Source organism: Tachysurus fulvidraco, chromosome 23 (assembly GCF_022655615.1).
Source record: "Tachysurus fulvidraco isolate hzauxx_2018 chromosome 23, HZAU_PFXX_2.0, whole genome shotgun sequence".
NCBI lineage: Eukaryota > Metazoa > Chordata > Actinopteri > Siluriformes > Bagridae > Tachysurus > Tachysurus fulvidraco.
The window spans coordinates 5,716,805-5,788,893 of NC_062540.1; the positions used below are offsets into that span (position 1 = coordinate 5,716,805).

A 72,089-nucleotide genomic window follows, 5' to 3' on the forward strand; every position below is an offset into this window, starting at 1 on the left:
AGGAAGGGGGTGAAAGAAGATCTCTGCGATGTTAGTTATTCAGGTCTTCATGTAAATTCAAAGCCCCGTGGCCTGCTAATCCAGGGATAATGAGAAAACTCCTGGGTGCTAAAAAGGAGTGGGTTTGAAATGCACAGTCCCCTCTGGCCCTTGTGCATGGCAAACACACTGGATTTGGAAATCTACCCTGGTCATGGCTTCTTACTGGTGGCCCCGATGAGGTGTAATCCTAGTCTAAACATGACAGGGGCTTTAAAAGGTGGGAAAATTTAGGGAACTCTCAGTCCTGCTGATCCTAGCATATGTTCATCTACAGTGCTTTATCATTCTTTGTTGAACCTTCTTTTTATCAGACAGGGAATTTATTAATGATTACAGTTTATATTGTGGACTAGTACATGTCCTAATTTTGTTACACTGGTCATTCTGAATGTTTAGCAGATTACTGAATTTGTTAAATAACCTTAAAGACATTTCACCACTCACATGAGTACGGAGGTCCAGCTACCATGAATTCATCATGTTTATTCTTTTTCAGTATTCACTTTATCCTAGAAAGTGACACAGTGTATTTTTAATAAATTTAAACTTTTGAACTGTATGTAAATTTATAATCACATATATACATTACCTTACAAAATATATTAAAGACACAATTTAACATTTTTTATTAAATAAAAAGTGTATTCTGTTTACCTGTTTATTTGCTAGCATTTATTCAAGGCCAAATTTGAACTCAACCTTGTAAGCAGTAGTCACATATTTAATGACTATACCTCTATTTACATAACATAACATAACATAACATAACATAACATAACATAACATAACATAACATAAACACAATCCACAACCACCGAAAGGCATGCAGCAGAAATTCTGAACTTTAGGGAATTCTTATGGTTTGGTAGAACTAGACTGGTTTAAGCTTCTCCTAGCTTGAGTACTGAGTACAGTCTGTAAATGACAGCTCAAGTCATTGAGAATCTGGGTTGTCGATCGGGGTTCAAGCCCCAGCACTGGCAAAAATGCCATTGTTGGGGCCTTGAGCAAGGCCCTTAACCCTTACTGCTCCAGAGCATTGTATCATGGCTGACAATGTGCTCTTATCTCAACCTCCAAAGTTGGGATATGTGAAGAAACAATTTCACTGGGCTGTAATTTATATGTCGCCTCCGGCTTGTTCATTAGGGATAGGGATAGATATATAGGGATAGGGATAGATTTATTTCTCTCTTCTGTTTCCATACTTCTGTAAAGCTGCTTTGAGACAATGGGAAATCGTTAAAAGCTCTATACAAATAAATTGAATTGAATATGTGACAAAATTCTAAATCACCTATTTCATCTTAGCTGTGAGAACAAGAACAGCCTTAAAATCTCCATCATAGAAATGTATTCAAAATAGTTTTAGAAATATACTGTACACCGTATACGAAGTTGTGTGAAGGTGATTGGCGTCTTTTAAACATATAAATTTAGATGTTTAGTGGATGTCTTTTGCATTACTGTAATGCATCAGTAAAAATTTGTTTTTTACTTTTACATTTTACTTTAAAAAAATGAGGAAAGAAAAAAAAATATTTTACACAATAGAATGCAATTCAGTCCAGAAAGAAAAGAAGTTAGATTGGTTTATTGAAGTTTACTGCTCTAAATGTACAGTTTCATTATTGAATAAAGCACATTTAGTTCCACACCATGCAGTATTAGTGTGATTGAGAACAGCGCCCTCATGTGGACAATTCACATAGTTTACAACAATCTGTACAGTGAACAAACACACACGCGCGCACACACACACACACACACACACACACACACACACACACACACACACACACACACACACACACTTTTTGTTTGTTTATCTACAATGAAACAAACAATTGTTCCTTTTGCAAAATAAAAAATAAAACGGATAAAACGAATATTTACAGAAATTTTACGAAGTAAACATAAAAATAGTGCAACTCTGATCCATGGGAGCAGCTGAAATACATGGAGAAATTTTACAAGCTGTTTGCAAATGTGTTACTGCATGCTACATCATTACAAAGCATTTACATGTCAAGAGCAGTGGACAACCATTTAGCAGTCTTTGCATAACTATACTAATGCAGGGGAAGCTTCATAACCAATTTCCAATATGTATTACTGAGTAGAACTTTATTAGAAATGGACTGAAATGCTTTCTGGCTCTGTTTCTGTCTCAGAAATAAGGAAGGATTTACTATGGTCCTGAATGACAGGCATTCCATTTTCAGAGATGCCTGGGACTAAAGAAGGGTCGGGTTTTAAAAGGTCCTCAGTGTCCTCCTGTGGCTGATTGCGTGGCTGCTGCTCTGGTGCATTTTCAACATGTACGATGTCGTCAATAGGTGTAAGGATAAGTTTGTTGCCCCGAACACAATATGCCTGTAACTGGATAAGAAACCAATATGTGTTAAAAAAAAAAAAAAAAAATGAAAATGACCAAGTAAAAAAAATAAATGTTAAACACATTAAATACAGAGCTATGAAAAGAGACAATAGTACCTTTCGCACGAAGGATATAGATCCTGTTCTGCCTGTTTTTAATGAAATAAGAAAAAGAAAAAAATTAAAATGAAAATTCGATATAAATATTTCATTCACACAAATTCCAAAATCAAAACAGCCACAATATATATTTACATTACCTTTTATGTAAATGCAGGCAAAAAGTCCAATAATAACCAGAACTGCAATAACAACTACAGGTGTGACTATCAGAAGTGTCCTATTCAGCCCTAGAAGAAAAAAAAAAAAAAAAAAAAAGAGTGTCAAGATTCCACGAATACACATAAAAACGTTTATTATTTTAGTATTTTATTATATCTCCGATTATTTATTTAAAAATAAGATATTAAGAAGAAGAAAAAAAGTCATACTTTTCAACACACACACACACACACACACTTTATTTATTTATTTGTTATCTATTTTTCTTATTTGAATAACTCCAACGCAGAACATTGTTTAACAACTCTAAAGCTGCAAAAACGTCCTACAATAAATATTCAAATAAATATTCAAGAACAACACCCAAGGGTTTAACTTAAAGTTCAAAGGAAAGACACTGCAGCTGTGTGTTTGTGAGGTTTTAAGAAGAATGACACATAATAAAGGAAGCGAAACTCAATTAGTGACATCACCAGGTCTGTTTTCAGTTCCTTAACTCTACACACCACGGCTCTTACATTCTGCCTTTGCTCTGATAATATGGTGATATGTGATTTACTACTCGACTTAAACCAACCAGTGAGGACACAATATAAAGCTGTGTACATACCACAGATTCTGTCAGATGTGGGCGAGCCTGGGTTGATCTCTACGGATACTGAAGAACATCTATATGATGGGAAACAGCAGAAAGGCATCATGGGCATGAGCAAAATAACAATACAAGACAATTAAGTCTAGTATTTTGTCTGACTAAAAGACTGTTGTGAAATTATTATATAAGTTAATTGGCTGATGATGCTGCACTATATTGTAGGTTTGTTTTTTTGGTGAAAACCACTATAAACAGAATTATTAGATTCCTTTTCTCAAATATTACAAACGCCTGTGACTGGAGCTATAAGAGAGATAAAGTGATGCACTGTAGGTTTAGAAAACTGTAAACGTACTCTGTCCAAGGCTGGCAAGTTAGAGCTGATTCTTGGTTGGAAAATGTCCCGGCAGGACAAGCTTCACACACCAGGTCTTCCATCTGGGTGCCTGAAAGAACCAAAACAACAGCATAAGCATCAGCATACAATCTCCTGTGAGCTTAAGAGTTAGAGCCAGAGAATAGTCAAAGACAGCCTGGACAATTGACAGTTATATAGTCTACAATTATGTTGGAAACAGCTGACTTGTGCACTGATGTGTGCATGCAATATAAATAATCCCTGAGGCTAAGACGGGGGAAAAAGCATTGGATTCATGGGACACCAATATTTTCACAATTAAATACAAATTAATGCAATTTCTCTTAACAAAGTAAACTAAATTTGGTCAGTTTTTAGATTTATGTTGCTGAAAGTACATAATCAACACAATCAAGTGCATTTTAAAAAAACAATTTTTTCACTATGGTCGTGTGCACATGAGGCGTAATTAAACCTTTATCTCTAAGTGCAGCAGGTTGTGTGACGCCAAGTTAAGGACAGAACGATCATCCCCAAACAGGTCACAAAATAATTTTATTGCGTATTCAGCCTTTAATAATGAAAAATGATATCTTTGTTATTATTAGGAGAATGATTACAGCTCGGTTACATGACTCTTTATGTAACGTACTCACCACTTTTGCTAATTTTCTCGCCCGCTTGGCATATTGTGTTTCTTGCACACGCAACACACTCTTGGTTCACGCAGTGATGACCAGCGATACACTTACACGGAGAATATTCTATCTTGCTTTGCGATCCTTTCTCAAAATAAAGGTCTGTTCAAATGAGAAAGGGAACAAATCAGAAAAGATCATTTGTTTAATATAAGCATGTGAGTTAATATGATGTACAAACAAACTACAGATAGACAGGTGCATGGCAAGTGTTTTGAGAATGACCACGTCTGTTAGATTTTTTTTTTTTCCCTAAAACATTTGAAATTGATCTTTAATGAGCAAGTGTGAGGCAACAAGGGCGAGGAAAAACTCAGTGAAATGATAAAGTGGTAGAATGTATACTCACTGAGGTCGCAGGACGGTTGGCGTTTGCACGTAGACATGTTGTTGTAATGGTCCTGATATTCTCCCTCTTCACACTCCTCACACAATGGATCTTCACATTTCTCTATCTTCAACCTCGTACCTTGAACACAGTTAAATGTTCATTACTTAATCAAGTTTTTTTTGTATCCAAACATAAATAGTGACTTTTTTTATTTCATACAAAACTGCAAATAATAATAATAAAAAAAGATTGCATGATTGAATGAACAATTGAATTTTACCTGGCTCACACATCTTACAGCACTTTTCATCCTTCATGTAATGTGTCTCTGTATCGCAGGATTCAGCGACGACAGACAAAACCTATAAAAGTGTTTAACATGTGTCAATTGTCCAGATAGTGCACAAGTGCAGTACATGAGGCAAATACAGACGTAGTTAACTGCACAATAATGACTGAAAGCTAAAAACATACAGGTTCCATGTTAGTTTGTTTCTGTGAAACACAAAAGAACTGAGTCAGTTCCTCTAATGTCAAAAAAAAAAACAGAGACACACTGTATGCATGTGGACTTCTCTATTTAATTCACACCAGTGAAATGCACACAATGAGACAGACTGCAGCACAATGATGATATGTTTTCACAAGGATAACAGTTTTACTGTTGTTGTTTTTTTAAACATTATATTAAAGAATGATCGATTTATGTAAACAGAAAGCAGCATTTTACAATTTTAAACAAAAGATATTTTATACAAATTGTTTGTGTGTGTGTGTGTGTGTGTGTGTGTGTGTTGTAGGGCTATTGCCCTTCCAGTTCTTGTGCTAGTGGCTAATAGTGCCTTAATGGTTGAGAGTGGAGGGAGGAGAGAGGGGGGAGGAAAAGGTGGGAAGAATCTGTTTTTTTAATCTGTTAGTCTTTTGGTTTCAGGGATGTGATAGCCTAGTGGATAAGATGTTGGACTTCCACGCAGAAGGTTGTTAGTTCAAATCCCAGTGCCACCAAGCTGCTGCTGCTGGGCCCCTGAGCAAGGCCCTTAACCCTTAGTTGTGTTAAGATAAAAATGTAAGTCTCTCTGGATAAAGGCAAATGTTGTTGGGTCATTTATAATACAGCTGGCTCTCTTTTGGAGTCAACCAGCGTAAATGTCTGTTTGTCTGTGTGCGTTTTAGTGTCGTACCACTTTTACCACATGCTGAAGGTCCTTCCTGTTCATTTTTTGTACAACACAAATCTATCTATCTGTCTGTCTGTCTGTCTGTTCCACACTATTGCTATTAATGTAAGGTGCAGTATAAAATTCTCTTCATGCCCCTGTCATGCATGATGATGCTTAAAATGACCTCCATATGTATTGTGTACTAATTAATAATGACCTTAAACATGACAGTTACTTTGAATGACTTGGCTTGTCCCAGCTTACCACAATAGCTTTTGGTAGAGTCGGAAAGAAGAAGATCTATAATTTGCCTTTGCACATTCATATGTGCAAACCCTTAATCAAATCAGGGTCATTTCACTTCTCTTTGATTCTCGTGATCCCAGTTTTGAAATGAAGTATTCCACTCTCCCCGAAAAGTGACGTCATAGCCCGAGCGAGTGATCAGTTTAACTGTTACTTGTCACAGATTCTCTCAGAAGCTAAACCAGCAAAGTTTATGATCAATTAAAACATACAGAGGTCCAAGATTAGGTGTGATACATTACCGATTTTTACCCTAAATCCTAAATATATTTTTACTCCTAGTGATTTGCTAGTGAATGATTAGAAAAGAAATAAGCTATACTGTTTATCATCTATTGTGTAAATTTATGGGTCAGTTGCATTGAGTTTATGAACAAAAGAACATCAACGGAAAGTCCCCAAAAGTCTCATTTGATTGCACCAACAACCGCAGGGTTTAATGCTGGGTGCCTAGAAAGTGCCCTCTCTCTCTCTCTCTCTCTCTCTCTCTTTCTCTCTCCCTCTGTCTTTCTCTCGGTCTGTCTGTCTATCTGTCTCTCCCTCTCTGCCTGTCTGTCTGTCTGTCTCTCTCTCTCTGCCAGTATGCGTTGTTTTACAGTGTAAAGGCTATAAAGGCTATGATCTCTCTCTCTCTCTCTCTCTCTCTCTCTCTCTCTCTCTCTCTCTTTCTCTCTCCCTCTGTCTTTCTCTCGGTCTGTCTGTCTATCTGTCTCTCCCTCTCTGCCTGTCTGTCTGTCTGTCTCTCTCTCTCTGCCAGTATGCGTTGTTTTACAGTGTAAAGGCTATAAAGGCTATGATCTCTCTCTCTCTCTCTCTCTCTCTCTCTCTCTCTCTCTCTCTTTCTCTCTCCCTCTGTCTTTCTCTCGGTCTGTCTGTCTATCTGTCTCTCCCTCTCTGCCTGTCTGTCTGTCTGTCTGTCTCTCTCTGCCATTATGCGTTGTTTTACAGTGTAAAGGCTATAAAGGCTATGATCTCTCTCTCTCTCTCTCTCTCTCTCTCTCTCTCTCTCTCTCTCTCTCTCTCTCTCAACCTAACCTATTACCACTGGCCAAAACGGGTGTTATTATATAAACAGACAGACAGAGAGACAGACAGATCATAGCCTTTATAGCCTTTACACTGTAAAACAACGCCCCACGACGCAAAACTGAAAAGCGAAACTGAAAGTAGATCACAGCGAACTCTTATTAAGTGTAATTAAACAATATGCATCATTCTCTATACTCTAAATACAGACAGTTAATCCTTAATAAACAGCACGTGATGTCATAACGCGATATACAGTAACACACCGTTCACAAATACAGCTCGTAATCCGAATAAGGAAGAAAGTAGTAAAAGTTTACTTACCAGAAGAATGAAGACGCGTTTAAGATGCATTTCTGTTATTCGGCTTTGTTTCATTAACCTGGACCGAGAGCAGTCAAAGCTATTATGATGCTACAGCACTTCAAACCGAGCTGTTATGAGACGAAGCTCCTGTGTGTTCAGTTCAGTCTCTGCTTCAAACTGAAGGGGATTTCTGTGCCCCTCCCTGTGGAGACCACGTGACTATTTCCCACAAAGCTCCTAGTTCCCAGAAAAGCTCTGGTTATTTTATGGGTCGAGTTTATACTTTTCTTCAGCTGCGTTAACTCTGGGATCTCCTATTTCCTTATTCGCCTGAGAAAACATTCCAGTAGATATACAAGCTGCTCTGAATCTCCACTAAGTGTAGTGAAGACAATAGACCCATCTTGAACCTTACTGAAGACTATGGAGTTCCACATGCAATATTCATAGTCACTGTTCATAGGTAGCGTTGCTGACTCACAGCTCCAGTATGACCTTTTCGGATCTGATCTCTAGATCTCAGCATCCATGTGCGGTTCCTCTGAGTTCTCTGGTTTTCTCCCATCTCCCATCTCTTAGTTAGAACATCTACTCTAAAGTACATGAAAGGTGCTCAGAATTAGACCCATCCTGGTACACCCAGTATTCCCAGTGTCCCTCCGAATCCATGACTGTGTAATCGGGATTCCTCCGAATCTGACTTTACTGAAGATCGCTAGGAAGTGTTGCTACTGGCCCCTGAGCTCAAGTCTGCCTAAGTGAAGTTTCACACCCTCTTTCCAACAATAACATAAAATAGTCCATTAATTGGACTTTTTTAATGCTTTTTGATTGCGTTCTTCAGTATGGTTTCCTGCTTTGTGTGCAGTTTTCCGAAAATAGGCTCCAGATCCATTGCTGAATGAATGAATGAATAACTTCATATCATGATATTCTGTATAACAACAATATTATATAATATATTGGGCAAGTCATGGCCTAATGGTTAGAGAGTCTGACTCGTAATCCTAAGGTTGTGGGTTCGAGTCTCGGGCTGGCCACGAGTGAGGTGCCCTTGAGCAAGGCACCGAACCCCCAACTGCTCCCCGGGCGCCGCAGCATAAATAGCTGCCCACTGCTCCGGGTGTGTGTTCACTGCTGTGTGTGTGCGCACTTTGGATGGGTCAAATGCAGAGAACAAATTCTGAGTATGGGTCACCATACTTAGCCATATGTCACTTCACTATCACTATTGTGTATCTACACTGAGTTTCAAAATGACTTTTGCTTAGTTTTTTATTTAAATCAGCTTAAAAAAGCTCTAAATTATTATTTCGTGGCAAACTTTAATTGAAAGAGAATGACTTTGTGCAATTTTGGTGTTGTGCTGTTTTGTTATTGCAGTATAATACCACCCTCACCCACAGTATGAATGTAATGAGAAATGTTATCTGATTCTTTTGCTTCTATTATATTCTTTAGACTCAGCACTACTGACAGTTACCATTTGCCCCAGATTGGGTCCTAAAATAAAAAATGTAAAATAATAAAGAAAATAAAATTGAAATTTGCTGACTTACTCCAAATATAATAGATTAACCCAGGTCTGTCAGATGTTTGCTTCAGATTCAGTTAGTAGGTGAACTTATGTGCTCAGGTTCACTTGTAGGCACTCACTATAGCTTTTGTTACATTTTCAATCAGAATCTTCATTCTATCAGTTGTTTTGTACACATTGTACTTGTTTTACACTTTATAAGTGTACTTTAACTAATGAATAAGAAAATAAAAATCACATTTATGTCACTTTATCATATTTAATGACTACAATTATTATAGTAATGCACAATAAATTGTACAGAGTATTGTATAAAAAAATCTCTTCAAGATGTGAATCTCAGTTTTGTTCGTGTCTTAACAAATACTATAGCTGTAACAATCTTGTGTCAGGTTTCAGGAAACAGTAGGGAATTTCCCTGGTCTGATGAGGAAGTTAAAACAGGCTATATGCCTCAGTACTTTTAGGGACAAACCTTAGTGGTCAAGCATGTTTTCGAACAAATAATAAATATGGTATAAAGCTTTCTATTATCTAAATGTATCGATCAACGAATCAATCAATCAATCAATCAATCAATCAATAAATGAATGACAAACAATTGTCAATTAACTTAACAAAGCACGTGTTAATAACTCAGACAAACAATAACAAAAAAAATAAATAGATCTACTTCCCAAATGCAAAGCAGAATAACTTACTGTCAGAATCACGTCATCAGAAAGTCTCTGTTTGACTTCCAAATGGAAAGAGAACTGTTTTTTTTTTAGTTACTTTTAAATAGAAAAACTCCCAGTTCATTATTACGGCAAGGATTTCCAATGTAGACACAATAGTTCCGTAATCATAACCAGGAGGTCATGGGGGAATTAGAAGTGTTCGAAAGGGATGTCCAAGAATGGCTTATTGAGTTTCAACTAAAATAACAAACCAATAAAAAGTTAAAAACTAAAATATTCTTAAGCTTTTAGCCCAAAAATCTAATTATGGCCTAAAGCCCATTAATCTTATCTTTAAAGTTATATATGATTTTGACGTTAGATTGTTTACTTACATTATTATGACTTATTAACCTATAGCAAATTTTGTCAGATCAGCTGAGCTGAGGTTATCTAGCTTTTTAGCATTAGCAGTGATGCTTATATTTATGACCAAGATTCTGGAAAATCTTGCCAGCCGACTTTACTTTAGTTAGCTGGCTAGCCTACTTTTAGCATCAAAGATTATTAGCATATTTGGATCTGATTTAAAAATTCATAATACTTTCGGTGACTATGAATTTAGGATTCTTTGAGAATTCGGGTCAAGTTCAACAGCAGAATAATGACCATAGGTTTATTTGATGCACGACCACATTCATAACAACCTAGGCTCATGATTGAATATTAACAGGTTGAGATTTGACAACATACACTCATCCAGCATACAGTCTAGCATCCTGTTCTGAGTGGTCTTTAGCTGTAAATCTGTATTCAGTACAGCAAGGTTGCTTCATTCAAAGTCCTAATGTTATTATTAAAAGTTGTCGAGTAAAAGTTTTGGCCATTTTTCTTCTCAGCATGTTCTGTAGGTCTCATCCTTGACTCTTTGTCTCAGTATCTGGAATATCAATTACCCAGAAGAGAACGGTAAAATTCCCTTTTAAGTTTGGTTTCTCTCTAGGTTTCATTCTCATTAACTCAGGGAATTTTTCTTTGCAATTTGCTTTGGGACAGCTGAAAAGGGCACAATTGAAAAAAAAAAAAATACCATTCCTGTATGAAGATAATATACAGTTATCTCCCTGTATGAAGGTATTTTTGACAAATGACATGAGTTCCTTTTGTATTTCTGGTCTTGACACTGTTATAATTTAAAAAAATATAATTTGCAAAAATATTCATAACCTATCTAAATTTTGAAATGGACGCTTTTTGTATACATTCATTCACCACCAAATTCTTTCTTTCATTTTACCCTCATGACATATAACTGTACAAAGATGAAGGGGTTACACATGGCATACAGGTGTATTCCAATTTATCAGTGTATTCTGTGTTATTCTGTTACACCATCGTGTTTTCTGGTAAACAAAATAATCCTTGTTTGTGTATTTTGTACTGTAACTTGTCTGTATGCTCTTCATGATGGAAAATGATTGCCAGTCTATGTAATGACTTACTTCTGTGTGTTTGGCATCGCCTAAACAATAGTACTATAATTCAGCTGGCCAAACACAGAGATAAAAAAATAAATCTACTACTGGTTTACATGTGTGTTCTAATAGATAATAAAGATAAAAAAGATAAAAAGCTTCTTGACTTGAATACCGTATCTATGACAGTCAAAGTCACTGTGATGATATTCAGAGGCAAAAAAAAAAGACTTTTTAGTAAATTCTTGTTCAGTTGACCTTGATGGTTATGGATACACTAGTCAAGGGCACTGAGGAACAGAACAGAGAGAATGTAGTGAACAGAGAGAATGTAGTGCAACAGAGAGAATGTAGTGCAACAGCGCCATCTTATGGATACACGGAGCTACAAAACAACAACCACAAAACAACACAAAAAAGACATTTTAAGAGACTTTCTCTGTTATTGCAGTAATAGAAAATATAAAATGTCATTAATTCTATTATAAATTTATGTCATTAATGATATTATAGCTCTATCAGTTTCCATTTATTAAATGCTTATTTTTTTAAATTAAACTGTTTCTTTTAAAATCAAATCATTTAATATCATGAACAAGATCAAGACCAAATACATCAATCAGTGTGACATCCAAACAAACAAAAACAACGTATTTACAGATTGGTCCTTAAAGAGAACTGTTAATCTGTGTACATTTAAAGCATTTAACGGAAGAAATGTCTATAGAGTGACTTACATTTTTATCTCACTTCATACAACCGAAGCAATTGAGGTTTAAAGGCTTTGCACAAGGGCTCAGCAGCAGCACTGTGGTGGACCTGGGATTCGAACTCACAACCTTCTGAACAGTAATCCAACACCTTCTGTTGCTGGTATGGTACACATTATTATTCAGGTCTGTAATATTAGCAGGTAATGTACACTATGTAACTTACCTATAAATTATCTTTAAAGATTTGCTCTAAGTTCTAAGTGGGGAAACGCGCTCGAGTGAATCCACACTATTTTACATAGAGTACTATATAGTAGGCTAGTACGCATTGTTGTGATAGCTGTGGGGAAAAGCGCTCTGAGTGAATTCACACCTTTCTTTCTCTGCAGTCAAGGACGCTTTATCTTTTTGGGACATAAGAGGACATACAAGGACATATCTGACTTTTCTTTCTCGCGCTTCTAGTGATTTCCGAGAGCATGGATAGCCCAAAGCTGCTGGATATCCCTCAGGTAAAACGCACTAATTACATAATTAAGCGTGTGTCAGCTTTAGTCAGGTCAAGTCACGAGGCATAATAATGACTAAACATAATAATTACTTAGACCACATCAATAAAGTCCTAATCTAATCTTATGTTTACAGTACAATTTAGTAATAGTTAAACATAGAAATGCATCTCATGGATTGATTTGATCTAGCCTAATATTTTCTCTTTTATTATTGAATAGTTTGCATCATATTGTTTTATTGTTTTAAGTCATCATAAGTGTATGTTTAGTCAAATGCATGTATTTTATAATCATTGAACTAAATAAAAAATGAAATGAAAGTCATGCCATTCAAGTCAGACTAGTTTTGAGGTTATTTTTTTTAATGCGTTTAAGGTGTTTGTGCTGTCACAGCTCTTGTGCACAATGTAAGAGGAACTTAAAAAAATACAGCAAATCATTGTCAGCTTAAAACTCTCACAGTTCCTGTTAGAGATTGATAAACACAGAACTGTGAATATATCAGTCTATATGTTGGTATTGACATATAAAGACAAAGAAAGACAGCTTTAAAAGAAAGCGATTGTTATTATTTCTTTTCTAGTTTCTCATGTGCATTTAGATTTAAAAGGAAATGAAAGGTGTTGCAGTCATACGTTGTTGTCAGACCTGAGAAGCTCCAGGTTACATTCGTTGCATAATCTTGTCAATGTATTTTTGTGAATCCTACTTGAATTGCACCAGGTGATAAAAACTTTATACGACAACATTTATTTTAGTTGTAGATGCACTTTTTTTTAAATCCAGCAACATCATACTAATACTAACATACTAAACTATTGAGCTCAAAACTGCTCAGTTGAAAAAAAAAAAAAAATTGACTAATTCAATGTTTTTTTTATGCATTTAGTCGACAAGCCCCTTGTCATTTGGCTTATGTTGAGATGATTGTGTTGCTGATGCCATATATAGCTTTTGGCTCTGATTTCTGTGAAGAATCCTTGTGACAGCACTGATGTGTAAATATATAAAAGAAATGTTCTCGTGTTCTCCTTCCGTTCCATCGTTCGTCACGTGCTCTGTGGCTAATCACTGGCACTATCCAGGTTTTTTCACTTATCATCTTTACTTTAAAACAAAATGAAACCAAGCTATTCCATCTCTCTGACTCTATATTGGAGCGCCGGTGTGTTAATGAGTTACAGTGTGGATCAGAATAGTTTGTGCAGCCCTCATTGTTGCTTTATTGCTTTTTGTAGCTTAGTAATGAGATGCAGCTGAAAATTATGCACATGGTGAAGAGTGGAGAGCTGAGCATCGACGACGCGCTGGACCAGGCAAGAAGAGACAAACTACAGCTGCTTCAGAAGAACTTCGATTTAGAGGTGCAGTGGTTATATAAGAGTTATACATATATACCTATTGAAATGTGTTGAAACTGAAAACTCTGAGGGAATAGCACTAGAGTAGCTTGTGTGTGTGTTTGTGTTTGTGTTTTTTTTTTTCAACTTTGATACAGCAATCCAGTTGGTATGTTGAGTAACGTCATCAGCTCTACTTCTCAGCTCCAGGGTTTAATCCTGAGTTTAATTGCATGTTTGTGTGCAGTTTCTGTGTATATTCCCCTTGCTTGGGCTTCCTCTGGGTTCACTGGTTTTCTCCAATCTCCCATAAACATGCCAGTAGGTGGATTGGTTAAGATAAATTGCCCTGTGAATCTGTGTATTCATGCTTTTCTGAGATGGACTGGTGTTTCATCCAGAGTGTATTTCTATTTCTGACCCCTAGTCCTATTGTTCCATCTGGTTCCTGGTTTTGCATTCACTGCCAACCTGATCAAGATAAAGCAGTTACTGAAGACCGCACCCCAGTCTCATGTCAAAGATGGTTTGCTTTTATCGTTATGATAATTCATTTTTACTGAATTAGCGATATTTCACAAATATCGATCCATCCCAAAAATTGTCGTCCTCTTAAAGCATATTATTTACCATCTACACAGAAGCTTCAAGGAGTTATAAATTCTTTATTAAGTACTCATTTTTAGGTAGGAAATGGGGTGAAAAAGGCCTTGACAATGAAGAAAAAAGCCTTAAACCTGCCTTGTGGTCCTGTAGATATAAAACGTCTTCTAAACACTAATCATCATAATTATAGTCTCTTCAAGCACAGAGCTTTTATTTAAGAGCAAGAATTAATTTTGAATTAGATTGTTTTTCTTAGACATTTGTTTATGAGTAATAGAGTGGAATTTGATGAATGCATTTGTATGACTGTAAGGAACCAAAAAAACTGGCTAACCCACATGTTAAGGGACTTGCCCAGCTATAACCGGAGCCAATCACAGGCAGTCATTGCAGAATACATCACCTTTATTTTATCTACAAAAAAAGAGGAAGTTGTTTTCATCACAGCCATAGTAATAATTGTTTTGCCTGTCGTTTTTATCGTTCTGTTGCAGGAAAAACAAGCCTCGCAGTACAACTTCAGTGTGCACAAATTGAATGCTTACAGATGGCAAAAAAGGATACTCCAGGTATGAAATGAATTGGAGATAAAAAAAAAAAAAAAACAAATAGAAATCATGAAAAACAAGTAAAGTTACAATTAAACATTTTTTGGGGGACTGCCAATCAGAAGGTTGAGAGTTTGAGCTCCAGGTTCCAATAAGGTGCCACTGTTTGGCCCCTGAGCGAGGCCCTTAACCCTAAGTTATATAAAATGAGATAAAATATAACTAACTCTGGATAGGGGTGTCTGCCAAATATCGTAGTTGTCATGTGAAGAGGCCTCGGGGGCATTCGGCATTCCAAATAAACACGTTTGACAACAAAAAAACTCACATGACAACAGTGCCTGTAACTTCATTAAAGCTCTTTTCACAAAATTTGCACGAATCCTTAAAATCCACATTCCAAAACGAAGAATAGGAAAACATCTGGAATTGGATGTTCATTACATTTACGATATTTGGCAGACACCCTATTTGGTGATGTTATATTTTATCTCAGCAAGGGCCTTGCTCAGGGGCCCAGCAGTGGCATCTTATTGGTTATGTGCAGGACACTGGTCTTCTTCATGGAGCTTTCCGGTCAAAGGATATTGTAATGCTTTGGCATATAAAAACATCCGTGTGCTTCTAAATTTGTACGGAAGGTTTTGAGAAGATCCAAATATATGCGTAATGGTCAGGTGCATACAAATCTATTCTATTCATCTATTATGATATGAAGGTTTGTAATTTCATCTGACCTTACTGCATGTCACTGTGAAATACCATCAAGTATCTGTGTTACATCAGAGGAATGTGTGTCTCCCCAGATTGATTTCAGCACAAAGAAGGTTTGTAATATTGAGAAAGGCATCGTGAAGAGGCAGTTTCCTTTTCAGAACATTAAAAACTGCCATGATGCTGCAGGGACCAGGTTTACAGTGTTGTTCAAGGACCACCATGACTACGAGCTGGAGGCTATGTCTAAACAGGACAAGCAAAAAGTGAGTTTGAGCATTAATGCAGCGTAGACGGTGGCTAAATAATACTAACACTAAACCACAAAAACAGTTCTCTGTTCCTTTTCTGGAAAGTGTCTGTTATTAATTATCCAGCTAATTAAAGTATTAGAGATCCTCAGGATTGGGAGTTGGACCCAGTGTACGACAATTTCTAATTTAGGTCCTTTCACTACATATTTATGTAAATATTTATAGCTAAAATAACAGTTTGAGTCATTATTTTCTACATGCCATAGAAAATAACAGTAACAGGCCCAAAATAATTACGAAATAATTACAATCTATAGTCAAATCCAATGATGAACTTTAAGGTGTAGATGATGTTGGGGAACTGGCCGAGCCACAATTAAAAAGACTTCTACCTACTTCAGGTTTTACAGATGCTTAGTGGTTTAGTACATTTAAATAAAATAACAAAGAAACACCTTCTGGTTATTTAGACCACTGAACAGATACAGATAGAGGAACTGCATAAGCATCCGGCATGCTGTACTGTAAGTTCCTTACAGTTCTAACCTTCAAATATGTCTGCTCTCTCTCTAGATCCTGGAACTGATAAATCAGATTATTTACAGGAATATCCAACCTGTAGATGTGTATGCGAAGATTAAAAAGAAACCAGTGTCCCCGAAAAGTCTTCGCGAGGGCCAGCTGCTTCTGCAGAGAGGAGGGCTGGCATCATTCAAATGGAAGAAGTATGGTCATGTGTAGCTTCTGTTTATTCTCTTCTGCTTTTGCATCATTATTTAACACCAAGTTCATGGCTTTTGTTTTGGTAGACACTAGACAAAAATGAAACCGTATATTGAATAGAATTATAGTTGAAATGAATTTAGTAAACCACACAAGAGCAGGCAAAGGATAGGTACACTGACTTACATACCATTTTATACCAGCTTGCTGATTTAGATGAGGAACAGGTGTATTTACACTAATATTAGTTCAGTAGTCAGGCCACCGATTAGGAAGTCAGATATTTTGAGGGCCGTCTCTTTCTCTCTCGCTCTCGCTCAATAATATATACTACGATGCACTGCAAAAAAACGTTAACGTTCAACGTTCCTTTACTGGAAATGGTGCCATATTTCCTGAAGCCTCTCAGAGGAAAAAAATGGCACACAAACTCTCAGCCATCTCAGTTGTCTTTGTTATAGCTCTTAAACGATTACTTATGCAAGCGTTTTTTAATTTTATTTGATGGTTTATATACAATTCGTTTGATTCGAAGTGTTTAGAGATGAAAAACAAAACAAAACAAAACAACGACACTAGATAGCATACGATCGTGCTTTAAGTACCTCGACAGAAACAAACTCTCAGATTCATTAAGCTCTCAAATTTATGCTATATGTTACTGCTTTTATAGTCACCGATAAGGAAAGTAAATTGTCACCGAAAATCGAGTCATAATCAGTGTCCTAATGTGTAGTGAGCCAGGATCCATAGCAGCGCCTGTACTGGTTGTGTACACAACATAGGCATCTGTGTTTGAGACACAGCCTTGGACTCCATTTAATGAATTATATGACTGAAAGTGTTTTGAAGAGAAGTTTAGTTTATAGCAATGTCCGCGAATACATATACAATACAATCCCATCATTTTTTAGCCTTGCTTCAAAATGATGGACTATTTTGGGTAGCTTCATGAAACACAATTCCAGCTCAGTCCATTTCCGTTGCAGGTTATAGCACTACAAAATGTAGTGAGCAGTTATGTAAGACCGTTATGCAAAAGATACTAAAACTATCAAATATTGTAAAAAGCCTACAAAAGAAAAAAAAAAATTAGGCAAGGTAAATACTTTTGTGGTAAGTAAAAACTGGTTTGAGAATTCAGAAGGGAAATTGTAAAGGGAATTGAAAAAAAATGAGGTATCTGGACAAGGAAGTAAATGACTTCTAAAGAAGAAACAGGTGGAGGTAACAATGTTTAATAGTTTCCCTAATGTCAGTGACGGTTTTAAGGGAGCGTTTAAAAAGCATGACTGTGAGATGGTGATGTTGAACACTGCTGATGAATTGTTGCATACTTTGATGCTGTGAATGTTCTGGTCTTTTATGGGATCCTGAACGAATATTTTGTTGGCCAGGTATGAAGCACATCTCTATACAGGACACCTGACCCTGCTCTCGACAACGCATTGTGAATATGAAGATGAGGATGATGTACCTTCTGCGTCCTCCACCCTGCCAATCATCATTCACTTCTCCGACGGCAATGCCAGCGTAGAGAGCCACTGCACTTTTGACTCTATGTTTATGCTAATCACTAACAACAATGAGTTCCAGTGAGTTTTTTTTTAGGTCTTAGGAAAAAATCCTTCACAAAAATGATTCTATAAACTGACCTCCGGTAATGTTAAAGGAGAACCTGATCTCTGTTATCTTTTCAAGTTTCCAGATTCCAGCAAACGAACAGACGGATACAAAGGTCATTAGGAACGAACGGGACGACTGGGTTAAAGCTATTAACAGGTTATGCATGGACTGGAAACGCAACTCTCAGCACGTGTATGAAGAACTCAGAGAATCTGTCAAGACTGAAGGAGAAATTAAAGAGTGTCTATCTGGCCATGAGATAAAACCAGAGGCTGACAGAGTGCAGAACAATCATGGGGTTACTGAATGTCCACCGCTGCCAAAACCCAATATATTGGCTGAAAATGTATCTGCTCCATTGCTGGAGCCAGTGCTCGAACTGTTGTGCTCTCCCGCTCTGGGGTTAGAACATCTACACAAGTTAAAGGAACCAGTGAAATCTCCAGAGCCAGAGGCACAGCTTGCAACTGTGACAGCACCGGTGTCTTCTTTAGCCCCGATTCCTGCTCCTCCTCCTCCATTGCCACCTCCATTGCACAAGAAAGGCAATCTAAAACCACAGAAAGAGAGAACCAAAGCCTTTCACTGGGATGTCATAATGCAAGACAAGGTACTATATATAAAGTATTGTACTAAAGACATAAAACATGTGCTGTTTCAAAAACCTTTGGTTTGAAACTAAAACGCTTTCAAACGTAATTAAATGAAATGTTTTTAAATAGAAAGGTAAAGAAGAAGAAAGGTCAATAGTATAATGTAAATCATATATTTGGTGTGTGAAAGCCACCTATCCTACTCTCATAGTTCTGTTTCCTTTCATTCCTGACCAACAGGACGATTGATTTAGGAGCTAGTAGAGTTTCCAATGTCCTTGTTCCCTCAGCAAGTTCTAGCAGATAGTTGGAAAACAGGGTAGTAACAATAACCCCATGTTAGGTAGCTTATAAAAGGTCCCCACTACTTTACACTCAACCTTATTCACATTCTGGTCTTGTCCAGGGGTTAAGGAAATGGCTTCAAGGTGCCGAGTGTGTGTTTATTTCTTGCTATTGTTAAATCAAGCATAATTTTACTGTGTGGAAGTAGAAATTGAGTTGAAGAGCATTGATGAGAATAACCACGTGTGTGACATTCCAATAGTAGCATCCATGAGGGGTCACGGTCTCAAGGTGATGGTTTTTCTGTTGGCATGGAAACAGTCAAGGAAGGCTACCTTTAAGGTGCAGTTGAAGGACCATGGCTACATCTAACTGCTCTATACATAAGGGTATATATGAAAATTGTTTGTTTGGTTGTTTTTGAAAAAAAAAAAAATGCTCCAGATATTGTGCAGATTTTTGCTAGTGCACTTGCTTCCTTAATACATAGATGGTTTTGGTGATGTTTTCATCTGAAGTGACCTGTGATGAAATGTAAATGCACAAATATTTTGGCTCACTAGTGTAGAAGACAGAATAGTATTGTATATTGCTTTGGATACACAACAACAAGAATACAGTGTGAGGACATAAATATGGTGTATGACCACATAGCCTATGAAGATTATATTTACTTAAAAGTTTAGATTTCAAATTATTCATAGTCCTGATTATACCTTGCCCCATTTTTGTTGAACAGAACAGTCCATGACTGAATGCTTCGTATTTTCCCTGAGCTCATATATTCAAGGCTCGAGTCTGTGAACTGTTATTTGGATCGTTCATGCCCATGGTTTATTTATTGCAGGTTCCTGTGGGGAAAATGAAGTTATTGACTGTATTTTCTGCTATTACAGATTGCAAAGTCATTGTGGACGCGGGGAAGTCCTCGAGAAATTGAAATCGACACATCGCGTCTGTACGAGCAATTTGGAGTTAAAGACTCGGGGCAGATTTCTACCACAGAGTCCAGTAAGCATGCTGAAATCCTGCTGAATGCGAAAGTCGCACACAACTTCAGTGAGTATCCACAAAACCCACCTTACAAATATCGTTATTTTGTGCTAACAGAGAAGTGCTAATGTATATGGATAGTTTAATCAAACTGTAAAGTACACCATATACACTTACTTACTACTTTATTAGGAACATTCGGACACTTTTATACAGTTCTCCAATCAGACAATCAAGTGTGGAAGCAGCACAATGCATAAAATCCTGCAGATACAGATCAAGAGATTCAGTTAAAGTTTTAAAAGTGACGTGACATACGGCTAAGTATGGTGACCCATACTGAGAATTCGTTCTCTGCATTTAGCCCATCCAAAGTGCACACACACACAGCAGTGAATACACACACACCGTGAACACACACCCCTAGCAGTGGGCAGCCATTTATGCTGCGGCGCCCAGGGAGCAGTTGGGGGGTGTCTTGCTCAAGGGCACTTCAGTCGTGGCCGGCCCGAGACTCGAACCCACAACCTTAGGATTAGGAGTCAAACTCTCTAACCATTAGGCCATGACATTCCCTAATGGTTTCAGTGTTAATGTTTTTATCAAACATCAGAAAAAAACTAAAAGTGTGATATCAGTGACTTTAACTGTGTTGTTGATGCCAGATGGGCTGTTTTGAGTATTCCAGAAACTGTTGAACTCCTGGGATTTTCACACACAACACTCTGTAGAGTTTACACAGAATGGTGCAACAACCAAAGAAACAAACTGTTTGCAGGGCAACAGTTGCAGAAGAACATTACCAAGACTACTCTGAGCTGACAGGAAGAGTATCTTCCAATCTTTACAACCATGGTGAGCAGAAAAGCATCACAGACATGATGGATGAGCTACAACAGCAAAAGACAACATCAGGAATTTTCTCCTGTCAGCCAAGAACAAGAATCTGAGGCAGTCATGAGCACAGACTGACTGAAACTGGACAGTTGAAGACTGGAAAAACACTGGGTGATCTTTAACTGTCCAGTTTTGGTCAGTCTGTACCAATGATAGCCTCAGATTCCTGTCTTGGCTAACAGGAGAGGAACCTGATGTTGTTTTCTTCTGTTGTGGCTTATCTACCTCAAAATCTAATATTTGGGACATGCAGAGATGCTTTTCTTCTCATCATGGTTGTTAAACATGAATATATGAGTTACGATAGACTTTCTGACAGCTCAAACCAATCTGACCTTTTTCCTCTGATTTATTCCACTCACTTGTCATTGATTCAGTGATTTTGTTTTATAACACGGTTATTAATAACTTAGACATCACGATTGAAATCTTCCACTCAAACTCAAGTTATGTACTCTTCCTCTACTTAGAATCCTCTACTAAGGCTTGAAAATCATCTCAGAAAAATTTGTTATATCATGTTCCCATGGAAATACACCTGATATCCGTTGTAAAATCCGGCGGTGAATCATTGACTGTTCCTGTGGTCTGAAAAGGGAAGTTCACATTCACAAACCTGTGAACATAAACGAGTGTGAATCGTCCTGCATGGAGTTTCTAACCATGTTTGATACACAGGAAGACACTAATTTCTGATCTTGTTTTAATTTGTACCTGTAGATAAAAATCACTTTGTTTTCACTTATGAAACAAAAGAAATCGACAAAAATGAGTATTTGATCAGAGGAAAAAGTTAGAACACCCTGTGCCCTAATAGCTAGTGTGTCTCCCTTTGGCTGAAATAACCTCAATGAGACGTTTCAGGAAGCCATCTACCAGTTTCTAACATTGACTGGAAAAAGGGATTCCTTCTCTCCTCAATGCAGAATTCTTTCAGCTGTGTGATGTCTGAGGGGTTTCTTCAATAGGATTTAGACCTGGGCTTTGACTTGACCATTCAAGGACGTGCCATTGTTTACATTTCAGCCAGTCCTTAGTGGATTTATTGGTATTTTTTTCATGTTTCAAGATCCAGTTCCTTTTCAGCTTACATTTTTGGACAAATGCTCACATGCTCCTCAAGTACCTTCTGATACAACGTAGAATTCATAGTGGATTCTATGATGATGAGCTGGTCAGGTCCTGCTGCAGCAAAGCATCCCCAAACCATGTTTTACAATTGGTATGAGGTTCTTTTGCTGTAATGCTGTATTTTACGCAAACAAAGCACGTTATTCCAGAAGTCTTGGCCTTTGTCTCTGTGGTCTTTGGCAAACTTCAGTCTTGCCCTCATGTTCTTCTTAGACAGCAAAGTTTCCTCCTAGCACACCTTCCATGATAATTAAAGTTGTTCAGTCTATTTCTGATTGTAGATGCACTTTGACATCAGCTGTAGCAAGAGCTTGTTGTAGGTCCCGTGATAATATTTTAGGCTTTTTGGAGTCTCCTTTAAGCATCTTGTGGTCTGCTCCTGTGGTGACTTTGCTTGGATGTCCTGACCTGGCCACGTTGGCAGTTGTTTTAAATGTTCTCCTCTCGTAAATGATTTTTGGCTGATTACAAATTCTTTTGAGATCTTTTTAAATCCCTTAAAACCAGACTCATAAGTATCAACAATCTTCTTCCTGAAGGCCTCAGAGAGCACTTTGGATCTCACCATGGTGATACCTCTCACTTCAACAATTAAGAGCAAACTAAAGTAAATATCTGAAGTTTAACTAAAGCAAACCTTTTTCAAAATGCTCCGTAATAACGTTCTAATAATTTGTACCTGCTGTGATACACCTGTAGGTCATTTTATCCAATTTAAGTACAAATAAATGTGGGGTATCCTTTCCTTTTCCTCATAAGAAATTGTATTTTTTTTAATTACATTTTAAAGATTATTTAAAAAAAAGACTTTTCTTAGGTTTTATTTGTTTAGTTATATTAACTGTATAATTTTTTCACAAGACTGTATATGTTTGTTCTATTAATTTCAGTGCATTTGTATAGATCGTGCAAAAAATAATTCAGAAGTTGACAGTACATCCTTGCGTAACACTATTCTGTCACATATAAATTCAGCAGTATAGTTCTTTCTTCAGGGGGCACGGTGGCTTAGTGGTTAGCACATTTCCACTCACACCTCCAGGGCTGGGGGTTCGATTCTCGCCTCTGCCTTGTGTGTGTGGAGTTTGCATGTTCTCCCCGTGCCTCGGGGGTTTCCTCCGGGTACTCCGGTTTCCTTCCCTGGTCCAAAGACATGCATGGTAGGTTGATTGGCATCTCTGGAAAATTGTCCGTAGTGTGTGATAGTGTGAGTGAATGAGAGTGTGTGTGTGTGTGCCCTGTGATGGGTTGGCACTCCGTCCAGGGTGTATCCTGCCTTGATGCCCGATGACGCCTGATGCACAGGCTCCCTGTGACCCGAGGTAGTTCGGATAAGCGGTAGAAAATTAATGAATGAATGTCTGAGATCTTTCTTCACATATTCCAACTTTGGAGGTTGAGGTCAGAGCACAGGGTCAACCATGATACAGCAACCCTGGAGCAGGGAGGGTTAAGGGCCTTGCTCAAGGGCCCAACAGTGGCAGCTTGGCAGTGCTGGGGCTTGAACTCCAACCCTCCAATTAACATCCCAAAGCCTTAACCACTTGAGCCACCACTGTCTCTATGATGTCATGAAGCTGCAGGACTTGCTCCTTAATTTAGGCATTAATAATCTTCCCAATCGATTAACTCCAATGCCTGGGAATTGGGAGGATGGCCTGCATTGTATTTTCGTTTTGGAGAAATAAGTTGACTGTGAGGTGAGTATTTGTGTATCTTGCAGAAGCAATCACGGCAGATGTGTTATTGATCCCCGTGGAAGGATTAGGGCAACATGAACAGCACAACAAGCCATTAAAACCCAACAGCGGATCACTTGAGGATAACGTCACATTTCACAAAACTCCACTCAGATAACTTTTCAGCATATTGTTAAGCAAGACAGATAAAGAGGCTTTGAGAGCGAGTCGATAGTTTTTTTGATTACATATTTGCAGTTGAAAAAAAAAGAAGGAAGAGGAAGATAAAGTGCTTAAGCTGTTTCTTGCGTTGGTGTGATTCCTTTCTGGAAGAGCTGGTTTGCCATCAGCATAACAGAGAATTGTGTGCGCGTATGAATAATTATTTCACACACCACTTCCTTAACATTTTAGGATGTTTTGGATACCTCTCAAAGCTTCCGAGACGTTGTATAACTCAAACACTTGTATGTTTATATGTAAACTTTATGGGAAACCAAAGCAACAGACTGAGTTGTGTCTGGCAGAAGGCAGATTTTATCACTGCCACCAGATGGCATTATATCAACAATGACTGACGGTGTAATACTGAACAATATCACAATATTGGGGAAAAAAAAGGTTACCTCTGTGGTTTCAAATGATTACATTTTTTGGATTCAGGCTGATAGCACTGCAAGAAATACATTGGTATCATTGGAAAGGGGGCAGATATTAGAGCAGAAATCTTTTCCCTTTGTGAATTTGTGAACGAGTCACCCCCCATTGATCACTCTTAGATGATGGATTGAAGATGTCATTGGATATGCTACTACAACACCACTGTGCTTCTAGCGATTCTTTTTAGGAAACCCAGGAAAGGAAAAAGCTTATTGCAGGATAAAGCAGGGCTCTGACTTTTGTTATTGAACTAAGACAACATGGAGCTTCTGCTATCAAGCACTTCACTGCGTAGGATGACAGGCATAGTCTGCTCTTTTCTTGCTTCCCTGCACTGAGCTATGATGTCTCAATTTAAAAAAAATAAAAAATTAGCAGACAATGCTGAACCTTAAATCTGCAGAATGTACATCGCTTCCTAGTCACGGTCCAAATATATTAAACATTATTAAGAGCAGTTTGAATATTCTACCAGCTCATTTATTTTGTGCATAAATATTTGTAATGCATTTTTATTGCACATTAAACAGCAATATCCCTATCTCCATTTTATTCATCTGCCTCTGAAACAACGTATAAAAATCGTGTAAAGCTATATTATTTCGGAGCTACTAAGCACTTTCAACCGTTAGGATGAAATATACTAGATTTTAGGATCACATGGATGCAGACGGAAAGTGGGAATTAGCTTTAATACTAAGTTTAAAGCAGCATTTTTGTACATAAGCCTTTTCTAATGCATCTGCAGTGTATCTGCAGGACCTGACATTTCTCTCTCAAAGCATGACAGAAAATCTCCACTTAAGGAGATAAGTAACTATGCATCTTTACTAACCATTTTGTTCTGGAACTTTATTATTTTTTTTTTTTTGTTGTGACCAAAAATGCTTGATTTTGCAGCAGATATTATTTTTTATATTTAAGTATTTGGTCACAAGTATTTTGCCTTTTTTTTTCTAATGAAAACTACTGAATTAGTGAAATCTTAAGTCTCCTACCAGTGAAAACACATGTAATTACTTTCATTGATGTGTACTAATGTATTAATGATGAATATGAACCCAAGGGGGCTTTGGCTAAACGTGTGCGTTGAGATGACATCATACGATTTGACTTAGTTAAAATCTGCAGAAATTTTGAGGTCATTTTGAAAAGTTGCAAACTCCTCTGAAATTCTTGGTCCTTATGAAATCTTGTGAGGGACTGACCATGGATGTTAAGCATGTCCATCACAGGGCAGCATGCCCATGCATTGGCACAAACTGCCACACTGTTGGTCAATATATAGCAACCAGTCCACATCCTGGCATTTTGGAGTTTAAATGAGATTAAACCCACATGATTATGTAGAAATGTAAAACTTCACATAGACTGTATCCTGAGCTTTGGTTTCACCTCAAACTCTAACAGTTGCAAAAATAGCCTTATCTCTGAAAAGACAAAGATTTATAGCATCATTTACAATACTTTTAAAAAAATATTATGTATACAGAAGACTGTTTTTTTCATACATGTACCAACACTTAAACTTCTGTTTACATTATAAGAGAATTTTGACTAAATGGCTTTCTCACTATTTTTCTCAGTAAAAGGAAACATCAAATAGAAATTGCCCATAAAGTACAGATGGATAAGATAGTGGTTAGTTTGAAAACATTGTAGAATTACTTTAGTATGCATGAATAAAGTTACACTGTGCCTTTTAGTAAGTCCCCATGCACGTCAAACAGGAGGTTAACCTCAGGCATGTCCAGTCTGACAGCAAGAACAAGAGAATGTATGAGCCGCAAGTGTCTCGGCACCAGCCTGTCAGAAAAAAAAACATGTCAGTGCACACAGCACAAATAGGAGATGAACATGAAAAATGCATGACACCCTCACTGGCCTGTTTGTTGGCCTCCGACACAGGTTATCCCTTAGGCAATCTGTCTTCCAGCAAAGCAGTGAGAAGGAGAAGAGTCTAAAGAAGGATTCATAAATGTAAAAAATACATGTTTACCAGTACAAATGTAACAGGTGTCAACCAGCCAACCATTTGAGAAAAAAACAAAACAAAATGAGTGATTCAATGAGCCTTAGAGCATTTACAGACAAGATAGATTATCAGGTGATTTTCTCAGTAATTACTTAAAAGTAGTTAGCACCTTATTCGCTCGGTACTCCTCGTAATGTACGCCGCTTCCCTTAAAGCCATTCGGTGCACAGTATCGCTTAATGTATTGAATGGACACAGATGGCAAAGTGTTAACTTAATACAGAAGAACCTTGAAGAGGTTAAATGACCTGATATGCTTTCTTATAAGACAAATTGTATAAGTGGACATGCGAAGGTAAATGCCAGTCAATTTGTCAGGTTAGTGCTCATATATAAGATTTATAACCTAGTTGTTGTTAAACAAGCATGGTACCCCATTGCTTATCCACTGAAGAGAATTACTGCACGATAAATCATGCATGTTAATAAATGATAATACGTTTGTCCTTGCATTGACAGAGTGCTAGCTAGCATTCAAATAGGTCCTGTCATCCATTTGTAATTCTGTGGAAGGCACAATATTAAAGCTCTAATATAAACAAGGACAAACTCTGATTTGGGAGTATTCTCATACTTATCAAAAGGTATTTACTCATTTATAATTTATCTCTTATTTATATTGGTCTCAGGTAAGCTGTACAGATTATAGATACAGATACAGGTAGAATGCTCAGCTTTTAGTTACTCTTTTTGTTTCCACTGGATCGAATCTTAGCTCAATGGTGTGTTTTATGTGAGATAAACTCTTAACTTTGGTCCTTTGATTCTGACATAAACTAGACATTACATTTGTTCTATAAATATTCCCCATCAAAGTTAAATGAGCATGCATGCAAGTTTTAAGCATGAGAAAGTGTCAAGCAAGTGTCACTAGTTCAAAAGGAAGGGACTTGTTTCCATCTTCGGATTACATACGTAACTTAGTGCAGATTTCTCCTGAAACTGAGTGGGTTCTTCCTCTGTGCTTATCAAGCAGAAACAACTAACTTGTCACCACGCAATTATTACTTCATATGAGCAGTGGATAAAAGGACTCAGCTTTGCTAAATCAGCTTCAGTTATTCTTATGAACCTGGCACTAAGGGGCCTGCTGGTCCTCCAGTTGCAGAACTATGATCACATACAGATTCCTTACATTCTAGATTCCCAGGGTGATTTTCTTTGTACTCAGTCTATACTGCAAATCAAAGTTGTAACAAGAGTTCCTAACATATCCTGAGACAATGGCACTAACAATTAGTGACAAAATCAATTGGATGTAATGAGAATCCCAAAAGCCTTGCACATAGAGGCTAGAAACTGCCATTGTATTTGGTGCTGCCCATTAAATCTCTTGTTGTTTGGATCATTTTTATGTTGTAAGGCTACCAGGTTCTCTACCAAGCATACTGAGCTCAACTCTAGTGTTTTTGCATTTACCAATTAAGCCATTAGGCATGTGTTCTTGTGGAACAGTCTAGTCCAAGGGTTTCAAATCTTATCCGCAAAGGGCCGGTGGTGAAGCGGGTTTTTATTCCAACCGAGCAGAAGCCACACCCGAGCCTACTGAATATTTTTACTATCATGAAGATGGAACGTGACTTTATCTGCCATTGAAGCAAAATTATATTAACTCTCTAAATTTACTGCTGGATTGCCTAAAACATATCAAAGTGTGGATGGCCTTGAATTTTTTCCATTTTAAAAACTGAAATTGAACTATTCGGCACAAAGTTCACAGGTCCCCTTAACACAGAATTAGGTTTACTAGTTCCTTTTATTAAATCCTCTGTTAAAGATCTGGGTGTAATTATAGACAGCGATTTTAAATTTGACAAACAGTTAAATTCTCCAGTTAAAGCCATTTTCTATCAACTACGGCTTCAATCTAAGGTGTAATCTAATGCTGCAGCAAGACAAGGGCATATTTCTCCCATACTAGCTTCTCTTCTTTGGTTTTTAGTGCATTAATGAATTTACAATTTTATTGTTTGTTTTTACATTTTTGAATCCTTGTGTGGCCCAGCTTATATTTCTGAAATTATTCAATTATATGGTTCATCAAAGTCCATTAGGTCTGCAGATAACCTTCTCTTGGTTGTCTCTAGAGCAAGCACGAAGCATAGGGGTGATTGATCATTTGCACTTGCTGCTCCTAAGTTCTGGAATTCATTGGCATTTTCGGTGAGGCCGGCCCCAACACTGTCTGTTTTTAAATCTAGTCTTAAAACCTATTTTTATTCAGTTTAGAAGTGTGTGTGTGTGTGTGTGTGTGTGTGTGTGTGTGTGTGTGTGTGTGTTGTCTTTTTCCTTTGTTGTTTCACTGAACTTTTTTCTCCAGATGTACTGAACTTTGGTCAATTTCGGGTTGTGTAAGATGTGCTCTACAAAAAACAAAAACAAAACTTGAACTTGAAATTTGAGGCTATCAGCAACCTCTGCAAAGGTTGGCCACAAGCCTAAAGAAGAGCCACTGAGAGTACTTTAGGCTCTCTGTTTCTAAGCAATCCACCCATACTCCGTATCTCCAAGCTCTACAATGCACATCTTATGCATTGATAGTAACAGCTGCTGCATTTGCTGTTGTCTCCTTAACGCTTTACTCCTGCTTGGTAAAAGTCAACAGCTTACAAAGCCTGCAATTGTCATGCATCACTATCAGCATTATGCCGCACCTAGGGCAAGTCTCTGTAGGTGACTGATTAACGCTTTACCAGTACCAAGCAATTGGGGCATTGCTCATCATCTTAAAGAGCAAACAGTTTACCATCCTGCCTATCTAGGCTTCCTGTCTTTTCTAATGGCAGTCAATTTAGGCAAGCATAGTGATATATCAAATACGAGACGTACCCTTCTGCAGTGTGTGCATCAATGGGTAATGCTTAGACTGTAGATTTTGTGTACTGGATTTAATCTGAAACTCTGCCACTTGAACATCAACTCCAAATGAGAATATAGCAGGATGCCATTATAGACAAGACAAGTGAGGTCATAGTCACAAGGTGATGACTTTACTATTTGTACTTTGCAATTAAACAAGCACACAATAGAAGACAATTTAAACTTTTTTTTCATGAATACATTTTTAACTATTTATCTTTTTAGGATGTAGCTTTATACATAGTTACTCTAGAATTATTCATTTAAATTTATATAATTATTTCTAATTAATTATTTTCTCCTGGAGAAAAGGAAAACTTTTTTTTTTTAACGTAACTTTGAAAATATTGTCTTAAATTTTCACCATATGTCCATTACATGGACATGGACATATGGAAATTGTAGCTCATTTTTTTTGAAGGTTGCCAGTAATTTTGCCAATGAGGGTTCAATTGCTCACTCGCTTATTTAAGGTAGTGCAAACGTCTGGTGGTAATGTAGCAGTTGAGTCATGAGCAGAAAACATGAGAAGTTCTCAGAAGTGAAGAAGTGCAATCACACATTCAGGAAATAAATAGTGTATAATTTTCCTTCGAACTAAAGTATTGCATAAAAGGCCAAGATCAACCCCCCAGGTAGAGAATTACGTGTTAGTGCTTCGGCAAGGGATTTAAAAAAAATCATCCACAAATGTGGCTCCTTCAGAATGCATAAATAAAACACTTTTCTTTCCTCTGACAATAGCAGAAGCAGTCAGTATTACTTGGCTTAAGACCGGTTAAGTGAATCCTATAGTGCGTACTAGCTTTCTTAACTGCCGTAAGAAACTACAGGTGGAACCGTTCTTTATAAATGGCCATCAATAGGTCACTGATTGTAGTCGCTATTATGTTGATTTTCTGGTTGTGAGTAACAATTCTGTCACTTGGTTTACCACAACATCTAGCAGTTTTCTACACGATTAAATTTTTATTCATTCATTTATTTATTTATTTCTCACCTAAAATACTTCATATGTACTGTGTGGTATTCTCATCCATTGATTGATACAGCAGTAGCACTCGAGTGCTTTAGAGCTACATTTTAAGGTAAATTAAACCCACATTTTTATAACCCACAGATTTGACTTTTACATAGAATTTATAGAAGCCGGTACACCTCTGTGTGAGACGGAGGCTGTCTGTCTGTAGAATCTGTGCTGTGAATCTGGCAGTGTTCACTGCTTGCTCACTGACTGGCCCAGCTGTGTCCTTGTTTGGCTCAGTGAATTAAATAAAGAGCGAAACCACGATTAGACTTCATTCGCAGGCTGGATTAAAAGAAATTGTGCTAAGACATTCACAATTTCAAACGTCCCCATTTGAAATAGGTAAGAATAAAGGTTCACACTGCCTTTCTTGACTATGCCCTTGAACCCAGTACTTCTGAGGCAAAGCATAATTGTTTCGCTGTAATGAGTACTTTGCTTCATTTATTTAAATGTTGCTGCAGCTCGGAATATTCATGACCTGTCTCTGCTTCTCCTATACAGCAAGCCAAGGTTATTAGGTAAAACAAAATTCTCATCAATTCAGATTTGATATAATATGAATCAACTTGCAGTTAGACCCCTAAGACTTGCAGGCAGAGGTAATTATGCTTAGGGCTTTTTTTTTGCCTTCCAAATGCATCTGGAGATTTTTCATCATAGGTGGGAAGATTTTCCTGTCAGAAGGAATGCATTCAGTGTGTGAGTGTGTGAGTGTGTGTTTGTGTATGTGTGTGTGTGTGTGTGTGTGTGTGTGTGTGTATATGAAAACTTTTTTTTCTTCCACTCTTTTCACAGATATTTTCCTCAAAAGTTTCCCAGTGCAGCCTAAAGAGCTCAAGGACAAATTGTTCATTGTTGATGAGGGTGAAGGAGGCCTGTCTGACGAACACATTGCTTCTCTCAGGAGGTATGAAAAAACAACAACAACAACAAACCAACCCCTCACCATACAAATCCATCGCCGCTGACAATACATATACATTTAGATATATAATAACTCTTGTGAACAGAAACCCTTCTGTGATTTTCATTTTCATTTCTAACCTGCTGAAAACTCCCACTTCAACAGCAATCTGATGTAAACCAGAGTTGCTTAAACAAAGTGCTTGAAATACAGTAAACTATAATCATCTAAATTGTCTGGGATAACGTTTGTGTTTTTCATTCTGAGACGAATCAATTACTCCACTAGTCATCAGTAAGAGCGAAATTCAACATTTATAGTTTGGCTGTGACAGCTGTAGGATGTCAGCGTCTTTGTGTATGCGGTATGAGAGAAGCTATTAACTTGATGGAACATGATAGCTCAGGTAAACCTGATAGGTCTGTATTGCAATCTGATAAATGCTTGGATCAGGCTATTGATATCTACGCTTCCACTTTATAAAGTTAATGGCTCATCATATATCTGTCTTTATACAGATCACGTAGTCAACATGATTAAGAATACTGTAGGCATGATTATTATAGTAACATTATTCATTCATTCATTCATTCATTTTCTACCGCTTATCCGAACTTCTCGGATCACGGGGAGCCTGTTATTGGGCATCAAGGCAGGATACACCCTGGATGGAGTGTCAACCCGCAGGGCACAACCCGCAGGGCACACACACACTCTCATTCACTCACTCAATCACACACTATGGACAATTTTCCAGATATGCCAATCAACCTACCATGCATGTCTTTGGACCGGGGGAGGAAACCGGAGTACCCGGAGGAAACCCCCGAGGCACAGAGGCGGGAATCGAACTCCAACCCTGGAGGTGTGAGGCGAACGTGCTAACCACTAAGCCACCGTGCCCCCCCCCCCCCATGTAAGGATAGAAGCAGTTTTTATAAGAGCTTGTCCTTTCAAAAACGCTACAGTATAGTATAGGATACGGAAGTGACCTTAATGGAGCCAAAAGAGGCCAAGTCATTGGTAGATCATGTCAGGTATAAAAGGCAATGCAGGTAGGAAAGCAAGTCTTTCTTTTAATACTAATGATAAAGAACGTATGCTGGAACCTTTTATCGGAGTGGCTCAACGATGAAACTTTTATTAGTTGGTATTTGAAGAGACAGAGAATATTAAGCAAGCTGAAAGCTGGAATAAATGCTTTCTCTGCTTGGTTGATTTTCATTTTTGAGAAACATCTTTAGAAATGCCTGCTAGATTTACCTGCTGGAGGGAAAAGGGCACTCTAAGTACACGCTGCTTTTTAAATCCAACCATGATGTAGATTTGCATGAAGATTTGAGTGGACCCCGGAAACACGAGCCATATAGATGCGATGTGCACAACATGGGCTGCAATATTAATGGTTGTTGACTGTAGAGTTTCTGCTGCACCGTGTAGGTGTGTCCCATGGCTCATGAAATAATTAGATCTTTGGTTTTGGATTTGAAACGCTAAAATGGCTGTGAAAAGGGAGTATTTGAAGGAGAACGAATTGACTTTGGGTGTAACAATAGGTGGAAAGTTAAGCAGTCTGGGTAATTTATGCAAGTTGATGAGGAACATTAGGCCTGATTTGTTTTTAATCATCTGTTGATTTCTCAAGACAAATGGGACCATGACCAAAGGGGACAAAAGAACAGGATTGTATTATGGGCTTGTGGAATGTAAATAAGGTTTGCAGCATTGCTGTGTTCTACACAATTCTACACAGTTCATTACACATGAAGTATCAGTACTTGGAGAAAAGCTCTCAGTGTAGAGTTTTGTAGGATTTTTTTTCTGGGTTAACCAAATTGTTCCAACCTGCCAAAGACAAGCTGGTAGATGGACGGTAGATGGACTGGACACTCTACATCTGCTAAGAGTGAATCCAGGGTGTCTTTCTGGGCTTGAAAATGGCATTTTATCAAGATAAAGCAGTTACTGAAGTTGCAGGAATGAATGTTTAATGAAGTTAGGGAAAAAAGGAAAGGTATTCCAGTCATGTGGAAAAGAAAGTACACCCTTTTGAATTGTATGCTTTTATATATCAGGACATAATATAAGTCATTTGGTGCTTAGCAGGTCTTAAAATTAGGTAAATAACAACCTCAGATGAGCGACAAGACCCGACACATATTACATCGTCATTATTTATTTAACAAAAATGAAGCAAATACGGAGAAGCCAGGTGTGGAAAAAGTAAGTACTCCCTGTGATTTTATAGCTTGTAGATCCAATTTTAGAAGCAAAAACTTTGCTTCATTTCATTGAGCTACTGTATTTCTATAGCACACTTAACAACGGACATTTCCACAAAGGGGTTTTACAGAAATATATAAATTTAGGATTATTAATTATTGTATCATTTTATTCAGGAAGAGGTTACATTGGCAAGGAAAACCACCCTAAGGAAAAAACCTGGACAAAAACCAGACCCTGATTTTCCTTCATGTATAACGCAGCTTTGATACTATAGTAGGATCCAGCAGATCTTAACAGCAAGGATGTAGCAAGCCAAATGAAGTTAGAACACTTTCTCACTTGTTGAAACAACTGTGCTTACCATTAAAGTCTCTGTAAAAAAAAGGTTATAGCTGTCGATGGAAGTGAGGATGTATGGATTATTTTCAAGGTTTACCGTATAATCCATACTTATATATATTTAATATTGCCTTCAGAATTCATAGCATGGTTTTTGTGTAAATTTATTGAACAATCTAATGGTTCTGTGATAACTGGGTGCTCTGCATACAGTGCTATCCTGATCACGACAAAACGTTAAAAGCATTCACTTATGACGCCCACTCCATAAAACTCCATAAAACGTGCATTGGGACCGCTTCTAGCATATGGATAATACAGAATATTTTAATCACTGTAACAGCTTGTGAAAAGGTCAAAATAACTAGACTTATTACAAAAAAGTTGAATTAGGTGTAAATTAAGTAGGGTGGAAAAAATGGTGTGACATGAAAATGGAGAAGAAGAAGAAGACAAAAATCTACACTTTACCCAGGTGTTCACGCACGCCAAGCATGTCACACAGGGAAAGTGCTATTTTTAAATTGTTTTCAGTGTCTCGGCTGATATGCTGGAAGTGTTGCACAGTGTTCGAACAACATGCCATGGCAAACCTAACCGATTTATAAGCCACCTTTCATCCTCTGAAAAAAAATCATACAGTTCTTCAAGCATTCTTTCTTTTATAAGTGTGACCTTAATCTTCTATCGGTAGAGGCATTTATTTATGGTCTGTAGACTAAACTGCCCGTCAAATGTTTATACACTACTGCCATTATTAAATGACTAGTTTTTCTTAATTTATGGGTGTATGTTAGCTGGCTTTCTTTATTTTTTTAAAAATATTTTTGTAATTAAATATATATTAAATATTAATTTTTAATATATATATATATATATATATATATATATATATATATATATATATATATATATATATATATATATATATATATATATATATAAACATACTACCAAAGGGGTCCAAGGTAGGACAACTGGTGAATTGGGGCTAGAGTAATGGGTGCTAGGGCTCATTGATGCGTGTAGTGAGAGAAGTCTAGTCCATCTGGACCTACACAATATTAGGCAGGTGGTTATAATGTCATGGCTAATGCCATTCACCTCTCTCTCTCTCTCTCTCTCTCTCTCTCTCTCTCTCTCCATGCAAATGTTTGGAAAAAAAATATTTGATTTGAAATCAATCATTCATCCATCTTTATAAATTGGGATCCCAGTGACGCGGGGATCTTCAAGTAAGGTCAAATTCAGCATAACGGATACCGAGACATACCTCTATTTCGGCCAAACTCTACCGTGTGTGCTGAAGAGTTCATCAGTAATTCTAAGATTAGACTGTCAGTCTCCATCAGTGTTACGACTTCTGGTTACTCTCATTGTCTCTGTTTAAAGGAATCTCTAATGTGGGGCAGAAACAGCTTGAGTCAAATCTTTATAGTCTGTGTTGTAAGAAACTGGATTATTCATGGTTTCATCTAAATCAAAGCAAGCCTTAAAATTAGTATAGGTCTAAAAATGTTTAGGTTATGTTAGAGCTTTGTTATGTATAGATGCTGTGGGTGATTTCTCATTAGAACTTGTATTACTTATCAGGTATGTGCCAACTCCGGATGATATAGAGATGTACACGTCCTATAAAGGAGATGTGAGTGAACTGCACTTGGTTGATCAGTACATGATGGAGGTAAGCCTACTGAAATAATACTTTGTCTGACTGCCTGTCCATCCATCTATCCATCCATCCATCCATCCATCCATCCATCCATCCATCCATCCATCCATCCATCCATCCATCCATCCATCCATCCATCCATCCATCCATCCATCCATCCAACCACCTGCCTACTTAAAGCAATACACACAAATACAAATAAATCATTTAGAATGATGAGGTAATCTTTTCTACACGTATACAAAAACTATTTGATTTTCATTTGTATTTTTTTGTGTTTAAAGAGGTTCACATGGCATCTGGTTCAAACCAGAGGTGTGCATTGGGACTAGGATCCCGCAGGACTCAGTGAGCGCTCAGATACAAAGCTTGCGTGACAAACAAAGATGACATTGAGGGATGCATGACATGACACAGTGCTGGCATTTATACTTTCCAGTATCTTTAGGGGAATGGCATAGAAGTAGGGTTGATATGTCTTAAATAAATAGAGAAAAACTTCTGTTTTAGGCCACACCCACTTTTAGGTTTGAGCGCTCAACTGATGAAGCTAGAGATACTGACAATATGTTACACAGCTATTTATTTAATTCTCTCTCTCTCTCTCTCTCTCTCTCTCTCTCTCTCTCTCTCTCTCTCTCTCTCTCTCTGTCCCTCACACACACACACACACACACACACACAGGCCTACAGCTGAGGTTGCTTTAGGCAATTTCCAATTTTAGGTGATATCCAGCACCTTGCCTCAACACCTCCTACTTTATTTTTGATGAAACCCAGATACACTTCTCCCATTCGGATGACTATACCCACGTGTGCCACTTGTTCACATGCTTTTTTGCATTTGCCATAAAGGTCTCTGAACTCATATTTTATTTATTTATCGGCGGATCGAATGTTTCCACCATTTCATCAGCAACTTTTTATGTTAGTGTTGGAGTGAGTGAAAGACATAGATATATTTCACCGGGTGTCATTTCTTCCACAGATGTGTAACATCCCATACCTGAGCACTCGACTGGACCTTCTGTTAACTCTCAGAGAACTGCCCATCACCATTGAAGACCTGACACCGGTCAGTGTGCGCTCACTCTTGGGCTTGTTCTTCTTCTCTCTTGGATCTTTCCATCATATTGTGCTACAGCTCATTCCATTCGACTCTCAGCATGGCACACACTCTGATTTATACTGTATTGCTTTAAAATTGTGGTTCTTTAGTGGAGGAAAACTCCAAAGATGCAATCATTATTTCTAAAATACTGTATGGGGAAGTGGTAAAGGGAAAATGTATGTGCGTGAATATCAATAAGTGTGTTTGTGTGGGTGTGTGCATTTGTTTCACAGTTACAGTATAGTGCATTGCATAGACGAGTATGATCTGACAGCAGACTCGTAACTAGAAATTGGACAGTTTGACAAGGATTTTCCTAACAAAATTGTGAAATGTGTAAAAAACAAAAAAAACAAAAACAAAACAAAACAAGAGAGAGAGAGATTTCCAAACCAAGATTGAATAAAAAGCTCACTAATGCAAAAGGTAAATCTAGCAGAAAGCAGGTCCACAAAGAAATAAATGAAACAGACTTTGGGGTAAAAAAAAAAGAGAAAAGAATTGAATGCATTACTACTTACCGCAATCTGTACTTAGAACAAGGTGAAGGGTTTTCTATCGGCCAGTCTCTTCAGGGTCCTTCAATCTTATATTACAGGAAGAAAGCTTAAAAGAAGGTAGGGCCAATGAAAGAAGGCCACCAAAAACGGTTTGAAAGCCTCCACTGTGTGAACAGACACAAGAAAAAGTCCTGCTTCTATTTCCTAACTATTTTCAGAGTTAGCCTTTGTTGAGTCGTTTTTTATTCACTAACCTTTTTCTTTTTTCCCTCCCTTCTGTCCGTTCTCATTAGACGTACTCTCTGCTCCAAAACTCCCTTCAGTGAATGAAAGTGCAACGCTCTGGAAAAGCAATTAGTTTTCAGGATCCTTTATATGTTAACAGGTTATGAAACCATACAGAAAGTTATCAAAACTTGCATGTGTTTTTATTTGAGATTATGGGACACAGCAACAGAAATGCACTTGACTCAGCGTTTGTGTAGCACTGAGATTATGTGTTGTATCTAGAGGGATTTACAGATATTAAAGTTGCTGTGTACCCGCAGTGTGTGGGTTTTTTTTTTTTCTTGTTAAATGACCTATTGAACTCAAGTCAGGGAGGTTGACAGTGATTACTGGAGATGTTCAAGCTTGGATGAGTTTGTGCCACTGGTGCTCATATACTATAGGTGTGTCTATAGTACTGTACTTGTATGCATGCATGCATTATATAGTTTTCAACACAGGTTCTTGGTGCTGTTTAGAGTATCACTTAATCTTTATTAATGTTTACATCCTATTCTTCACTTCTAAATCGGTGCAAATTTACATAAGCCACAAATGATTGGCTTCCAAACGTATAATTGGTGACTAATTACTGCAATTTTACATACCGATTAAATCATACATTTAGTTCAGTGACGCATTACATTTTGTAAAACTCAGCCATTTTATATTAACGACTTGAAAGGAAGCAAGTGCTTCCATTAGGACAAAAATAACGGTGTCCTATAAAAGGAGAAAAGAGTTTAGTACATCTGTGGAAGCAGATGCTGAAATGGCTTAGCTACATTACAGGAAGATTTAGTGCACACCATCCTTAGGAATCACTTGTTCATTGTTTAGTGGTGATTTTGCCCCTATAGGCTCTGTCGGCTTTGCCTTTTGAGGAGTTTTTCTGGTTGTCTGAGACACACCAGATCCGTGTGAGCTTATTAAATCCCAATTCGAAATTGTAGACTTTAAGCAGGCATCAAACATCAAAACAACGTGAATTCAAAGAATCAAATACAATATAGCAAAATGGACAAGGCACAGAAATAGCCGTCGGGGAAAACACGGCACAGACCCGAAAGAGCTACAAGAATTTATCTTGGAGCGACAGCACCAACTGCATTCATTTCTATTTACATTTCTACAGCATTACTAAAAAGAATTCTCTTTAATCGACTACAACGATAAAGGGTCACTAACGCAGTCAGTCAAAAACTCTTTTGGGATTTAATACTGCAGGAAGAGCACACAGACAAACTTTATTCCTTTTTTTTTTTAAATAGTACAAGTTTAAGTATTTCAGGAAGATGTATGTTTTCACCAATTGTTTCAAGACTGCCAGTGACATCTAGGGAGATTCATTCCACCACCTAGGAGCCAGAACAGAGAAAAGTGCTGAAAAGCACCTTCCTGGAGCCCTGAGAGATGAGTCCAGTTCGATTCAGTACTCAGTACTCAGCCATTTATACATTTACATTTTTATATTTACAGAATTTGGTAGACTCGCTTATCCAGAGCAACGTACATAAGTGCTTAAATCTCTAGCATTGAATACATTAATGCTGGCTCACTAGGTTACATACTTAATTTATACACGTCTGTATATATGTGTAGTACGATTACAATCTGAACATTCTACGTCCACCATGTTGGCCTTCCCATGCGACCTATGACATCATATATATATATTTATATTTATATCATATATATATATATATATATTTATATATATATATATATATATATATATATATATATATATATATATATATATATATATATATATATTCTTTTTAAATTTCCTAACAGTTTACTCTGATGTTGTTAAATTAGTATGTTAATCCCTACAGCATTTACACTTTAAATGATCCGATGTGCTGCGTTTCCCTATTTTTTTAGTCTGAGAGCTCTTTCGCACCAGTCCTGTCTGTTCACGTTTTGTGGCATCATTGCATCATCCTGCCTACTGTACAGAAGTGTATCAGGGATATTTAGAGTTAATAAACTGAAAATCCAGGAAGTAGGAATCCAGGAACCAGGAAACAAGTAACTTAGTAGAATTTCAGATCATACTGAACTCTGTTGGGAGAGAAGGGTTCCGTCCTTGGCTGATACGAGTCACCAAATGTATGAACATGCTTGGTCATTAATACATGATTGACATTTACGCACTTCAGTAGGAGGAAAATCAGCATGACCAAATGTTTTTTATACCAGGTAGGTAAAAATAAAGTTTTTACAGTAAAAAACAACCAAAAAAAAAACAACAACAATAGCTCACAATAGAGATGAACATCCTGGATGCTGCATAATGTTTCAACCAAGGTGTGTGTCATTTGCAGTGTCAAAGACAGGTTCAGTAGCTGTAGGTGGAACTGTAGGTCTGGTCCCCTTGCAAAAGATCTATGCCGTAAACAAGATTGAGCCAAAGCTATTTTCACCACTGCCTCCAAATCCGTAAGGATCGTCCGACACGCTAGACGTTTTAAGCCTGCAACATTAAGGCGGATTTGCCTGCCATCTGACAGGCGGGGCGCTAGGCTGGGAAATAGGGCCTGCTCAGTCAGGGGAACAGCGAGAGCTCTCCAGGTGTGACCTGCTGCATCACAGTCTCAGCGCTGGCACCGATGGCAGATCCAGCTGGGTTTAGAAACCCAAAGTCTCACGATTCATAACCCTTACATTCAATTTACTACTTAGGTCATATCTGTCACAGCTATTTTGATTCAAAGCAATATCACTTTAGTGGATTAAAAGTCATTTTAAATGCAGATCATTGTAATAGCAGGTGTATGTGCTCTGAAGCGAGTATAAAAAAGTTCTGGCGAATGTAACGAGGATTAATATCATCTTTTTTATCGACATATTTACCAAGTCATTCCTTACTTGTTTCTCCTCAGGGTTAAATGACTTTTACCTAATATGTATAATATATTTTTTATAATAGAAGTAAAAATTTTTACATTTTTTTATGTGTAAACGGAGAAAAAAACACAAAAATGAGGTCTGAAGAAGAAGCATATCACAGCACAGTGGTATTACACAAAGTATTGCGTAATAATGTATAATAAAACAGCACGGTAAAGCGTACACTATATAAGAACTAAATATAATTACAAAAGCAGGACGAAAGACAAAAAAAAAGTTGAGCAATGTCAGCAAAAAACTCATTCAGTCCGTGGAAAATTGTATTTAAACGATTCACAGAGGAGAACTTAAGTTAAACCCTAGGCTTTCTTTCTTTCTTTCTTTCTTTCTTTCTTTCTTTCTTTCTTTCTTTCTTTCTTTCTTTCTTTTTTCTTTCTTTCTTTCTTTCTTTCTTTCTTTCTTTCTTTCTTTCTTTCTTTCTTTCCTTTCTTCCTTCCTTCCTGATTTATTTCTATTTTTAAAGTCTATATTTATATTTATATTTATTTTGGACTAGAATAGTGTACAGTAAATAGTCTTAGATAATAACCTAATAATAACCGATATATTAATAAATATCGGTTATTATAACCAATATAAAATAGCCGATAATAAAATAGCAAACGAGGTTGTTACTTTTTTTGTGATCAATTTCCTATAACATCCAATAACTGTTATTTTTATTTATTTGCTTTTTGCTTATCATTTTCTCTCGATCTGACCATAGTCTGTCCACCTGTCCGAGTGGACGTTTGAGGTCCTTGTAACCACTAGATAAATAGATTCGATTTTAGAATTGTTCCACACAGTGTCAAGTGTCCGAAATTGTTTTTCTTCAGTAGCTTCTTCCTGTTTGTCATGTTAGTTAAACGCTCATGTTCAATAAATCAGGCCCCTTTATCTGGTTGGATACAGTTTCTGCCATCGGTCCTCTTTCTGTTTTTCTTCAATAGCTTCTTTCTGGTATTTTTTTAAGGGTACTTCAGGTATAGAAATCAATAAGAAGTAGGACTAGACTGGTAGCAGAGATATTATCCTCAACAATACCAGTGGCATCGAGTTCTACTTGTCTGTTTCTGGTTATATATTTAAGTGATAAACATTTGCAAATAAGTTTATTACTCCCTGTTATCTTCTTTGCTTGTCCTATTATTCAGAACAAGCTAAATATATCCTAAAGACTGACGCTGAAGGCTCTTTTTGCATTAAGAGTTATATGGGTTTGTATCGTACCTCTTACTCAGACCTGCATTGACTGGTCTAATAGGGTATTATTTAGAATATTGTGAAGAGTAATTTCCAAGACTGCCTAAATCCAGATAAAACAATGTGTACATATCGAATACCACACCAAAGGGCACACCACCATACGAGCTTAGGTTCTGATGCTTGGGCTCCAATTATGCATTTTTTCCCCTTTCCTCTGCGTTCCCTACGTTCACAGAGAACAGCCGCAAACGACGTGCTGAAAACCACCAACGCGAAAAGCATCACCAATTAATGCCCATTGGGTCTGTGCAGCAAATCTACAGCAGCTGAACCTCCTTGCACCAGTGAAATTGCAGGAGGGCAATCCTCAGAAGGAAAATCAGCTTGTTAGCTGTGGAATTAATATGAATGTTAAACAGGCTCGCTAAATTAATGCAGTGTATCTCATTTTCACTAATTAATTAGAGGTAATGGATAGATATTGCAGGTCTGCTTTAAGGCTGGGGTCCCAGTGTGCAATTCTTTTGTATTAAGAATTAACTTCTGTTGTCACTGAAAAAAACCTATATAAAAAGTTTCAGATTAAAGACCCACACTGAAATAACAGCTGGATTCTGACTTTTCCATTTTCCGAATTATTTTAATTAATTCCCCGTGACCAGAGCTCGAGGTCTTGATTTCTTCGCTCATTGTTATTATATTCCCCGTTGCCCTCTTTATTATGAAAGACTACTGAATGTTCATAAACTGCAGAGTGTGCTGCGATGTTTGAGGTCTCTTATTAACAGTAGCATACGTGAAACATCATGGCTGCCTGTGGCGCTTTGGGAGACGACATGCTGTATCGTTTCTCTCTTTGTCTTGCAGCTGATTAAAAAGAAGATTGACATGTGTCGTCAGCTGTGGGGCTGCGAAACCTTCACGTACGTGCTTGAGTACCTGCTGACCATCGGCAATTACCTCAACCAGCATGCAGGCAAAGAAAAGGCCAAGGGATTCCGTCTCTCATCCTTAACGAAGGTATGACCCAAGTATGACCTAAAGAGGTACAAAGGCTAATAAGACTTCTCATTGGAATATAAACCTGCTATTTCTGTCCAGCTCAATCAACTCTGCCTTTTGTTTTTTTCCCCCTCTCTCTTTCCCCCTCTTGCCCTTATCCTGTAATCTCTCTGTTGTTCTGTCACGCTCTCTGATGGTGTTTTCACCCACCTCTTTCTTTGCAAATTGGACAGACACAACAGCTTCAAAAAAGGATAACTATCACATCAAATTAACCAATCTACGCTGCCTTGCAATTTCACAATTGATTTAGTTTTCCGTGTCTGTCATCGCACACGGCCGTATTCACCAGCCACGCTTTTGTTTATTTAATACACCTAAGCTGATCCCTTTCGAGAAAATTCCCTTAATTCACATAATTTGCCAGACTTTTATGGAAATGTGCTGCTGCAAACCATTTGGAAGGATTCTGCCTTCCGTCTCTTTCCCGCTCTTTTCTTTCGCTTTACATTCTCTCTCAATTTCCATTTCTCCTCTGTCCGTCCTCCTTTGCCCAAACGTGCCCCGTGAGTCACTCGTCCCCAGCTCTATCTCCAAAAGCACACGTTTCCTTTTCCTACCCTTTCTCTCATCTCATCTCCCCTTGCAAACAAATCTTGTGAGCTCACAACCATTCAGCGCCCAAAGATCCGATAGGTCACCCTTCCCTTTTACAGCTCCCGTTATTCCTTTCACTTAAAGGGATAGAATGAGAGCCAGAGAGGGAGAGAGAGAGAGAGAGAGAGAGAGAGAGAGAGAGAGAGAGAGAGAGAGAGAGAGAGAGAGAGAGAGAAGGCACTTTCTAGGCACCCAGCCTTCATTAGCCTCACAGTCCCTGTGCTGTGCATTTGTTTTGGGATTATTTCAGGCCTGGCTTAGTCGTTAGTGCAGAGGCGGTAATTTGTATCGATTGTTATCAGCTTGCACAGGAGACGAGATCTGTTCCCCCGGCAGCAAGATTTAAGGGCACTTGCTCCACATTCGAAAAGACTTCCTTCCTGTCTAATGAGACAGAGTACTTCACTGCGTTCGCTCTGTCCTTGGTCCACAACTCCACCTTCGTTTCTGTTCCTGTTTCTGGAAGAACTGAAAGGCGGTGCTGGCAGGAACCTCAGAGCATGCAGGGCCAGCTATCTTTCCGTTTTAAATTTTCCTTTTGCTGAATGTTTTATGCTGCCACCAGACTTCTGTTCCTTAGGGATTGACTGCCTCTAAATTGGTAAACAACAAACTAGAAAAAGTACAGGATTAGCCAAATCCCTCCTGCCTTTCAATTAGAAGCCACTCTTGTAGAGACAGCATTTACAATTATTCTAATAGGAGTACTACAAATAAATCTACAGGGATGTATGCATTTTATACATCTTTATTGAACAAATTTGTGTTTATTTGCAGGGATGATTGCTTTATATAAGAAGATTTAAATAAAAGTGATGTGAAATTTCCATTTCAGTTAAAGCAGCGGTGTCCAATCTTATCCGGAAAGGGCCGGCGTGGGTGCAGGTTTTCATTCCAACCAAGCAGAAGCAACACCAGAGTCTACTAAAAGCCATGAACAACTGATTAAACAGGTGGAATCAGGTGTGGCTTCTGCTTGGTTGGAATGAAAACCTGCACCCACACCGGCCCTTTGTGGATAAGATTGGACATTGCTGAGTTAAAGGCACTAAAGGTAATTAAAGGTAATACAGCAGGTAGTTCCTTACAGCCCCCGATTCGATCTTAGGTTAATATCTGTACAGGGCTCTCCCTTTGGCTGTCTGGTTTCCTCACATATCCCAAAAACATGCCGGCAGGTAGAGATAGAATGTTCTGGGATAGGCTGCAGCTCCATGGTGACCCTGTCTGTTCAGTTCCCTCTTCAGTTCTTACTGAAGATGAATGAGTGTTTCAGTTCAAAAGTAAACAAAATATTTGCTTGTAAATATACTACAAAATCAGATCTCATGCATCTCAGAACTTGGTTGACATCCTTGCCTGAGTTCCTTGACATAAACACAACTGATACGGAAAAATCAACTCGGGAGTTCTGAGTACTTCAATCTTGCAGTAGCAGAACCTACAACACTCACCCTTCTGACATCTTCTTCCGTTGACCTGTCACAACACGGTTCCACCAAAACCCTTCTGTAATATTCTGTTTGCTGTGTTTTTGTCTAACGATAATAACGAGTAAGTGAGAGTAGTTGTAGTGATCTTTAGATAACATTAGTTCGCTAGCTTTAAGAAAAAAAAACACCTGATTCACTACAGGGACAAAGAAAGGTTCCAATTTTAGTTGCACTGTGACTCTACTATGTGTGTAAATAACATGCTGTAATCATGCACTGTGTCAGTTGCACGTGGGTGTAGAATTTTGAAGTCTCTTTCTGTCTTTGGCCTTGGGTTATTCAAGCACAGATGAAGAATTTTTTTTATCTACACGCATGCTCGAATGTTGTGCCCTTTGTTCTGATAGGAGTGTTGGATGAAGTCTTTGTGTGTGTGTGTGTGTGTGTGTGTGTGTGTGTAGGTGTGTCGTACTTGTTCTTAAGGTTTGTGGTTCCTCAGGTGGAGGTGCAGGTGCATGAATGGATTCTTCATCGCTCATGGTCTGTTCTTCCTCTCTTCTCCCCATAGCTCTCGCAAGTACGTGGGAATGAGAAGAAGTTCACCTTGCTGCATGCCCTTGTTGAGCAGATCATGTTGCATGAGCCCCGTTTGGCCACGTTTTTCCAGGAGTTGACGGAATTTGAGACGGTCCCAGGGGGTAGGCTAATCAAAATTGCAGCAAAATAGAAGATTGGATTGTGGCTTTTGGGTTTCATTGAATGCCTCTTTTTTGATTGTGTTTCTGTGTACTTTGTTTTATTAGCATCAATTAAAGGCCTAACAGCTGAAGTGGATGGTAAGTATTATACTCATTAAAATAAAAACATGATCGATTGTGTGTTTTTGGTTATAGGATATCATGCTGTTTATGGTGGATTGTACAAAACGATTTCCAAAACATTTACAGTACCATATTTCATAGCTGTATCGGTTAAAAACCTGTTGCTGTTTATTTGGATGGTACTAAGTAAAAGGCTCAAGGCACAGAATTATTGGGATCTGCCGATGACTGATAGGCTGCTGTCAGGTTTAACCAAGAGCAATAGTAACTTTCTCTGCGGTGATGGGCTCAGATGGCTTCCTTCCTCAGCTTAAAGACTTGACATCGGTGTAAGATCTCCATTGTGCCAGTGTGGGCCTTTAGAAAGAGGCCATTTAAAAGAAGGTTCAGCCTCAGTGAGCTTGGAAGATGGATGATCAGTACCTTGTCTCACCTTCTAGTTGTGAAGAATGAGCTACAGAAGGTCATTCAGTACAGGAAAACATACAAGTGGAAAAACTTAGGCGCCCAGGACTCCAAACTCTCGAAAGACTTAAAGGTAATTTTTTTTGCCTTGTCGTTATATAATAAACTGTTAAAGCAAGACATTACAGGTAGAACTGATTTTAGTTTGGATTTTTTTTTTTGCTTTACTTTTAAACTGTAGTAACCGAAACGCCAAACTCAGCCGGAAGATTTCACTGTTTACGTCTGCTCACAACCACCATATTATCTAAAATATTAAGAAGGCTTTAGCTCAGCAAAACATGTGTGAATTTATGTAATTTAGATGTATACGCATCAATTAACCTTTAAAAACCTTACCTTAAATAAAACATTGGTTGAACCAAATAAGAACCAGAAATTTCAGTATCTAGATGTCCTGCATTCCTGAAAATGTGCAAATACATTTATATTCATCCGTTCACACATTCCTCCCTATTTAGAAGCTTAATTAATTATCGATAGATTTTGACATGGAAGATAAAAAGGATCTTAACAGACATAAGCCCTATTCGGACGGGATTAGTTTTACGTGGGGATGTGGAGTAATGCAATTTTACCTCAGGATGTCTGTAATATTAATTGGCCAGTTCGCACGGGACAAGACATCTCAGTAAAACTAGCAGAAGTGGGAGGGGTAACTCGCTTTATGCACCACAGTAACCTCCTTGTCTTGTGCGTATGACATTGCTTCCTGTTTCAAGTGCCTCCATGCTTGCAAAACATGCCAAAAACTTTTAAACAGGAAATGACGGAATTTTAGCGTACATATTTACAGCGGATCTATTCGGACGGGATTAGTATTACCTGAGGTAATTTTTCTGGACCTTTTTACAGAAGGTAAAAGTCGCTGTAATCTTTACTGACATTGTCCGTAATGATTACCGAGATGGCACATTCGGACGGGACTAAAATCACCGAGAAGCTCTGTAATAATTACTTTACCCCCACGTCCCCATGTAAAACTAATCCCATCCGAATAGGGCTATAGACATAAAGAGAGAAATAAACACCTTAATTCTAAAATCATTCATAGACTGGATTTGACGTGCACATTTACACATACAGTAGTTCCACATATTTTAATCTATAGGTTTAAATTCCTTGATTATCTGTAGTGTCTTGCTTTGGTCTCTGTACAGTTTTATTTCTAAGAACCTACATGAACATCGGCTAAATAGGGTAAAATGCACTTTCTGGTGGTGATGCTCCACACTCCTTCATATTGTTCCTCAAAATCACCACAATCACCAAAATTCATCCGCTTGACTGTAAAAGCTTCCTGTGATGCCAGACATTGGGAAACAAGTGGCAGCAATACCAGACTTAGAGGTCAATCGCACTCAGTGGATGAGAAAGCATTCCTCTAAATCCTGTTCTTCTTTCATGTCTGACTATAGACGGCCATCGAGAAGTATGAGGTGGATCTCAGCCAGCTGACGAAGAGGTGCACGGAGATGAGGAAACTCTACGCTGACATATTGGTAATCCCTGAGTTATTATTCCAATATCTTGTGTTGTGTTGCCCGGGGAGACAAATGAACCAGAAGCCTGCCGCTTTGTCGAGATCGGCCTTCTCAATTGTTTCTCTGCTTATCTCTACAAGGCAAAGATGGAGAAAAAAAGGGAGGGGTGTAATTCAGACATACGATTCCTCAAGGTTACTATGCTCCCTCCGTGCCATAGTGTCACTGGCTAAGCACTGCTATGATGGACATCCTGAGACATAATTTTGAGTTGTTCTAATAATTTATGCAAGCTGTCAGGGCTTCTTATTGCTTCATTAGGGATTCACAGGTTTCACTTATTTTTGATAGAGCTTATGGTTTCAATATATTTATGATTTAATGTATTCGATGTAGTGGCTTCATGATTAATTAAAATTAAAAAAAAAAAAAGCCAAATCACTGCTATAGCTGCTACAGGGTTGCTTCTAATTTTGATGAACAATATCCAAGTGATTTGTCTATTACTTGTTTTAAGCTATTATTCCACATTAAAGTTGTAGTAAAATATAAACTAGCAATCCTGTAATTGTGCTGATCAGATCTCCGTTGCTTGCACGGTGCTCTCTGTACGATGTGCTCCAAGAAAGACAAAGAAAAAGTCTTTTTTTTTCCCCTTAGTCTATAATGTACATTTTCCCCAACTGTCCCAATTTTCCCTAAGACTATCCATCATCTCTAAAAGTGTTATTGGTCTTCTGTGAGAATTTGGGCTTGTGAGAGTAAGACAGTGGTGAGTAGTGAGTCCATAGCTGGGGAAAGGGGAATTGCTTTAGTTTCACAATTACAGTCCAAAGTTTGGTCCCCCATCACTAATAAAGGCGAAGTAACTCAGGTTGGCCAGTGAGAGTAAGAAAGAAGCAGAGATAGACAACATAAAAAGACAAGACAGAGAACTTTAGGGGTTGGATTGAGCACGATTAGGGAGAAGGACAGGAGAGAAAGAGACAGAGGGAATGATAGGAGTGTAGTGCAGTGACTCCGGCATTATCAGTGACAGACTGCCTCGCCCATGTTCCCCTGGGTGGTCAAATGTCTTACTGTTTCATTGTTGTCCAGGACTGAACCCTTGGCCTTAGATGAGGCACAGAAAAGCCTGACAGCAGTGTCCCAGTGTTGATTTAAGTCGTACTGTGTTCTTTTGTTTCCACATCATGCACCAGCTTTGACTGATTTAAGATTTGATTTTGACTGAATGCTTAAAATGAAGTAATTGCGGTTTAATGTAAATTTCTTGCATTCATTTGGTCTACATTCATTCTGTTTCTCTTCAGGTGAAATTTGGAGAGCCCTTGGATCAGGATTCTCAAGAAGTGTTTGGCTGGGTTTGCCAGTTTATCAACGAATTCAGAAAGGTCCATGCAGAGTTCACATGTTGAGACTTGCTCCCATCGAAGTGTTTGCTGTTGTGTACGTGCGTCTGTGTGTGTGTGTGTGTGCGTGTGTGCTTTTGTGTATTACTAAGAAGCCTGACCTGGCCTCTCAAGCATATCAGAGAAGGCGTGTCGATCCAAAGACCATTTGAATGTCAGTCTAAACTGAAGAGCAAGGTTTTCGGTGAGCAGCCTAATCCAGGGGTTTAATGAAGGATTTGCTGGATCTATTGCCGATCCGGTGTTTACTTTGATTAAAAGTCCTGGGCAGATTTACTGGAAGCTGAAAGCAGCTTTCGCTCACTCCAGTCCATAACAAAGAGCACTGCTGGATGCACTGCTAGCTCAGGAGAAACTGCTCGCTTGGAAGCCGATATAGATCGGCTGTTACTTTTTTGGAGAGCTCTTTCAATGGAAGTTACTGGGCTGGAGATGACAAACGGGGGCTGCCAAGCTACCAGCAGCCACACAGCTGCCCAAGAATGAGGGAGGGCAGAGCAATGGTCAGAGCCAGCTGAACCCCGTACACACATTTCTCTAGACACTCCAACATGAAGACTTCACTGGACTGCTTTTGTTCCTCCTCTTCATTCAAATTAGCTTTGCAGATAAGCCATGCTTTAGATTGATTTTGCTCTGTGACTTGAGGGAGCATGCAGCTCTATGTGTCTTACATTTTAAGCAGACATCAACCGGCAGACAGATGTGTCCTTGATTTTAAAAAGCCAAATATTTTGGAATAATGGAAGTCTAGGCAGCTCATTGCTCACATGTGCCACAAAGCAGTGTTTCAAAAAAATCGATTGCCATTGAAAACTGAAGCGTTGCAGCATACATGTGAACGGGTCAGAGATAATAAAAAAGACGTGTTTGGTCATTTAAAATGAGAAAGGAAACCCAGAAAAGTTTGATTTTGACAATGTGCACAGTACTATGAAACAATAAAACTGAACCGATTAAACTGATATAATGTTTTGATTGCATATGTCTCTGGGACGTCTGCAGGCCCTGAAGGAGTTTTATAAAACTCAAATCATCATCTCTGTCTGGCAGACGAAAAATCCCTTCTCTCTGCACTCTAGATGTGCAATCTTTAATGTCACAAGAACAATAACATGGAAAGTGGACCTTGGAATGATCCAATAAGCATTGGTATTTTGCCCAATTTAACTACGGTGTAATCTGAAGCCAGTCTGGATGAGCAGAGGAAGACGTATGGATAAAAGGTTAGCCGAGTTTGTTTTGTCCATAGATGCCTCAAGACAAGCGCTTCTTCGATTCATGTGCATCGGAATAATTTATAAGCAAATGGGTTTAAACACTTTATTGCATAAAAGACAAGCCGTGCTTTCAACATACTGTATGTAGCCCTCAATAGATATATGCTGTTTTTCCATTAATCAGTGCAAGTTCACACCTTTTTTTTTTAAAAGTCTATTATGGGTTCTATAGAAATTTCCAGACTAACAAAGTACATTTGTCTGCTTCTAGTCGACTAGTTGATTCATGCATTCACTAGTCGTGTTGTCGGGGGCGGTGGAAAAAAGAGACAGTGAGGTAGACTGTAAGGAAATGAAGGCAGACAGCATAGAAAAGCAACTAAATATACTTTATTAGTCTGACAATATTTCAGACCAGATGAAGCCAATTCTACGGTCAGCTGCACATTGTGTAAGACTATACTTTTTTTTTTTTTTTTTTTTTACATTTTCACTTCTATGATATTACTGTGCATGAAATGTAAAGTTTTCTTTATTGTTTTTTTTTTGTTGTTGTTGAAATCCTACGTTCACCGGCTCCTGAAGAAATTCCTTCTGCATTTAAAATGTGCTGTCCTGTAAATCTAAATAACTTGTTAATATAAACCCTTGTACTGTGGCATAATGAATTCTGTGAAAGAGGGCATTCGCTGCTACATGTTGCATGGCACTATCCAATCACAACCTGCTTGATTAGAGCCTGGAAGCTAAGCCAGACTCATTTGCGGATGCTACTGAGGCAAGATTTGAAAAAGGCTGGGACAAATAATTCTACCCAAGAAATGCTTATTATGGATGTATATAGAAGACTCTGTTTGATGGACATGAGCTTCCATGCTGTTTGCTCTCAGTTCCAGAAAAAAACTATTTCATCTCAGTTAACAGATAGTTTGATACAGTATGTCCACATACGGAAGCACTTATCATAAACTGATCTCAGTCTTTCCTTTTCCTACTGTATATTTCTCTAAACAGGCATTGTCTTGTTTAGAGAACTAACTCATACTTTACATAACTGACCCCTGTTTCTGTTTGTCAAGAGCAAGATGCTGAAATGTGTGTATTTGTGGTGTTGTTGTTTTTTTTCTTTTCTCTCCCCCGGTTAGTTATTGCTTTGTACTGTAGGATGAATTGCTTTTATGGAAAAGCAGCATTTGAGGCAACGAGGTGTTTTGTAATTATTTCGTCATTGAGGACTGTGTGAAAAGTACAGAGTAAAATCAAGGCTTAAGGCTTTTCAGCTTTGCCTGAAGGTTAATTGAAATGAATTTATATTCAGAGTGTAGAGACGGATATAGAAAGTATAAGAGGCGAAGCTAAGCATGTGGTCATGCATATGCTTTAAGGAATTCAAATCCCATCCTATTATTAAGTTGTTGATCTTAGAGCATATTATTCAGTAATCAAAATGAATTATTCAGTTACGACAGTAAAACTAATACGCGAGATTCGTAGTGATGAGAGTCGGAACAGGTCGTGGAAGTTTATGGGGATAATAGATTTTTAGAGCAGCTAAAAGTTTGTAAGCATTTCCTGCAATGGCTCATTGCACTTATTCCAAATACACGGCCGCAGGAACGTCCTGAAGTAGTGAGTCGTTTCATTTTACAACACGCCATACATAAGCGATAATTTCCTGTCAGTCTGCAATGGCGTCTTTTTTTTTTTTTTAAGAGAACCTGTCAGTCTCTGGCTAGGAGCCATTTCAGCATTTGATCCATCTTTGTGAAGTTATAAATAACCATTCATATTTGTCTACGAGTGCTGCTTCGAATAATCTGCGCAAGCTTGTGAGTGATTGGCCATACAGCTTTTACTGTACATCAGGTATGTTACAGTCGATGGCTTAAGTCTATAATACCTTTATTATGAAATGAAAAAGATGAATAGATATGGTGAGTAGAATCATTGTAAATGTAAATGCTGTTTTTGTGGGTAGCGTTGCGTTATTGCGTCATTGTCTCATCGAGCTTGGTTTATTGATGCTTGGACATGGAGTTTCGCAAGTGCTCCCTGTATCTGTATCTGAGTTTCACCTGGGTTCTCTGGTTTCTTTCCACCTCTCAGTAGATATGAATAGGTGCATCCCAAATTGCATGCTTTTATTTAAACAAAAAAAAAAAAAAAAAAAAAAGTGTGGAACGTTGGACACTTCGTGCACTCATGGGTCTGAGCTGTGCTTACGTGGCTACCAGGTGCTGACAAATTTTTACATTTTTACAATGTCTTTTGAGTTAGTCCACATTGTGTGATTAGGTTTTTAACATTTAAAAAACACTCTGCATCCTCCTAAAACTAGCGAAGTCGCTTAAGGACGTTTGCTATTGGTTAAAAAGGTGCATAGTGTCTAGGATAAAATTTAGTACACGGCTAGTGTGTGAATATTTTCTTGCGTAATGTATTCCCACCTTGCTACCACTGTTCCTCGGCTCAGAAACTTTTAACGTTCTAGTTCATTTTATTTTCATGCACTAATATTTATTCTTTTTCTACTAGAATTGTCTAGACCAGACACTAGTAGAAATTCAACCCCCTTGACCAACCTGCCATTGTATTTATGCCTGTAAGAAAAAAAAAACCCAGATGTGCTGCGATCCTATTTTAAACCGCTCAGATTAAACAATTTTCCGGGCCACTGAAGTTGACGGACCCATGCCGCCACTTTGCTGCCAGTATACGACTCAAGCACGAATCTGTAGCTCTCTCAGAGTCACGCCATCTGCAGAGGGTTAACCACTGACTCCACTTCACTCACTGTGTTGTTAAAGTCACTAACAATCTGACCAAACTCATTACTAAAGTCTGTCACGCCTGTCAGGCGAGGTACAGCCTCAAAGTACTTTTCATCCTGGTCTTTAGAACGTTATTGTATGCTCAGAGCTGTTGAACTGGGAAAGCTTTACTTTGTTGATTGTTTTAATCCACGGCGCCGTTATAATTTTTCGGTGTTTGATCTCTGATAAAAATAATAGTAATAAAGATCCTAGCTTGCCTCAGATCAAAACTGAATATATATATTTTTTTACCTTCTATCGGAAAGACTTGTTATGTTCTCACAAAAGCGAGTAACTGAAATAAATTAGATGCTGGAGGCTTTCGGATGAATTTTAATGTCATCGGCAGACAGACCTCTTCACCTGTGTCTACACACTGAGATGTTTAGAACAAAGGCACACACACACACACACACACACACACACACACACACACACACACACACACACACACACACACACACACACACACATCAGTAAAATGCAGCTACGTCCCTATGCTAAACGGACGATAGGTTGACTGACTACACCATGCAATTACTGAAGTGGCTTCATGTTTTTCAAGGAAGGCCTCCGGTCGTGTCAAGCTCTCCATATCCCACTGAATTATAATCACACTCACAACTGGACCCAAGAGGCTTTCCACCACAAACAGTGTCAATAGGTTGATGTGATGAGGCTGTTGTACCTAAGAATATATATAAATATATACTTGGGCACTGAAGGTTGATTCATTTGTGCTGCTCAAAATCTTGCTCATCTATTTCAGAGTTGCCCAAGAATAGACATTTTGGCCTAGATTATCCTTTGGCGTTTGTCCTGAAGACTAAACTGGCAAGAATCCAATAATCCTTCCTCAATCAAATATTAATTCTTCATTCTGACACTACCGCTAGGTGTTGTTTGGTCATTGTCCATTATGGGATGCCCAATAATAGAGAAACTCACAAACACTTTGTATTAAAAAGAATCTAAAACATACTTAAAGATGATCTCTGTTGGTATGCTGAAAAGTTAAATGTTGATCTGTATTTTGTTTATTTTTCTTTGTGTATATTTAATGCAACTGAAGGCCTGGGAGATCCTTCTTTATTCATTGCTTTATCCTGGGGAGGATCATGAGGGATCTCTGCGACAGGTGGGTATTTTAAGTAGCTGTCACTCATACAGTAATGCCAAGGTTTAATCTACGTAAAGGAACCTGAAGGAAACCAGGTGAACATAAGGAGAACATACAAAACTCCAGAGTTCAGGCTTAAAACAAGAATTCCAGAGCTGTGAAGCGGCAACCAGTGGCTACCATCCAGCCTCCAGTCATAATAGATTTCCATTTTGTCACCGATCTAAATGGCAACATTTCAGGTGAGGGCTGCATTATAAATTAACTACAAGCTATTACAACACCAATGAGCTATTTCAATTCAATTGTCCCTGTCAATATTTTACAAAGCATACAGCAATACTGAATCTTCCACCCACTCTCACTCCCAGCAATCTGTAGCTCTTTTGTGTTACATTTTAATAGCCTGGTGATAATCACACCTAACCCAAGAATTACCACTTTCATGTTATTCTTCTTCTAAGGCAGACTGTTTTACAGAAAGTTAAGAGACAGAGAAAGTGTGAGCGTCGAGTATGCTCGCTTGATTTGCAGTGTGCAAGCGTCAAGCAGCTCCATTGTTTATTTGTGCTAACAATTGTCAGCAAAATGGCGAGGGACTATTTCTGCCTTGTTTCAAGGACAGAGCAGGGCAAGAACGAGACATTATAATCTGTTTGAAATGCACTGGGTTTCCCAAGCACATTCATGCAGACCCAATATTACTATCTAACAAATTCTGCTACCTGTTTTAATCCCAAGGTTAATTGTAGTTTTCTTTTGCAAAGGTCTGTGTTGCTGTAAAGAATACCAAAGTGATTCTTGAACATAATGCTTTAGCAGACTTCTGATGAAACACCATCATTATAGAAAGTAAAGCCTCAGTGCAGTTCAGACTATTTATTGTAGAAATAAATCTATGGCACTAAAACAATAAGCTGCATTCCCTCCCCCACCCCCAAAGGAGTTCAGGTAGATTTTTAATGTGGGTTTCTGTATGCATGACCATATCAGTACAAGCTGAACACCACTGAAATAAATGAATCATTTAAAAACCCGTTGCTTTTAAAACATCCTGCAGGAGCTCTCTGATGTTTGGTCGAAGTAGCAGACGACTGCTCGAATGCCTCACACATGCGTAATCATAATAATATGGTAAAAATCCACAAAAAATACAATGTACACTGTGTGACGAAAAGAGTTTTTTCCCCAGGTATGAAGACCATTACAAGGTCCACCATTTAAGGTGACTTACAGTATGATATAGTTTTAAAGACGTTCTGCTGCTTATCCACAAGCCTTGGATCAGGTTTTCTAGTTTATGGTGAATCTTATGAGATTCAAAATAAAAAGGCAATGTCAACAAATGCTCATGCTTTATATCTGTGGTTAAAGGACCTTGAGGATGTAATGCACTTTTTTAGAATTCATTTAAGGTTCATAGTCCTTAAGGACTACTTTTGTATCTTTGTACTAAAATGTGCATGGATAGAAAACCCCATTCACCTTGACGTGATAAATAATTCAAGCACACTAACAATAATTGAGCTTTTGGATGGTGTGTTGTACTGTCAAGACCGAAGAAATCCTGTTCAGTTTAAAAGATCCATTGATCCTTTTCTACTCTGATATTTTATCGATTTGTATTTTTTAAACAAAGCCCCTTCCTGTATGGAATGGACACTTGGATAGGTATTTTTTTTTGTGCAGTCATCTTTACCTACTCCACACCGCCACTATGTGCTAAGATTACCCAGAAATCACATGGTGCATCATGATGAGAACCGAGGGGTTCTGTAGGAATCTTGTGAACCAAAAGTCGCCAGGTATTAAAGGCTGTAGAAAACGTGTCGCAAGAGAATAACGCACAGGATAAGAGGTTTAGGCTTTCAGTCGGTGTAAAATTAATTGGGAGGTAATTGCGCGCGCACTGCGGTTACACCTCTCTCTCTCTCTCTCTCTCTCTCTCTCTCTCTCTCTCTCTCTCTCTCTCTCTCTCTCTCTGTTAGCAACGCGCACAATGCCAGGAAAAGGAGCTCGCGTGGACTGATGACACTCAGCCACAGTGCTGAGGCGCGCTTGCCTCTCTTCTGCACCATATTCCCCCTCTTGTGGAGTTTAAAACATCCGCTCATTAGCAGAACAGAGGGATGGGAAAATATTTTCCTACAATACATATTTAAATGAAGAAATACAATGACTAGAGTTTCAGAATTAACGCGCAGCGTTTAGAGGAATCCGGGGGATTTTTCTCTGAAGCGCGCGCAGGATCTGGGGAAAAAGCGCAAGGTACGAGAGGAACATTTTTGGAAGTTTGTGCTAAAGGGATTTAGATTTTTCACGATGCTGAGTAACTCCGCGGCTGTGTGGCTCAGCGTGCTGGCTCTGGTGGGGCTCACAACTGGGCAGAATGACACAGAGCCCATTGTGTTGGAGGGGAAATGCCTGGTGGTGTGCGACTCGAACCCGGCTTCCGACGCCAGAGGCTCCTCGTCTCCGCTCGGCATCTCAGTGCGCGCGGCCAACTCCAAGGTGGCCTTTTCAGCCGTGAGGAGCAACAACCACGAGCCCTCAGAGATGAGCAACAAAACGCGGATCATCTACTTCGACCAAGTAAAGAACGTTTAGTTGTTGCATTTTTCACTTAGAAAACTTTAGCCAGAAGTATTATTGTCATGCATGCATATCTGCCTGCAAAACAGATTGCAACAAATACAGAAATATTGAACAATGTTTTTTTTTTAGTTAAATATTAAATATTTGCAAATACTCTATGTAAAGGATCATTTGGTTATTATTATTGGTCACTAAAAAAGGGGTGGTACCACTAAGGGTACCTTTTACAGACCATATATTCAGTATTACAACTGGACTTTCAATAAGATTTGCTTTACAGCCTAAATAAAAGAATACCACAAGCACCATATACATTCTTTTTGTTACCTTTAATTTCTGAATATTTTCTTAGTGAAAGTCTGTATATTATTCAAAATTCTTTAGCAATGAATGAAAAAAAAACAATAACAAAAACAATCAACAAAAAATACCACCTTCTTCATCATCTTCTTCTTCTTCTTCTTCTTCTTCTTCTTCTTCTTCTTCTTCTTCTTCTATTTATTATTATTATTATTATTATTATTATTATTATTATTATTATTATTAATAAGAATATTATTAGTTTTTAAGTTAGCATTTAGTGGGTTTAAAGTCACCGATATTATTAATACAACAGTGAGTTATCCATTTTTTGTTCATAGAGTTGGTTAATGACACACAAAATGTATGCGAGATTATTTATATCGATTCATTCACGCTATAAGATCATATATTTCTAGGTCGATTTTGTTCAGTTTTGTGTTTTTGCGGACGCCAGTGTAAATATCCTATATACATGAAGTGTTCTGTACTTTCTGCATGTCACCAGTTTCAGTATAATAAATGATAAAATGTAAATATTACAGTTCTGTATCAGATTCAAGTTATCTCGTGTACTGTTTCAAAACTGGTACAGGCCCCTGCTTTTCCTCACGGCTGAACAGAGACTAGAGAAGCTCTAGAGAAGACCATGTAGACACCATGAAGTGTGGAAAAGCGCACACTCCATGCACAGTATTGCCCACTGTGATAAAGTGCAGCTGTGCTGTGCTACAGTCAGTAGCCTACATAAATCATTACTGCGCACACCTTACCTGTTTTACTGTCTGTATACCTGCAGCACTGCAATTCATAAACCTAATCTTTATATCTTAAGTCATACATCATACTGCAACTTGCATAATTTTATTTAACATTTATGGATCACCGATACAGCTTTTGTGTATGGTTACACAATGTACTTGTTAGATCCTTTCTGATTCGATGCAATACAAGGCTGCAAAATGCAAATGAACCCTTCCAACTGATTACTATTTTTTTGTGTGCTTAGATGTTACAGATGAGTGTTTCTGTGGGTGTTTTTGATGATTCATGGCTTTCACATGATCCAGTAGGCATAAATTATTTTATTAAAAATGATGCAATTTGTAACCATGCCCACAGACGTGCCATAAGCTCCTTTTTTAAAATATATTTCGAGGTGTTTTGTAATAGCAATAATCGCAGTATATATTAATTTATATTAAATTTATAAACATATATATGGTCAGTATTGTTCAGCTTTATATTTTCCCAGATTATAACTTCCAACTCATGCTGCGTTGACACATCACTAACCTTCATGCTTCTCATCATTCACTTGTCATTCAGTTCTGACACACACATGCACACAAACAGGCCGGGGCAAAATTCATCTGATAGAGCTCAGCTTTGGCGTTTTGGATTGACTGGACCATGCAGAGCTGACATTGCTTATTGCTTTGGGATATTCACTGATAGCATTCTGTAGATCCATGCTGCCAAAAATAGCGTTTTGCTCATTTACCGAATCCTAGTTATTGGATAAAAGCTGAAGCATGTTATCATTTTTTCTTAGATTTTAGATATTGAAAAAAATGTTATATTCTTACTAAAAAATTTCATCCATTTAAGAGGCTCAGATTTAAGATTTGGCTCAAGCTTTAATAAAGTCTTAATTAAGCTCCCAAACAGATGGACTACAGAATATATTAACTATTAACAAGGCAGCGTGCTACCTTTCACCACACACTGCTCCCTTCCAACTCTCCCTTCTGCTCTTTCTTATCTCTACTTCTGCAAACACGGTGCTAATAACTGTGCATTTTGATGCAGGACACAAAATAAAACTCGGCTGCTTTTTCTGCTGAGATGTGCTGCGTATAGGCCGCCCTTGAGGACCTATTATTCCTTACTCATTACTTTGGCTGCAGGGGCAGGAGGGAGTGATAAAAGAAGGAAGACTGACCAGCTGCTCTCTAACTCTGCTTTGTGCAAAACCTCATTGCACACAAATCACAAATCAACCAACCAACTAACCAGCCAACCATTCAACCAATCATCCAACCAACCATACATTCTGTCTACCCCAATGATTGAGGCCTCTTGGGTCATTTATGTAACTCTCTGGCAGTGGAGCAAACCATGCTGGCCTGCTGTGTATTGTGTGAGAGCTCTGTGGATGCTAGCCACGCTCCCAACGGGATGGATACTGGTGCCGATGGTGCTTAATCTTCTCAACACTCATTGGAACGAGCATCTAGGGTTTGGAAAGGAGTATTGGATGTCCATTTGTGAGCTTTCTGGAGCGTCTAGATATGTTCATGGCAGGTGATTGTGTCTTATCTTTCCCAGATGGCTGTGACAGAAATGAGGCAGGTGGATAAAAAAATAAAATAAACAGAACCCCCCCCAGAAAATATGTAGTGTTGTATTGCAAAGCTGGCCTGTTCTACATGTTTTCCTCGTTGTCTATTATTCCGGGAACTCCTAATGCCAATAGTTTTGCATTTCTATTCAAGCACTTTTGATATTTCGATGTTGCCAACAAAAACAACAATTGTCAGGCACAAAAGAAGTATAATCATTGTGCAACTTGATATATTGGAGAAATGTTTAGATCTGTCTGGAATATCAAACTGTCATTGTATTAAATGTCAAATGAAGTCACAGTGTTTATTTTATGAATCTTTAAATAGAAACAGACATTAAACACCGTATAATTTATCACGTATTTGGCATAGAAATATACCAAAAAAAAAGCAATAAATCCCAAAAGACTATAATGGGCCTTTTTACAGGGAGAGCTTCAAACTCTCTATTTTACATTCCGAGTCAGAGCACCTTTGTTGGCTAAAAGTGGCACAATAAGCACAATAAAGAAAGTGAGCTGAAACCCCAATGGGCCTGAGACAATAGAGTCAGAAGAGTCACAATACCTCCTCTGCTTGTACGCCGATATCTCAAGACCACGAGGAAGCTTAAAGAGGGAGAAAATATGTTCAAATTTGGACTTTTTTTCCTGTCTATAACGTTGGTGTATAAACAAACCCAAATCAAATTGAAGCAAAAAGCATAAAGGCACGGATTGCTTTATTTATTTATTTTTTTATGATAAAGCAAACTACAAAAGATTTATACAAGGCACATTGATTTAATGTTTCCACCAGTTTACCAAATACTAGTAATACAGTAGTACTAGTAATAATACACGTTGTAAACATAGGGCCTGATTTACTATGATCTCACAATTACCACACTGGAAAAAAAAAAAGTGATTTCATTGCTTATACTAAGATGAATTAACAATTCACGTATTATTAAAATAAACCAATTACATTTCATGAGGATGTTGGCACTGACAGGAACTAGAACTATAATATTAAATGTAGGTGATTAAACCTTTCAAGGAAGAATAGAGCAGTGGTAATGTGGCTGATGCAAAACACCATTGTGGGTTTGATTCTCAACTCAGGTGTTTGATATTAATCAGGGCTTTGAAAAGACACGTTCGAATCAGTAATTGTGTTAATGTTACTCAAATCAATCATGTCGAACCAGTGGTATGCATTTGAATGAAGTAAATTCAATGAGCTTTTTTTTTTTTCCAGCTCAGTATTGTTTTGTACACACGGAATGGGATAAATTGTGAATCTTGCAGATTTATGAAATGTTCTGTATTATGCATCACAAGCAAAGTTGGGGAGGAAATCAAATGTAAACAAGGTTTTTGCACGAGACTAAACCAACTAAACATGAGGTTCGAGACGTGTTAAAAATGGAAGTTGAAAATCTTCTGTCTTTATTTCACTGTTGTCGGAATCAATTTATGCTAAATATCTAATATTGAAAAAGATTTTGAGAAGGTCATATTAAATCATTTTAAGAAACTTTCTGATTCTTTTGAGACGTAATCTTACTCAACATTTTTATTAAAACTTGATGGAAGACATAATGTTGTCTTTAACTGGTATAAAGGGTTTTTGACAAATTTAATACCTTCCTTTAGCTGTATTAATTTGCTCACATAATCACAATTTCTGTAGGCTACGAGGTTTAATGCAAGTAGAAAATGAAGCTTTTTTCATAAACACCATCCTTAATTTTTCATTTTTACATAAAATGCAACAAATGTCATATCCCCAGGTTAAATACTTTCAGCAAACATTGCTCATTTGACCAAAACTGATCATTAACTTCTCACAAAATTCTAAGAAGAGTTAAGAAACTGCTTAAATTTGGAAGATTACAAAGGATGTGACACAGTAGAAGTGATACAATCAGTAAACTGAGTGAAAACACAAATTTGATATTTTTTTTTTGTATCTGACATTTTCCTTTTCCTGTAACGACAGTTAAGCCTCAAGCTGGACATGGATTGTGTAAATCCTAATGATTAATGTTAGATCAAAACCATGGGATTGTTGTCTGAGCATGTTCTTTAGTATCTGGCCTTTTGTAGAAAGGAGTTATAAATGTCACCGTGTCAGAAATTTGCTTAACTCTAAAAAGCGACCAATGAAACGTACAGAATTATTTATGCATTATTTATTTTATTATTAAGCAATTATTAACATGAAGATTATTTAAGTTTTTTCTTTTTTTCCTTTCTTTCTTTGTTTTCTTTTCTTTTATTTATTTTTTATGCATTTAAAAATTATTGATGCTAGTGAGAAAATTCTTAGAAATTCTTAGAAATGCCATATATATATATATATATATATACAACAACGTTGTTCATACAACAACGCCAACAACCAATCACGGAATGTGTCATACCTAGTAACAGGTTAAGCCCCACCTCCTCTCTCAGATAAAAGTTGTTGTATTGTCCTTGCTCAGTTGCTCTGAGATCGGTCATGAATCACTCTTATGCTAAGATTCCTAGTTAGAAAGTTAATTTAGGAGCTCTCTGAGATCATTCTTAGAATCTTTATGAATACGGGCCCCGGTTTCAGACTTTTGGACCCCAGTAGATCCACTGGAATGTTGTATCTCCGATGACCGGCATGAATTAGTCTGGATATGGGTTACACAAGATGCTGGCTGTATTGTACCATGTGGAAATAACAACTGTCCTGTCTCTTGTTTTGAACTACCATTTCCACCTCAACCCCAATATTCTGGATAGTGTAGAACTCTGGGGGCTTTAAAAACCATTATAGCAGTAAAAACTCCCTGAAATGGTCCTTGAACCAGTGAGTTACAGCACAAGCCTTGTCCCATGGTGGATTGTTAGTCTGGATCTTATTGTTCTTATTGTGGATAAAACTGAGCACAAACTCTTTAGGTGTATTGTGACATTTTTAATTATTATAATCAGGAGTTTGAATGTGGACCAGGAAAACATTTCCACACAATTACAGAACCGTTGCTGTACCCTACTCCTGACACCAGACAGGATGAGTAGATAGACGTTGTTTACAGCATACAGTAGTTTGAACTTTCCCTCAGGACTCACTATTCCAACTTTGATGATTTTGTTCCTGCCAGAGATTGTTGTGTTATTTGTGTTCTTTGGTTCGTGACATGGTAGGCCATGAGACAAAGACTAATAAATGGACTTTTTCTAGACAATAGTCTGCATACATGTGATGACCTTGGGCACAAGGATTTTTCTGTTTGTTGCTCTTCCCTTTAGATCCCTCTGATTCAGATGTTGTTCATGCACAAAACAATTTTTTTTTTTACACAGTTTTTGCTAAACCCTTGTAAGGTTCACGTGGGAAGATGAGAAGCCCTAGACAATCCTAGAAGTATTTGGATTTAATAAAGTATCTCATTTTATCCAGGCTAACAATCGATTCAATAATACCCGATGCTAGAAATGCTAGTTTATGCAAGTGCAATGCTGTCAACTTAACGGACTGTAAAATCCCTTAAAAAGTAGAGCTGTATCTAATGAAGATTGTTCTCTGCATTTTTTAAAGCATTATTTTAAATGAATGAGCATAAAAAGAGCATGGTTAAGTTATAAATCCTGTATTTTAATAGTCAGCATCAGAGCGTGATAGCAGCGAGGAAGTTGTGCACAAATGCAAATGTGCATTTCAGTCAAGATCTCTATTCCTATCTCATGATAAAATGTTCAGGCTTTTCAATCTGGCATTTTTTTTAAAAAGCATACAAGAAGAAATGCTTGAATTATAAAGCTTGGTCAAGATATTTCTTTATAACAACATTTGTTTTTGTTTTGCTTTATTTTTTTTTTAAACTTAATTTCATGCTTTGATGCCCCTGAAATATATTTTTTCCACCCTACAGGTTCTTGTCAACATAGGAAACTATTTCACATTGGACTCTGTATTTCTGTCTCCACGCAAAGGCATCTACAGCTTCAACTTCCATGTTATTAAAGTATATCAGAGCCAAACCATACAGGTGAGAAGGAATATGAGCAATGCTCCATGGCAGGCTTGTGCGATTATAATGATATTATCATCCCTACACAGGCAGGATGTACTGTAGGGGCTCTGTAAAATACGCCTGTACAAGGTATCACTGAGAAATATGCTAAAAGAGCTGTATTTGTCTGCACAATAAAAAGAGAGCTGGGATAACTGACATGTGAATCTTGAATAATTTGAACTCTACAATATTAAAAGTCGCTTCCTGGAAGCCCCGCCCCTTTTCTCACTTTCTGATTACATGAATATGAATAAAAATCTCTCGCTGTATGTTTGACTGAGCTAAAATTAGACAAAAATTTATTAAACATAAATTATTCATTATATTTATTAGGGATGTCTTTTTGTTTTTGCCTAAAGAGAAAAAAAAATATAATTTTGTCCATTTAAAGAATAAAGAACTGCAACTAGCACATCTAACTCTGAATTACATTAATGGTTATGATTGAGATGATGGTTATGCGTTTTTTTTAACCTCTTCATAATTTATTCTGTGCTCTCCTGCTCAACACCGAGCAGCATCAACAGCTTAAACCGGTCTCTCCAGGATTTTTCACGGAAATGAACGCAAAATTAATATTTTTCACAATATTTGGATAAAATTGCAATTTTTTCAAAAATGACCACAGATTTTCCACAGATTTGGGGTCAATGATGCATTCGTGTGAGATCATCACCATGACATGCATTCGGACAAAGCTGTCTAACGACCCTCTATAATAGAATTATATGTGTCTTCACTGGTAGGTGTTTAAAAGAAGAATCCTGTGTTTGCAATTTTACCAATTTAATAAGCTTCCTGCACAATAAAAAAAATTCAAAATATATTCAAAATTAAAAGCGCAAAAATCTCTGCAAATTGAAAAAAGAAATAAAATAAATAAATCAAGCATTTTTGGCTGCAAAAGTAAAATAAAACTGTAAATGATCAGTTATGTGGTCATGATTCTTAAAAATATTATATTGAAATGTTTTTTTTTTTATGTGGATGACTGAAGAATCATGTAATGAAATCCACCGACCAGCTGAGTTTTCACGATTGCTACCGATCCAGACTGCACAGATGGTTATTATTATTATTATTATTATTATTATTATTATTATTATTATTACACCTTCAGCAAATCTGAAATAGTGCAAATTCACTCTTCTAGAGATATTTTAAAAAGGAAATTCTGCCTAAATCGCACAAGCCTACACTATGCACGTCTAAAACATATTAGCTTGTCTTTTTGGATTCTTGTTTCTGGACGATTACAGAATTTCTGTAAAAGCGTACATTTCTCCTTTAAGACATCATCAGCTGCATTTTGTTTATCCGTGATCGTTTTTATTCATACAGACTTCTCTTTTTTTTTTTAGGTCAACTTGATGTTAAATGGAAAGCCGGTCATCTCTGCCTTTGCAGGTGACAAAGACGTGACGCGAGAGGCTGCTACCAATGGTGTTCTCCTCTACCTGGACAAGGAGGACAAGGTTTACCTGAAACTAGAGAAGGGAAATCTAGTAGGTGGATGGCAGTATTCCACTTTCTCTGGATTCCTCGTATTTCCTCTGTGAAAAAGAGGGCATGACTGCCAGCTTTTTTCGTGTCGCCAACAACGTATCACCGTCGTTTATCTGATCTGTCAGCATTAACAGGAAACGCCTGGACCGGAGGCGATCCTCCTAACGTTCATTCATTCACTGTTTGCGCAAAGTGTGAAAAGGACTGTTGGAGACATCTGGTTGTGGCATGTGTGTTCCTGTATTCACAATGCAAAGACACATCTAGGGACCTGCTGAGAATCTTTGTTGCCTTCATACTGTATATTTAACTAATTCAACTGAAGTATTTAGTCTCTTTCAAAGCTGTGGATTTTTCTTACCATGCGTCAAATATTAGTCCCTTTTCTGATGTCTGTAGGGTAAGTTTGTGTCATTCGTATCTGATCATACATTAAGTGTTTGATATGATAGCACTTCTTTTCTTTGGACAATTCGAGGGGCACAAAAATGACCTTTTAGTGCTTACACATCATAGGAGCTCTAGAATAAATTATTAATAATGTATGCCTACACTCAACCTCAGCCCAATAAACATGGGGTCACTGAAGTGGAATTATTGAAGATTTCTTTTCCTGAAAAAAACATTTTAGTCCTAATCTTATAAATATTATTCAGGAACAAAGGAATATATACAGTATAAATGTATTTATTATTTTTTATTCTTTTAAATTTTTCATTCAAACTTCTATATTTAGAAACATTTTGATTTAAACTCCAATATTTCAAAAAGTTCAATTTAAATTTCATTTATTTTTATATATTTCTTGAAACACAATTTTGGTTCCTGATAAAGGAAAAAAAAAAAAGAAGGGAGAAGTAGAAATGCCAACGTTTATGTGCTTGGATCAATTCCTCTAATGAACATGAACAAATTGTTAAAATAAAGAGGGGAAAAACTTTATATTAACCTACAGAAATATTAAACTGAAAGTAAAGAAGATGCAAAAAAAAAAAATCTTTTTTAGAAAATTTTAGAAAAACATTTTTGGATTTGAATTTTTGCCCTGAAACCAGCCAGTGGAATCTCCAAGTATATAAAGGTCTTGTATACCCAATGCCCTAAAATGGTTTCCATGGCTAATCATTGAGATGAATATATTATTAAGTATTTTATTTTAGTTAGCCTTAAAGACAAAGAGACATTCATTGCTAAATAATGAACAGACCATATTCCACAGCTGCCAAGATTTTGTGTAAAAAAAAAAGTTTAGAAAAAAAAAATCAAAATTAAATTGCAACACTTTTTGCTTATATAAGCTAACAAAAAGAACAACGGTAAAAAGTAAATGTACGTGAAGACAGTGTATCTACAATCGACGTAACCTTATTTTCTGTCGTGAGATATGTCGCAAAGATCAGGAAAGGTTACGGAGTTGATGATAAAAATGTGCAGATATTATAAATCTGAAATGCGTGCGCACTGCGGTGAACTTCAACACTGGAAAAAAAAAAGCAAAAAATGTATCTCCCTTTTCTTATGCCTGAAATGTTTGTGCAGATGTAGTTGCGCTGAAAATTTTGCTTAGCTGTGGCAGCCTCGGGGATCAGTTTGGTACTCGACTCTTCGGGAGCAGGCTTGGAGAGCTCGTCTCAGATAGAAACTCACTGCCAGCGTCCCGTGTATTTGCAGTGCTTCTGCTGTATATCAGAATTTGCACAATTTTCTTTCCACGTTGTATTTCGTGTTTGTTGTTCTGCATTGTATACAATACCTGATGGTTTATGGCTACGAAAAAGCGCTACACCTTTCAGTGAACATGACAAACCGTGACAATATGGCACTTTGAGAATGACAAATCAACTGAACTACAGAAAACTAGTCACACTTGGCCTGTTTTAATTTGTAAGCTGTTATTGTAGGATGATAGTATGATAGTAATACAATAAAAGAGTTCAATTTTAAGTCAGTACTATGGTCTTGAAATCAGTGGTGCCATTTTTGGTGAAATGGGAAGATGTTTTAGAAGATACAGGTTATGGATTTTATCTGAGCCGAATATTCGCGGTCAGAGAAAATATAAGGAAACAGAAATTCCACCACTTTTCCTAAAATACTGTTTACTCATCAAACAATTTGATGTCAGACAGATGTAGACTGCAGGAAGAACTTCTCAAACATCTTACTGTATGTCTGCCTACTGGCTTCCTTTGAGGTGCACTGGCATCTGAATTATAGTAAATTATAGTAAACTTTGGCTCTTTAATGAAACAGAAATGCTTTGCAATCAAAGACAAGAAAATCTGCAATGTACTGTACTGTACATGTGCATCGTTGGGTTTTTTTTTAGTCCACTGCAAAGACTATTCAAAGACTATTAGAAATAAGGCTTTTAGACTTTAGAAGTGCTTTCAGATTAAAAATTGCAAAAGGTTTTTTTTTTCCCCAGACAAGGGAAAATTTTATGTATAGACATTTGATCATTAGAGAAAAAAGTGCACATTTTGCTATTCAAAAGCCAACTCTCCAGGCTCCATTTAAATCCAATAAATCCAATTGCACCATAGAGGTCATCTTACTAACGTCATAGAAATGATAGTGATCGCTGTCACACCGGACCGGAGTTCAGAGCTCACTCTGACATGGCTTTATTAGCAATAGTAAACAGATCATGCTTATGCAAATGTTGCTTTATTATAATATGTGAAGGTTTCCCTGCCTTTGGCTGCCTGCGGTACTGTCATTTGCAGTATCTCTAATCGGTCCCCGAAACGTCTTTCTTAATTTTGCATCTGTGCAATTATATAAATGCAGAAGGTATTTTTGTCTTTTTATTGCCCCTTTTGGTTTCCAAATGAACTTCAAATTTATCCAGAGTCAGCAATGGCATGCCATTTAAAGAAACTCTTGGATTAGTTCAAACTTGCACAGCTGTTTAAGTAAACGCTCTGTAGATGACACTGCACATCCCTCTACTGTAGAATGCTTTCTCAACTTCTTTTGTCCTATTTTCACTGTAAGACTGTACAAGTATTTATATAGATAGAGGTGAATATTTTGTTGCTATTTATGGATTTGTTTTTGTGAAGAACTCTTTAATCAATGCCACTATTGCTTGGAGGTGCAACGTCCTACTTGTGTAATATTCAACATTTTTGGCTTGATGATATTGTTCTTAGAAAAACCATTCGTGTGACATGAAGAGATGGGCATTTTAGGTTTGCCAAGCATCATGAGGTTTGATGGTGAATGAGAGCTTCAGTACTGATTTTGCTGTCCATGCGAATTTTGATGCACTGACAAATGGGAAGATCGTTAGAGATTAAATCGGACATTAACGGGAGATGGTTGAAATCTGAATTGTGTAAGTAGGAATTCATCACTATTGGTCCTTGGTATTAGGTCTCAATCTAAAAACTTTTAGAAAACTGCTCGAATGCCAAAATCTGAAACCACATCCTACTATAAAAGAAGATCTGAACGTATTTCACAGTGAACAATGACAATCATCGCAAAAAAGAGAGCACAATCTGCTCCCTAACAACATCAAGAGGAGATATAGATCCTGATAAAGCATCTTGATAAAGGAGCTTTAATGGCTGCAACCAACACTGCAGTACATGCTGGCTACAGACAATGCTAGGTGAGTGAAATTACCAGTATGTTGTGCTTAACTATCAGTTGCTATCAGTCACTGAGGGATTCGGATGCTTGGGGGGTGGGGGGGTTGTGTGTGTGGGGGGGGGTGGTGTTCTTTAATTCCAAGCTATACTGAAGCATTTTTTTTTACCAAATGTCGCAGTGTCTACCGCAACCCTACGCAAAAGAAACTAATGTAATAGCTACCTAATGCACTACATTTAAAACGAACTCGCTCATATTATATAACAGCAAGCCTAGTAGCATAAGTGCATGTGTGAGCTTTTTTATGGCCATAGTGTAAATTATTGATTGATTGATTGATTGAATGATAAGAAGTTTATTCATCTCAGTAGTGATAAAACAGGTACTTGAAGCTGTACGTTCTGGGGGGAAAAAGATATCAATGCACCCCTTATTGTAACTAACATTATTTACTTAATATAGACAATTCCTTTTAAAATAACAGAGGTTTGTGACCAGTATTATCAGTGCACTCCGAGCACTTTATTTTTATGTTCTCTTAAGCATCCTTAGGCAGCACCTTGTAGATAGGAAAGTCATCAACCTATTGGAATTGCAACTGTGATTTGTTTTTCCAGATGAGGGTTGATCCAATGGGAATGTTTTGCTTTAATAAACAGCACACTGAAAGTAGATGGACATTTATAGTCATTAAAAGCGACATCATAGATAACGTGAGATGGAAATGTACCGAATGAATGATGAACTTCTTGCTCTTTAAAGCTTCACTTTCACTGTTTGGTTTTTACATTATTTATATGTACAATAGGGAACTGAGTCTGACTGGAATGGGGGGGGGGGTGCTAAATGAGAAAATAAGAATAGTGTATGCAGCAAATGTTACAGATACACTCACATTTACGTTGGCGTGGACTGCATCCCAGCTGCTACATTCTTTCACTGATTGTTGAAATGTATCTGGAGCATTATTGATTTTTTTTTTGTCTCAAAAGAGTTTTCAAACGTCCAATTAAATCAAAGCTACTGTGATTAATGGTGACCCGTTATTGATTGACAGCTGGAAGGTGAAGGAAGAGTTTAAACCGAGCGCTTTGCATTCTGAAGTGAAGCTGCTCATACGCCGTACAGTGTATGGTTACACTAATTGGGCTGAGACCTTTTGCTCCCAGAGGTAATAGTCTTACAAATCATTTCATTCCATGATCTGAAAAGGGTTGATACAGGTAAGTTGTTTTTATTATGGGAGAGCTTATGATATCAGCGAGAGCATTATCAGCTGCATGTTTTTGTGGCATGAAAAACAGCAAAAAAGATGAAACATTTATTAAATACCATTTTGCCGTATGCCGGAAATGTATTCACCCAAACTGTGAATCTTGCACCCATACACAACATATTAGGCTTCTCATATTATTAAACATCTTGTACCCAGCCTTTGTTAACACCTCTCACAGTCCCAGAAGGATCAAATCACAAATTCACACCTTTATGTATTCTAAATTCATGATTAAATTACAGAAATAAACAAGTGGATGAAAGTTCATTGTGACTGCATTTTAAACGGATGGCTTTAAAAAAAAAAAACAATTCTAAAATCAGTTAGTAAACTGCAAAAGTGCTAATGTGGAGTCTCACAAAAGTTTGTTATGAAAAGTTATTTTTGAGGCAGCGAGCACAGTGAGTTATTGGATAACCTTTGCCACCTCACAACTCCATGGTCCTGGGTTCGATCCTGAGCTCGGCTTACTGTTTAAGTGGAGTTTTTCAGTTCTCTGTTACAGCATGTTTAATTTTTTCCTCATGGTTGTCCAGTTTCCCTGCACTTCTAGAAATGGTGTCTTATTCCTGTGATATGCGTGGTCCAGACCATGACAAAGCATTTACATGAAGATGAATCCAAAGAAATTTGAAGTCACTGTCGTCCAAGCTATAATAATATTCCCCAGAGTGCACTTTGCCATGAACAAGGAGATGTTTAGATCTTAATTAGACTGGGAAGATTATTAAAATGCAGAACGTATACAGATCAATCATAGATAAAAATATATAATAATTATATAATGTTACTGAGATATCCGAACAGCGGATATTAATATTTAAGCCGAGATTATACATGCATTACATCCATTCTGACTTCGCCATGTGCTCATGTTTATACTGGTTAAGTCTAACACAGCAGCTGGCTGAGATAGGATATGAATGTTAGTCAGACTCAGTCTATCTGGCACACCACAAAGCGAATGCTTGTGCAGCAATCGAGTGAATTTTCTGCCTCATCTAACCTGACAGTCACACAAGGAGAATCTTATATCATCATAATTGGTAAAGAGGGATTTCAGAATCCTTTATAGAAACATCACATGAACTTTAAATGTGAATAATCACCCGATTCACCTTTTGTGATTTTTCTAGCAAATTGTTTTTGTCAACAATTTACAGGGGAACCTCAGCATACGAACGACCTCCCTCACAAATTTTCGCTTAAGAATTAAAATTTCCAAGAAATTTGCATCGGCATGCGAAGCATTTTCGACATACGGACAATCCGAACGCCAGATAAGTTACACGTACATCTGGGAGGCATCCAAAACTTTTTGTGTCAGTGAAAAACCAAAGCAAAACCAACTAAAGCAGGTTTAAGAATTTAGGTAAAGAAGTAAGAAAGTTTGATGCCTGTTTATTTCATATTTTACTTTATATACATGACTAAATATTTTGATTGTTATTATATGCAAAAATATGATTATAGTGTTGGAAATTAGTAAAAATTGTAATATTTTTGAGTGGCTAGAATGGATAATCTGGATTTACATTATTTCCTGTGGGAAAATTTGTTTTGCAATACAAATTTTCACCTTAAGAACTCGCCTCCAGAACAAATTAAATTTGTATGCCGAGGTACCACTGTATATATTTTTACAGTTTAATGAACTTATATGGCATTATACGCCAATTCTTTGGCATAACATGCTCATTTGCTCCTTCACATGTTAATGACATATTACCCAATTACTACATATTAATGAGTATAAGCACATATGAATAAAAAAATAATGAAATCTGAAATGTGCATGATTCCTGATTTTTCATAGATTATTTTATTCTTATAAAATATACTACTTAATCTACATTCACCATCCACTTTATTGGGAATACAAGTACTCATTCGACTTATACGACTTACTCATTCATGCAATTATAAAATCATGAGGCAGCTATGCAAAATTCTGAGTTTTCTGAATTTTTTCAGTCTTTTTAAGCGTGCAGATTTGGTTCATGATTTATCCTTATGATTTCATTCATTGCACTGTTAAAGTGGATGCCTATATGTATGGACTCTAGGTGTAGGTGATTTGAGAAATGGAAAAGAAATCTAGACCTGCACCGAATGGAAAGGACAAAATCTTTATCATTCTAATTAGCCAATTGTAACATGCAATATATTGATTTTTTCAGAGCTTAGTGGCCATCAACTACCTTTAATAACGCATTCAAATAGATTCCCATCAGGTCTAAAAGCGAGGTGTTAATAAGTTCCTAGAAGATTTAGGCTTCCTTATTTAATTGTTATTCTATAACATAGTGTGAGTTCTTTAGCAATGACAAATGGCATAATACTGATTAATCTGTAATATATAAACAAACAGATTTACATTGGTATGCACATCCTTTTCTTTCTAATTGTGAATGAGTGATTTTATTGTGTTAGAGAAGAACAGACAAGGTGAGAGGGACAGAAAGAGACAGACACAGTCAGAATATGTAATTGATTCACAGAAAGAGAGAGAGAGAGAGAGAG

General features: G+C 37.6%; 3 protein-coding genes across 4 annotated transcripts; 2 read left to right on the plus strand and 1 right to left on the minus strand.

The window, feature by feature from the left end:
• Window positions 1-1,621: 1,621 nt before the first annotated feature.
• On the minus strand, window positions 1,622-7,668 carry cd40 (CD40 molecule, TNF receptor superfamily member 5). Its single transcript, XM_027145239.2, has 9 exons — window positions 7,502-7,668; window positions 4,966-5,047; window positions 4,704-4,823; window positions 4,313-4,456; window positions 3,654-3,744; window positions 3,314-3,372; window positions 2,682-2,771; window positions 2,539-2,570; window positions 1,622-2,424 (listed from the first exon to the last, which is right to left on the minus strand). The coding sequence occupies exons 1-9, from the start codon at window positions 7,553-7,555 to the stop codon at window positions 2,173-2,175; spliced, it is 924 nt and encodes a 307-aa protein (XP_027001040.2). The 5' UTR covers window positions 7,556-7,668; the 3' UTR covers window positions 1,622-2,172.
• A 4,523-nt stretch (window positions 7,669-12,191) lies between these two features.
• Window positions 12,192-49,725, plus strand: LOC113641991 (formin-H). Of its 2 annotated transcripts, none has more exons than XM_027145235.2 (17): window positions 12,192-12,379; window positions 13,618-13,743; window positions 14,820-14,894; window positions 15,680-15,853; window positions 16,415-16,566; window positions 17,962-18,159; window positions 18,266-18,800; window positions 19,965-20,127; window positions 31,148-31,259; window positions 35,415-35,505; window positions 36,482-36,568; window positions 42,343-42,495; window positions 45,136-45,265; window positions 45,371-45,403; window positions 45,829-45,926; window positions 47,272-47,355; window positions 48,651-49,725. In XM_027145235.2, the coding sequence occupies exons 1-17, from the start codon at window positions 12,347-12,349 to the stop codon at window positions 48,753-48,755; spliced, it is 2,349 nt and encodes a 782-aa protein (XP_027001036.2). In that variant the 5' UTR covers window positions 12,192-12,346; the 3' UTR covers window positions 48,756-49,725. The 2 variants fall into 2 exon arrangements, with proteins under 2 accessions (XP_027001036.2, XP_027001038.2); XM_027145237.2 differs by lacking the exon at window positions 12,192-12,379 and adding an exon at window positions 14,147-14,245.
• Window positions 49,726-55,861: 6,136 nt separating this feature from the next.
• On the plus strand, window positions 55,862-67,486 carry cbln4 (cerebellin 4 precursor). Its single transcript, XM_027144735.2, has 3 exons — window positions 55,862-56,494; window positions 63,038-63,154; window positions 64,543-67,486. The coding sequence occupies exons 1-3, from the start codon at window positions 56,225-56,227 to the stop codon at window positions 64,738-64,740; spliced, it is 585 nt and encodes a 194-aa protein (XP_027000536.1). The 5' UTR covers window positions 55,862-56,224; the 3' UTR covers window positions 64,741-67,486.
• Window positions 67,487-72,089: the final 4,603 nt, after the last annotated feature.

What these genes read in the sequence shown, in the direction of transcription:
- cd40 (XM_027145239.2), bottom strand. Translation starts at nt 7,555, where the DNA reads ATGAAACAAAGCCGAATAACAGAAATGCATCTTAAACGCGTCTTCATT. An exon ending in CTGTAAGATGTGTGAGCCAG is followed by an intron (nt 4,824 to 4,965) that starts GTAAAATTCAAT and finishes ACTGTGTTCAAG; the next exon opens with GTACGAGGTTGAAGATAGAG. An exon ending in CCAACCGTCCTGCGACCTCA is followed by an intron (nt 4,457 to 4,703) that starts GTGAGTATACAT and finishes TCATTTGAACAG; the next exon opens with ACCTTTATTTTGAGAAAGGA.
- cbln4 (XM_027144735.2), top strand. Translation starts at nt 56,225, where the DNA reads ATGCTGAGTAACTCCGCGGCTGTGTGGCTCAGCGTGCTGGCTCTGGTG. An exon ending in GGATCATCTACTTCGACCAA is followed by an intron (nt 56,495 to 63,037) that starts GTAAAGAACGTT and finishes TCCACCCTACAG; the next exon opens with GTTCTTGTCAACATAGGAAA. An exon ending in ATCAGAGCCAAACCATACAG is followed by an intron (nt 63,155 to 64,542) that starts GTGAGAAGGAAT and finishes TTTTTTTTTTAG; the next exon opens with GTCAACTTGATGTTAAATGG.
- LOC113641991 (XM_027145235.2), top strand. Translation starts at nt 12,347, where the DNA reads ATGGATAGCCCAAAGCTGCTGGATATCCCTCAG. An exon ending in GGCAAAAAAGGATACTCCAG is followed by an intron (nt 14,895 to 15,679) that starts GTATGAAATGAA and finishes GTGTCTCCCCAG; the next exon opens with ATTGATTTCAGCACAAAGAA. An exon ending in CCTAACAGCTGAAGTGGATG is followed by an intron (nt 45,404 to 45,828) that starts GTAAGTATTATA and finishes CTCACCTTCTAG; the next exon opens with TTGTGAAGAATGAGCTACAG.